The sequence below is a fragment of the Python bivittatus genome, unplaced genomic scaffold (assembly GCF_059951505.1).
Source record: "Python bivittatus isolate LINGU-HERP-01145 unplaced genomic scaffold, Pbiv_v1 ctg000650_np1212, whole genome shotgun sequence".
Classification (NCBI taxonomy): Eukaryota; Metazoa; Chordata; class Lepidosauria; order Squamata; family Pythonidae; genus Python; species Python bivittatus.
This window is the reverse complement of record NW_028277093.1, coordinates 1,212,102-1,274,398: the sequence shown is the minus strand read 5'-3', so window position 1 is coordinate 1,274,398 and position 62,297 is coordinate 1,212,102. Positions and strand designations below refer to the sequence as shown.

Here is a 62,297-nt window from a genome sequence, read left to right as displayed (position 1 = left end):
AATCTCTCACGGTCCTTTAGCCTCTTCATAATGAAAGTCCCTGCAATGCTGGCACAGATCATGCAAACTGGTGGTTTCTTCATCAGTGTTCTTCTGCCCAGCTGCTTCTCCTCCAATCTCAGGCTGGGTAGCATAAGGAGCTTCTCCTCTTTCCTCGGCTGCATATTTTAGATCCATTTTTTCTATGTTTTCTAGTGCAATTAATACATGAAGAAGACCAGTCTTAGTGATCTTTAGACAGAGGATCTTGTGTGCAGAGCAAAACTCACATGCAGAACAACAGGCTTTCAGTTTCAGATCTCAGAGGGGAAAGCAAACAAACTGCTGGAACTGCTGAGAAGTTGCGGGGATGTTCTCATTGACAGTGGCCATTTTTATTCTTTAAGAAGAATCCCTTCTTAGAGCCACATCTTCCCACCCAAAACCAAAGCACGTTAACGCTGTTTGCTGGAAGAGGCATGGAGACTGCCTCCATTGTGGGCAGAAGGACCTCCTCTTTTATCCAGACAAAGTTCTTCCCACCAGGGACTCTCACCCCTAACAGGCAGAACATTGAGATTTTTCCATTCATCTCTATGGAATATCTTAGAAATGGAGCCTGGGGAAGAGGGACCCTACCAAGATTACAAAATGGGGGCCACAGACGAAATCCTCCCAGTCTGGTTGTGCATCTGGAGAGAAACCTCAGCTCTGCTTTCTCAATGTCAAGGGCCTTCTCCTGAAGGTGACAGGAGCCAACTGGCCCTTGCTTGTAAGGTGCTGAGCCCCAACCTAAATTTGGCTAGGCTATGCCTCCCCCACCTCCACTTGCACCCCTTTCTCTTCTCCACCTTCCATCAGCTGACTCTTCTTCCCATATTTGCCTTTTTCCTACCCATTTAAGATGACCACTGAGGAAGGGAAGGGAAGGGGACGGGACGGGACAGGAGGAAGCCATCAAGTGCATGTTCAGTTCTTTTCTTGAAGCCGGAGGCTGCCAGGAGGGCACGTTCTGCTGCAGATGCCCCCTGCTAGATTTTGCCTGCATAGAATCATAGGGTTGGAAGTGACTTCAGAGGTCATTAAGGCCAACCCTCCGCACACTGCAGGATTCACCACACTATCCCTGGTAGATGACCATCCAGCCTCTGTTTTGAAACCTCCAGGAAAGGGGAAGAAACCCCTCCACGCAGCAACCTATTCCACTGATTGAGAGCTCTTACTGTCAAGATCTTCTTAATGTCCAGTCTGTGTCTACATCCTTGAAGTTGCATCCCATTAATTCTAGTCTGAGACTCTGGAGCAACCAAGAATAAGTCCAAACCCTCTACAATGTGACAGCCCTTCAGATATTTGTAGACAGCTATCATGTCCTTCTCTTCTGCAAGCTAAACATACCTAGGTCTTTGAACTTTTGCTCACAAGACTTAGTTTCCAGTCCTTCCATCATCTTGGTAGACCTTCTCTGGAGTTGCCCCAGGTTATGTCTTTTTTAACATGGGGTGTTCAAAACTGAACGGAATACTCCAAGTGAGGCCTGGCCATGGCAGACTAGAGTAGGATCATTACTTCCTGTGATCTGGACTCTGTGCTCCTCTTCACGCTCAAGATGCCATTGGCCTTCTTTGCAGCTGCATTACACTGTTGAGACATGTTGAGTTTGTAACCCACTAGTATGAGAGTCTTTGTCAAAAGCCTTGCTAAAGTTCAGATATACTACAGTATATACATGGCATTTCCTCAGTCAACCAGTCTAGTAACTCTAACAGGAGATCAAGTTATTCTGGCAAGACTTGTTTGACATAATCCATGTTGGCACCTATTAATTTATTATGTGCTATTTATGTGCTCAGACATGCTGCTTGATCACCTGCTCAAGGACTTGCTCAGCATCGTCAAGCTCATAGGCCTGTAGTCTCCCGTCCTGTTCCTTCCTCCTTTTTGAAAATTGGAACAACATGAGGTCTCCAGGACTTCTTAAAGCTTACAGGGGACCTTGCAAAGGATAGGGAAAGTGTGGCATTTTTACAGGTGGCCAAGGTGATGGGAGTGGGAGAAACAAGTCTCTTCTTGGAAGGGATGTCCAAGGCAGGAACTGACAGGAATTGAGGGCAAGGGGCAACTGCAGATCCCTCTGGGCCACTGGGAGACTTTCTGGCCCCTTGAAGCCTCATTTCCCAGGACTTCCATGCAAGGCGGCCCAGGAGCCAGCATTTCAGGACATCGCTTCCACTTCTGGATGACTTCTTACCTCCTAATAAACACTGGTGTCTGTTACCAGTCCTACCATGTGTTTGTGTCTGTGTGTGTGAGAGAGAGCCCTTCAGGGTAGAGCAGACTGGGAAACCAAAGGCATGCGTGCTAATACAATTAATTAATTAAACATATTTCTACACCGCCACAATCAAAATGACCTTCCACAGCTGACATTAAAAAAAATCATACAAGATAAAACATATCCAGTACAAAAATAAAAACACAACAGCCACAGAAAAAAGATGGCAACATCAAGTCAAATCAATCTCTGTGGGAAGTCGTCCTGGAAGGAGACTGTGCCTCGAGAACTGGAAAACCCAAGGTGGCGGTAGGGCACGTGATTTGCCTCTGCTCACTGACAGGCAATAGGGAAGTCACAAGTAGCTGGAAATACGAAGTGTCTGTAAAAAGGGACAAGTAACTGATCCTTAGGATCACAGCTCAGGAGGATGAAATTTGCCCTGATCAGAGAAAGTTTCCTAGCTGCCAATGATGGACACACATTTTCACCAATCCTGAGCATGGAAAGATGACCGTGGGGAAAAGGAGGCAAAAAAGCCAGGCAGTCAATCAGAGAAGCCGAAAAACTGGGACTGCGCATAGGAGGATAAAGGGAACAGCCTTTGGGGCAAGGGTCCAGAGAAGGCACCCATCACTGCTGCACTCCAGATGTGGTGTCCTCCTCTCGTTGTCTCCCTCTGCCACCTACAGCTCATCTTGAGAGGATTCCATTTCGGTTTGGGCCCTACTTGGACACTGCACTGCGGTCATCGGCTTGAACTCTTGATGATGAAATTCTTTCTCTGTAGAAATCTATCATCTATTCTTCGATAGCCAACTTAGTTTATTTTGTCAACTTAGTTTTATCTCACGTTTGCACGCTGTCGAGTAAAAATAGATTGCATTTCTTTTTGTTTCTTACCTCTGGTTATCACTCTGCCATGAAAAATATGGTTAAGACATGTTTTAAACATCAATGGTTCGCTTTTCAACTGGGGGAATGGGTGCATCTGAGAGTCCCCTAGCCAAACATAAGGATAAGAGATCAGGAGTCTTTTATTATTATTTTACTATTTCTTTCTTTCTTTCAAAATATCTATAGCCAGCCCAATTGACAAGGATGCTGAGCAAGTCAAAGAAAGTCGTATAAACACACACGCAAAGCACACGTTTAACAATATACGTTGTTAGAAATCCCAATTTTTTAAAAAACCACATAGGCAACCAGTGAATAAAAGAATCCATAGGGCCCAGCAGCACTGCACTGCTAGTTTACAAAATGCCAATCTGATAGGGATCCAGGTGCCCCCGAGGGGAAGTGCTCAAAAGACAGAGCTGAAAGTTGAGTGTGTCAACACTGAAAGTCCACCTGTAGCCTTAACAATATGAGGGAAGGGGAAGACGTTACTGCACAGGGGAGAGAAAGATGCATACTTTAGACGATCAGCAGAGCAGCAGGAATAAGGCATCAAAGACATTTGTGTGATTCCACCCAAGCTGATCATTTTATGGAAAGTAAGGCAATTGATCATACCAACGCTCCTTTCAAACTCCATGCGTTTATACGGTTTCTCCCCCATGGATGCTCTTATGGGAACTAAGGTGACCGCTGTGAGTAAACCTCTTTCCACACTCCATGCATTGATAGGGCTTCTCCCCTGTGTGGATCCTTTCGTGGTCAGTAAGCGAACTGCCCCTTCTAAAGCTCTTTCCACACACCATGCATTTATATGGTTTCTCCCCAGTATGGATTCTTTCATGCCTGGTAAGCGAATGGGAGTCGCAGAAGTCTTTTCCACACTCCTTACATTTATATGGTTTCTCCCCAGTGTGGATCCTTTTATGGGAAGTGAGGTGACAGCTCTGGAGGAAACTCTTCCCACATTCCAGGCATTTATAGGGTTTCTCCCCTGTGTGGATCCTTTCGTGGTAAGTGAGGGAGCTGCTCATGATGAAGCTTTTCCCACATATCTTGCACTGATAGGGTTTTTCCCCTGTGTGGGTCATTTTGTGGTAAGTGAGGTAAGTGCTTTGACTGAAACTCTTCCCACACTCCGTGCATTTAAAGGGTTTCTCCCCTGAGTGGATCTTTTCGTGCCTGGTAAGCGAATGGGAGTCGCAGAAGTGTTTTCCACACTCCTTGCATTTATACGGCTTCACCCCTGTGTGATTCCTTTCATGGTAAGTGAGGGAAGTGCTCCTTCTGAAGCACTTTCCACACTGCGTGCACGTGAAAGGTTTTTCCCCGTGTGGATCCTCTTATGGGAAATAAGGTTACTGCTTTGACTGAAGCTCTGGCCACACTCTGTGCACTTATACGGTTTCTCCCCGGTGTGGATCCTTTCGTGTCTCATAAGAGAATGAGAGTCGCAAAAGTGTTTCCCACACTCTTTGCATACATATTGTTTCTTTTCTGTAGCTACACCTTGATATAACCTAACAGAGACTTCAGAACTCATTTGGCGCTGTCTGTATTCACAGAGTTGCCTTTCCATGTGGATTCTGTAACGATTGCTTAAATCAGGTTCATCTTTGAATATTTCGCCACGCATGAGGAAATCGTTCGTTTCGTTCTCTTTCCAATGTTCTTGGGTCAGGAAGTCATGACTTCCTGCACTTTGAGAAGAAGGCTTCTCTGTATCACTGAACTGGTGGCTCTCAGGTCTTTTTAGTCCCCACGGATATTGAAATATCTCTTCTTGAACTTCTTGCTTGATGGTTTGCAATGACAACATCCTTGTCTCCTCATCATTTTTATCCTCCTGCCCATCAGCTCCTTGGGGAAATAATGAAACGTAACAGATGAAAATATTACTAGGATAAGGCAGAAACTCAGCATGCATAAGTTGCATCTCTTCTTTCAGCATCTCTAATCTTTCCTCTTTCCATACTTGGCGACCAATGTTATGTAGATGAGAGTGATGAGCGAAAGATGAGAAAAATAATCTTAGAAGCTGAAGTGTTAATTTCTTAGCTGTGAGATTAAACAGAAACTGCTAAGGTTGCTAAAGAAAATCTTTAAATTCCAGATGAGAAATGGTCAATGCATCCTAAATTGAAGGAGGTCCCTTCAACCTCTTGTTTTCCTCAGCACCCCAGGCAGATCGGTCTCTGTCCTATGGCTAGAAGACAACCTCATGTTTGGCATCATCTTGAGAGAAACAGAGCGACAAGAAATTCTGACAAGAAAATAGATTCTCTGACTATTTTCATAAGAGCAAAGAGGGGCCCTTACCCAGAGAAGCCATGTTCCTTGAGTTCTCCAGCATGACCTCCCCGTGCAAGGCTCTCTGTTCAGAACCCATCAGTGCCCATTCCTCTTCAGTGAAATACACAGCCACCTCCTCGAAGGATACAGGACACTGAAAGAGGAAGAAAACATTCCTTATGTAACTTCAGGCATTAAAGCAGATTGTGGAAGAGCACCGTATCTGCAGTCTTCAAACTATGCAAAAGAAGATGGATCGATCTCCCAGCCCCTCACTCTGAGCCCCAGGATTACAGATTACACTTATCAAAACATTAACAAAATAACTAATACATAATGTCTGTGTGTCTTAATCCATTACACCAATAACAAGACAATACCCCTTTTCGTGATATAATTTTAGATCGTGAGAGTCACTGAAGTTAAACATTTCTGGAGTCTTGAGGCCATCCTTCATTGCCTACCCACATAACTGAAAATGAAAAGCTAAATTTTAGTTGTATAAAATATAGTTGCAATTTTTTTTCCGTCTGAGTTCTTGGAGTGCTCCTGAAATCCATCGATGGATCCCCAAGGGTTTGTGGACCCCAGGTTAAGAATCCCTGCTGCAATTTTGCTGGATAAAAGTTGTAATAATATTGAAATTGAATTAAATTCAACTAACCCCTCCCAACATTTTTGCCTGGGAAACACTTAACTTACAGTACATCATTTTTTAAATCTCATGAGCTTTCCTTTCTTTGAATTGGTATTAAATTATTCTTTTGTTATTGTAATTAGATGATTATTTAACTGGCTCTGAATAGTCATCTACCAGGCAAATACTGTACTTTAGCACTTGTCTATAACTGTTAATTTTTGTTTGCTAATTTTAAACCTGTATCTTGGAGGGTTTTTTTTTTTTTTTCCAAATTAGTTATTGAAGACCACAAGGCACAATGAATACAAACCCTATTCCTAAGAAATACGGTGTGCGTAGACTCCTGTTAAAAAAGAGAGATCTCCAAATGTTTCCCTGCATATTTTTCTGCTGTTCCTCCACTTACCAGAGCTGGAATCACAGGTGTGGTTTCTCTTCGACAGTCATGAGGAGCCAATTCTACAAATACTAACGATGTCCTGCTCCCTGTGTGGGAAACAAAATTGGTAGTCTGAAAGCATCCTTCGTGAAATCTGGAGAAACACTAGACACATGAGGAAAGAGAGAAAGAGAGATGACTTTCTTGTGGAAGAATTTCACAATTACCTGATAAGGTGTTTTGACTTGGATCTTCTGGGGAAATCTCCCTCAAGAGTTGCTCCTGAGAGAAATGTCCTGTTGCCTTGGGGCATTCAGCAACCATCTCCACCAAGGGACCCTGGCTCTGAGGCCGAATCCAAGAACAAAGAAGAAGTGGAGTTAAGGAAATGGGAAGAAGTGGATTCTTGCTCTCTCAAGTCCAAAATTTTCAGCAGTGGAGAAAGAAGGTAGCATTGAAGAACTTGCGTCAAATATGTTGTCTGGACGTGACCAAGGGAAAAATCTGCCTAAGGAGTTAGTTAAATATTGTCATCATGTTATGAGATCACATATATTCCTATCACGCTGTTAATCATACAGGAAGCAAGGCAACACAAAGCCAATGAAGAGAGAAGGAACAGGAACTCAGGATAATTTAAATGTAGATGGCAACACCACCATCACTCACTCTAACTCTGCTTTCTGATCTTGCAAGCCATCCTTGCTTCCACCGTATGTAGACAAGGTACTCAAAATCACCTACTGTTATGTAGACTGCTACACCTCCGAGTGGGTAAGACGAGGGCAGCAGTAGGCGGGTTCACAAGGTGGACTCTGTGTTTGAGATCCTACATTGTATACAAGCGCAGGCATGTGCTTGAGGTACATCTGGGATTTGGTCATGCTTGAGGCAAACTGGCCAACATGTGCCAGAATTCAGCAATCTTCTCCTCACTGTTGGCAGGAAATACTGCATGTGGCATGGGGGAAGCTGAGGCTGGTAACTTAGTCTAGACTTCCTCCACCTCACTAGACAGCAAGAGACGTGGTATCTGGAAACAACCAGTAGAACCATTTGCCTAACGATTTACTTTAATATTGCCCACAGAAGACTCTTGATAGCAAGGTATGTAAACATTCAAGAACACTGTTATACTTATGTTCCCACAAATTTAAAGATACTAGGAGGAAATACTCTCACCTGCATCTCTTCCTGCTTCTTTTCTTCTTCTTGGCCAAGGAGGAAGCCCTCTGCCAGGGCCACCGCCTGGGAGGAGGTCTCTGCTCCACACTCCCGGACCCAGCTCTCCATCTCCGGGGGCAGGACAGTCAGGAACTGCTCCAGGAGCACCAGGTCCAGCATCTCAGCTTTCGTTCTCCTTTTTGGCTTCAGCCACTGACTGCAAAGATAGTGGAGTTGGCTGCAAACCACCCGTGGTCCCTTGGCCTCTTCATAATGAAAGTCCCTGAAACGCTGGCACCGATGGTGCAAGCTAATGATTTCGTCAACAGCATTCTTCTGCCCAGCTCCTTTTCCTCTGATCTCAGGCTGGGTGCCATGAAGAACGTGTAATGTTCCTTCTCCTGGGGGGTCCATACACTCCATGTTCCCAAATCCAATTCAAAACTGGAGTACAGTTTCTCCTGGATCTCTGAAATCACTCCCCTTGGGAGGAGCATGAAGCTGTTAGTCTTCTTTCGTAGCAGTGGTTTTCATCTGCAAAAAGAAACCCATGAAAAGAACAAGATAACTTCCGCTTTTAGTTCAGGTAGAAAAGAAACAGCTGGAATGAGTGAGAAAGGTAGACCAGAAGCTGGTCCAGATGTTCTCACTGAGAACTCAACCCCTTTGGTTCTTTAAGCAGAATCCTTATAGAGTGTGGAGGCATAAGAGCCAATTCTCTCCCCCAAAATAATCTCAAAGAAGCATCTTTTGCTGCCCCGGGGATAGAGGCAGGCAGGCAGGCAGGCAGGCAGGCAGGCAGGCAGGCAGGCAGGCAGGCAGGCAGGCAGGCAGGCAGGCGTCACTGCAGGGAGAGTCCTCATACTTATCCCTGACCTCTCCCTCCAGACAGGACTTAGAAGGACCTTCTTTCTCACGGCTTCAAGGGCTACTGTATCTAACGCGAAAACAAGTGAGCCAGCCTGGATCCTCCCTGCAAAAGGCCAGGCCAACTGACTCCCACCCCCACTCCTGGGATTGCCCCCCGTTTTCTGCTTGCAGCCGCTTCTCCCCCGGTCCCTCCTCCCCCATCAGCAGATTCATCTCCCCAGAAGCAAACTGAGATCCCTGGGGGGGGGGGATTGATCCTGTTTTGCAGGAGCGCTCTCTCTCGCCCAGAAGATGCCTGAAAAGCGGCTGCGGGGGCTGCACGCGGCGGGGAGGCTCGCAAGCCGGGACCTCCAGCCTCTTCCCGGAGACAGGGCTTGCCGTCCCCAGCAATGCCTCCTCACCCCGAGCAGCGGGCATTTCTGCCCGGGGTCCCCTCGCTCAGCCTCTCCGCTCCCGCAGGATCCTCCTGCAGCCCCTTCCCTCTTGGCAGGCTCAGGGTTCAGAGGGAGGGAGACGGGGACTCAGGGAGGGAAGCGTCTGACGCGCTCCTTTCCGCCCTCGGGAAAACTCTCGCCCGGCTTTCTCCAGAGAGACGGCAGACTGCGGGGAAGTCACCCGGCGCGTGCTCCGTCGCTTTCCCGGGGCCGGAGCCCGCCAGGAGCCCGCCATCTGACCGCAGCAGCGCCCCCTGGCGGCGTTGGCGTGTCACAGGCGAGATTGGGACCGCCGACCGGTGTCCTTTGCGGTCTTGGACGGGCAGCCCTTTCTCTTGCATTCACGGTTGCCCGAGAACCGAGGGGTGGCGCCGAAGCAGGAGTCGCGCCCGGCTAGATCAGTGGGTCGGTTTCACGTAGCCGACACGGAATCAGTCAATATGCCAGAGTTTCTCAGCTGGCTTTACGGATCTGAGAACACCATCCGAGGACCATTTCCGGCTCTTAAGGCCTCGTGAACGTCCAGCCCGGAGCGGCCCAAGCAGGGGCGCTAGTCCGCATGACCAGAGCGGCTCCAGAACGCCCCTCTGAAAGGGGCGGGGCTCGCGTGGCGAAGGCGGGGTATTCCTTGGTCCCGTGACCTCCCCGCGGCGCCCTCTGAGCCAGGCTCTTGGCGCCGTCTCTCGGCCCCACCGGCAGCCCCGGCAGGTCGACCAGGCCAAGAATCAGCTCCGCGGGAAGGCCGAGCCTCCTCCTGCTGTGGCTGACTCTCGTGACGGAGCACTGCCAGGCCGGCCATGGCGTCCCTCCCTCTCCCTCCTCTAAGCCAGTGGATTCGGGAGGCCTCCGTCTGAGTCGCGTCCCAACAGTACCTCATTGCTCTGGACGTCAACGGGGGCTCAGCCCCGCTTCCCTCGGCAACGGTTCCTCCGTATTCCCATCAAGGGGGCCTCCCTTGCTCTCTGCCCCAGACTACCTCGCGAGGCGGCGGCTGTGGGGAAAGTGGTCCTGTTCTGTGCTCGGATCTAGTTTTGGAGGGATTCTGTGCCAACTCTGAGCGACCACATGGGTTGAAAATTAAGGTCCTGAATAAAGAGAAATAGAAGTGATTTTAAAAAATGTCCCCCAGCAGAAAAACTGCAGAAAGAAACAAAATTGCAAAAAAATTTACCTCAGAAATTGAAAGGTGGTGAAAAAATTAAGGTGGGAATGTGCTCGTCTCAATGAGTGAAAATTGGAATAGAAAAGACAAAAGAAAACGGAGAAATGGCAGCCAATATTGGAACATTAACAAACCTTATTTAATAAAGAAATGTGAGAGATACCCTACGAATAAACTAATTTAATAAAGGAACATGAGGAGAAATGTCCCTTCAAATGACAGATGAAATGAAGAGCTCCTCAGAAAATAGGAATGGCTGAAAAGGTGTTTTTTTTTTAAAAAAATGCTGAGTATTTAAAGTGGCCTAGAATATCTTGAGATCATGAAAGAACAAAGGGAGCTCAGAAAAATAAGGTACAAATTCTGTTTTAAATTTTTTTTAAAAAAGAAAGAAAAGAACTGTTGTAAAAGATCAATCAGTAAAGAGCAATTTCAAAAGTATTTATTCCTTTTGCAGCTTAAGTGGGGAATTTACGAGGAGAGTCTTAAGAACATGTCTTTTTCCTATGGACTTTCCAGAAAACCCTTAAAATGTGGTTTTGTCAGCAGGCGTGGGAATCACATGGCAATAGGGAGCCCGCAAAATGGCCTTATTGCATGTAAGATCTTGAAGGCACTCTCCCATGGCATTGTTTATATTTATTTTTAATGGTTTTTTAAGACTCCGTTTTTAATAGTTTTTGTTTCAAGTGTACGTCGCCCAGAGTCATATCCGTGAGATGGGCGGCTATGTAAATCCGATCAATCGATAAATAAACTTCATTCCTCATTTGATGATAGGAGTGTTGGCTGCTATGCATAGTTTCCTTATAACTTAAGTTATTGAGTTTGTATGCCAAGTCCAACCAGACTCCCAGTAGACTCAATTGACAAATATCAAGACAGTACTGCAATGTATCTTGATGTTAAAAAGAGGTTATTTGAGGAGTTAGACCAAGTCTAGATTATTTGAGGAAGAAAGTCAGATCGTTCTGGATCCACACAAATCTTCCTTTGCCCTCTTCTTCTCCGTAATCACAGGTTTTATGTTTGGCATATTCATTATGTTCTTGGAAACTCCCTTAGTCAAAGCCAACAACCGGGACCTCTCCTGTATCCTTCTAGTCTCCCTCCTGTTTGCTTTCTGTCCTCCTTCCTCTTCATTGGCCAGTCAAGCAAAGCTACTTGCCTTTTCCAACAATCTTCAGCATTGTTTTCTTTATTGCAGTCTCTTCTGTCTTGGCCAAGACAATTATGGTGGTGTTAGCCTTCTTGGCCACAAAACCAGGGAATACTCTCAGGAAATGGCTGGGAAAAGGTCTGTCCAACTCCATTGTCTTTTCTTGTTCTGTGATTCAAGTTCTTATCTGCTCCATTTGCCTGGGAGTTTCTGCTCCATTCCCTGAGTCTGACATGCACTCCCTGCCTGGAGAGATCATCTTGCAATGCAATGAAGGATCTTCTGCCATGTTTTATGGCACCCTTGGCTACATGGGATTCCTGGTTGCCATCTGCTTCACAGTGGCTGTCCTGGCCAGGAACCTCCCTGGGGCCTTCAACGAAGCCAAGCTGATCACTTTCAGCATGCTGATCTTCTGCAGTGTTTGAATCTCCTTTGTCCCCACCTAGGGCACCAAGGACAAGTACGTAGTGGCTATGCAGATCTTCTCCAATAGAGGCGAATATGTGTAGCTCAGGGCTGAACTATTTGTAAACCTTTGGACAGGGTCAATGCAAGAGACAAATCACATTGAAAATACTGGCTTGGAATGACTCATAAAACTGCCAAGGAAAGTAAAAAATATTTGCACCTGAAATCATTTTTAATCTTTCTAAAACCCATACTCATAATAAGGCTGTTTTATATGATTGGTCTTCTAATGTGGGTGTTTACTTTTCATTTACTTTTCTTTTAGAACAATTTTCCCCCTTTTGGAGCAAAACAGGATAATTTATTGGGAAAGTATTATGAAGTCAATAGGCTTTCTTCAGAGTAAAACTGCAATGGAAGAATCTGGTTTAAGAAAAACTCCAGTAAAGAGCAAACCTCTTGCTATTTCATTTCAATTTTTAATATTGGATTGCACTTTCAGAACATGTCATTTCTCAGTAAATGATTACTTAAAATCAACATAACTCTCTAACCAGATTTGTTAAAAATAACAGAAACATAATAGATTACATTTGAGTAAAATATTATTAATGCTAATGTGAAAGTATGTATTACACTACCCTTTCTCTGCGATCATATCCCTGGTGCATTCCTATGTATAAGCATTTTACTTATGGATGCTCATGAAAACCTTTAAGAGTTAAAAATTCCTTCCTTCCGTCTGTCCTTCCTTCCATCCTTCCTTCTGTCCTTTTGGCTCAAGGCTGGACTGTTGGAGAATGACAAATCATTGGCTCCTACCACACTCCATCCAAATTTCCTTGCCAAGTTTGAAGTTGCCCCCTGACCCCTGTCTCTACAAAAGAAGTTGAATCTTGGATGCTGGCCTTCCCTTCAGGGGATCCAGAATATTAAATTATTATTACTATTGGTTACACAGTCAGCCAGATGTTTAGACTGGGTCTGGCATTTCAATCCACCTATCGAGTCCTTCCCAAGGACCTGAGATAGGCAGTTGTTGTTATTTCATGGTGTTAAAGGTGTCGTCGCAGGATGGAAGCTGCTCCAAGTAAAGATGCCTTTTGCAATTTACTGATGATTTGGTGATTTTATCAATGCCAATAGTCTTCTAGTGGTGCTCCAGATGCTCTCATCATGTTCCAATGACCCATAGTCTCACTTCTCTGTAGCTCGCAGTGAGCTCTTCACATTCCCAGAATGCTCCAGTAGGCAGTTTTACTCAGACTTATCACCTTACTTCCCATGAAAGGATCCACACGGGGAAAACCATATAAATTCTTGCAGCATGAAAAGATTTTGTCACTGCCATCACCTTAGTTCCCATGAAAGCATTCACATGGGAGAAACTATAAAAATGCAAAAGAGGTTGGCAGGACCATCACTATGTTCAATCCCCTTTTCATCAAAAAGGTCCACTAAGGCTGAAATCATAAATCTCTGAGCTTAGTTAGAGCTTTAGGGATTTATGATAAAATATCAAAGGATACATAATGTTAGTCCAAATCTAATAGTATCCATGTTGGAGCAGAAACTAAATTTTCTCATTCACGACAAAACAAAGGGATAACTAGTGAAATTGCTCATTCTATTGGATGAAGGGACTGGGGAAGATAATGCTCCTATGAACAGAAGAAAACTAGGTGTTCTACTATTTCCATTCCAAACAGATATAAAAATTGCAAAAATTGCCAGAAGTGGAACAATTAAAAACTGCTGATCATTTTCAACATTGTTTTCTGCTTACTGCAATAAGAAGAGCGATGGTAAGGGAGATGGCATAATTCTATCCCCTTTGCTATTTACTTTCTCCACTTATACTATATTCTCTATCTCTCCTATACCAACGTTCACTGTCCTGAGGACAGTCTCCATAACACAGGAGGGCAACAAGATGCCTTTGTCGTAGCCGCATTAGGACACAGATCCTCACGGTTTGCTTCAGGAAGTCCATGTGTGCACACGCAGGGCCAGTGGGCTTAACAAAACATGCAGAGGCTCATTATTAATAATAAGCCAATGATCATTACTAATATCCCTAACGGCTAAGAAGGAAACAAAGGTAGCTTGTGCTGGAACTGAGACGTGCATTAAAAGGGCCATTCTCTTGGAACTTGGACCAATCAACCTATGCAACTGTTGCTGAAATGCATTCTGCGGATACCTTCTGTGGTGGTTGTGCCTCTTGGGGACAAAGATCCTAGACTGGCTTAAACCTCAAAAGCCCAGAAGGGTCTCCCCAACAGTTCCATGTAGATCCTAAAACGTTGGTAAGTGGAGAAATCCCATGAACGTGCATATAATAGATTTCTCTGGACAGATCTCTCTTCCACCATCACTACCTCAGCAAGGAGAACCATTGCAAAACAATGCATTCCCATAGAGATGTAACAGAAGAAGGCCGTGGTCAGTAGTGCTGAAAGCCACTGGGAATTCAAGGAGGGCTGCACACCCCCACTCCTGCTCTCTCCATAAGTTATCCATAAGTGCAACCAATGCCATTGCCATGCTGTATCTGAGCCAGAAACTGATTGCCAAAGAGCCAAATCATCTCCTTCCTCTAAGGCTCTCTGCAGTTGCAGAGCTTCAGCCCTCTCAGGCAAGCCAGGTCAGGAATTGGACACCACAAAGCCCATTGGAGCTCTACAATATTGTGGGGTATAAAGAACAGAATCTTAAAAGCCTGTCAGAGTTTCCTGCTGACCTCTTTTATGGGGTGCAGAATCAAGGCAGGATTATTTTCAGTCTCTTAAGTAAAAAGAATGCTGAATTCTATTTCCTGTCTATTCCTTTGCTGCTCCTGCTCCCTCTACACAGGGACACAACTTTCTCCAGAACCATTGATAAAAATGGAAGGTTGGAGACATTCTAAAGTTGTAGAAAGCAGCTGGATTGAGAAGACTTCCTGATCGGGGAACACAACAGCCTCCTTTCTCCTGGAAAATGCACTCTTTCTCCCTTCTTTCCATGAGCACCTGCATTGCACACAGAATCCACCAGGGGCTCCCTCCCCAAAGAGAAGGGAACTCCATGCACCTCAGCATTGGGCCACTGGAGGGCGACCTCCCACAGGTGGCTTTCCCGAGGAGGGTGGGAAGGGAGTGACATCACTGACTCTTGCTTTTCTAGGATGCTGCACTCTCTCTCTTTAACCCTTTGAGCTGCACAGGAGGCAAAAAGGCTGCAGGAAACCCTTGCAGGGAAGACATCCAGACCTGGCCCTCGGGGAGTGGGGGGCCTCTTCCCGTGCAAAGCGAGGCAGACGGTTCTAGTGCTGGAAAAGGAAGTGCCAAGTCCTCATCCGGGTTCAATCTTCTGAGTCCTGTGAGTGGGAGGGCCCAGATCCCATGTCCCCCTGCTACCCCTTTCCATGCACGTAACAGGCAGGGGGGGAAGCAGAGCTCCAGACCAAGCGTGTTGCCCCCAGGAACAAATCCAGGATCCCCGGGAAGGAAGAGGGGATCTGGGGGACCCCTTCACACCCCATTTCCTGGGGAAAGCCCCTGAGTGGGGGGAGAGGGAGAGTTTGCCTTGCAAATCTCAAGCAGGAAAGAAGAAAAGCTTTGCAAGGAAGGAGGTGCCAAAGATTGTGCCTGCATTCTCACTATGTGCTGATGAGGCTAAAATAGGGTTGGATCCTCTGCAGTTCAACATGTCTTAGGCGGGAGAGGGAACCAGGACATCATCTTAAGCTGTGTTTTATGTGAACGTGGCCCCAGTGGTTCGTTGACCTGTTTGGGCTTAGGGCATATTATATGAACCTGCCTGCGTGTCATAGTGTGACTTGAATCTTGAAAAGCAAACCCTGAAAAAAGGGAAATGAAATATCCAAGCCAGGGTCATTTCATTGGCATTTCATTTTATGTGAACTGAACTTTCATGGTTTCTTAACCTCTTTGGGGTTTGGCATGTGGTGTGAACCCTCCTTGTAGGTGAATGTAGAACTAGGTTTTCAAAAGGCAAGGCCTTCCTTGTGAGAAAAAAGAAATAGAAAATGCTCCAAAGTGCATCTATTCAGTGCTCCAAGTCCTCGGTGGAAGTTAATCCCATATTTTGCAGCACGCACACAGACAAACACACAGAGGATCTATCTGCTCAGTGCCACTGCAATTCTCTACCAGCTCAGAAAAATACTTCCTTCCATGGGGATGAGTGTTGTGCAATGGTTAAATCCACCACTTTCTAATTCTTGGAATTTATTTTCTTTTCTATCTCAGATACACAAACTGGAACCCATTTCTAAGACCTCGCATACAGACAAAATTATCTCTTGGGCAAAGAAGGCTGGATGGCCTGCTGTGGTTATTCCTACAGCTACAGGCCTATAAATGAAAAGGCATTTGGAGATCCACAAGATTCCTTGGATCCATTTGGAGTTGCTTTGCAGGACAGAGAAAGAATGGAGACACAAACTTTAGCAAGTGTGAGAACTGGAGAAGGCCCTTCTGCTGGTCAGCCTGGGAGCTGTAGGGAGATCTGTGCAAGAACTGGGCAGAAGATCTTGGAGGGGGAACCCATCGATTCAGAAAGTCAGCCCTGGAACTTCAGGAGCATCCAATACCAGGAGGCTAAGGATCCCCGAGGACTTTGCAGCCGACTCCACTACTTTTATAGTCGATGGTTCAGACCAGAAAAGCACACGAAAGCACAGATGCTGGACCTGGTTATTCTAGAGCAGTTCCTGGCCATTCTGCCCCTAAAGATGAAGAGCTGGGTGCGGGAGTGTGGAGCAGAGACCAGCTCACAGGCGGTGGCCCTGGTGGAAGGTTTCCTCCTGAGCCAGGCGGAGGAGCAGAAGGAGCAGGTTGAGTTGCAGGTGAGAGAACTTCATCTTGGAAGCCCAGAAGGGGTTTGAATGGAATAAACAATGTGTTTGAATTCTTAACCCCTCCCTATCAGAGTTTCCTGGCATTCATAATATGTGGAGATGTTTCACTAATTCTTCTGGATGTTGTTCCGTTATCCATTCTAGAAGATAGATTTGGGATAGCCATTCATTTCTGACTTTCCAGCCTCACTGATGGACACTGGGGGCTTTGAAGTTGTGTTCAGAGAACAAGAATCCACTCCATGTAGTGTGATGTCTGTTAACTCTTCCTCTTTTCTCTTGCCTACTATTTCAAGTCCTTTGCTGCCGAGGTCAGAGATTCTGAGGGAAGGAGGAATCGCTCAAATCCCCCTCAGGAGCAGTTCTTCAGGAGGATCTCTCAGGAAGATCTGAGTCAGGACACCTCAGGAGGTAATCGAAGGTCCTCCCTTTCCCCAGAGAGATTCCAGCTGTCTCATCTTCTCGATGTCTTTTCTTCTGTAGAATACCTCCTCTTATTTTATTAATTAAGCAGTTTAAAATTCTGTCTCCCTCACAGGGAAGAATAAAACGAAATTGTCTCCTTCTTATGGTGGAGCTGAAACAGTGGTTGAACCTCCAACTCAGGTAAGGGTTTTATTCATTAGATTTGTATTCTCTCTTTCCTTCAGGAAGTCAAGCTGGTGTACATAGCACTCTCTCCTTCCATTTTTCCCTCTAGTTTGATAAAGTTATCACAGTGGTAACAACTGTTAAATACAGAGCCATTCTTTTTGTAATTCTTTGACTTGGAATTGGGCAAGGCTGCTCAAAAATAACTAAATACATTGGCACATTACCATTTTTAAATAGCCTTATTTACAACCAGTGATAAGAACAATAAGCCTATCAGATTAAAATATAAGGCAGACTATTAAAATCTAATGAAGGTGGTCATATAGAAAAGTAAGTAAAACTTTGTTCTGAAAGGAACGTTTCTAATCCTCTGATTTGTGCCTGGATTTGGAAGCCAAACAATCCAGCTTTGCAAAGGCTAAGAAATGTCCTTCCCAGGAAATTTTCTCTGCTTTCTTATCTCCCGTTCAGCCAGTGCCTCGGACTACTAGCAGCCTCCTTGCAATCTGAGGAGGAACCGTACCTGGGTTGCGTGTCTCTGGATATTGATGGCCCCCCACCCAATCCCTGGCTATGCTCTCCCAGCACTTTCATGAAGGTGTTGAGCATGGACAGGATTGGTTCTTCTGGGGACACCATAAGCCATTTGCTGAAATGCTAGAAAGGATCCCCTCCTCCAAATTTCCTTCTGCAAACACAGGAAAGATTGGAGTCACTGATAGGCGGGGTTTCCAAGGCCCATCTCCCTGTTGATTCTTTTCTGATGCTGAGAGTCTTTTGATGATGGATGGATGGATGGATGGATGATGATAGATAGATAGAGATAGACGGACGGATGGTGATGGATGGATGGATGGATGGATGGATAGATAGATAGATAGATAGATAGATAGATAGATAGATAGATAGATAGATAGATAGATAGATAGATAGATGGATGGATGGATGGATGGATGGATGGATGGATAGATGGATGGATGGATGGATGATACATAGATGATACACAGATGATACAGATAGATCCAGAAGGAAAATGGGTTCATTCAATCTTCCATCATTTGGTGGAAAAGATGGTGATCAGAAAAGGATTACATTCTAAAAAACAAAACAAAAAAACTATAACTGATATACAGTAACAAAGGAATGATGTTTTCAAGCTGTTCGTGTTCACAGTGAGAACATGTAAATAAAAAACAAAAATGTATGGCAGCAACTGCATTACATGGGTAGTGATTGTCCACAACACATAGCCTTCAAATACATCCTATTTCTTCGATAATTATGTCTCCTACTAAACACAGTAGCTATTACTGTGCTATTTGTCATTTGCCTTATAAACAGATACCGTGTTTTAGAAAACGACTGTCACTGCTAACCCTAACCAAAGGAAGGGACCTACAGTGTTAGTTCACCCATTGCTACAGAAAATGCACCCTGACTGAAATATGGATAGAAACTGAAATCAACCAAGTTGATCAAACCTGCCTGAAATATTTGTTTCAGTCAAAGGCTTTTGGTTCAGTCCATTTTCTCACCTAAACCTTGGAATTTTACCACGCAGAGCCATTTAACTTAGTTCATATCTTTGCTTTGGGAATTTGTAAACAATAGGACAGATCTTGCAACCCTCCTGGGCTTCTTCTGTTCTTTTTTCCTTGTCCAGGAGGGTCTTGTCTCCTTCGAGGACGTGGCTGTGTATTTCTCCAAGGAGGAGTGGTCTCAGCTGGAGCCTCACCAGAAAGCACTGCATTGGGAAGTCATGCTGGAAAATTATAGGACCGTGGCCTTTCTGGGTAAGGGTTTGCTACTCCCCAATCAGAGAGTCCAGGAAGACATTTTGTAGTCAGATGCCATCAGCTATTTCTTTTTTTATTATTATTATTGTTATTTTATTAAATAAATTTTATCAGAGTGAAAACAATACAAGTTTTGAAGAGGAAACAGAGAAGATAGGGTAAAGTAAGCGAATAAGAAAAAGTAAATAAGTAAATAAAGAAAGAACTAAAGAGAAAAGGAAGAAGGAAAAGAAAAAGTAATAAAGAAGTGGTTTCTGAGTTATAAATGGAATTATATTTTAGCCTCTCTGTCTGTTACATCATGGTTTCCTTCTTTCCATAATTTATCCTTTCTAATCTTCAAACTCATAGATCACAAGCAATCCAACATTTTGCAGCTTTTTTAGAAGTCTACAAGCATGATAAAAAGTTTCTTCATGTTATCCACATTTCCAACGTAAATTTGAAGTGTCTTTATACATTTTTGATCATTTTTTTGCTGTCATATATAGCAAAAGTACATCATTTTATAAAAGTTATCTTTTAGATTATAACAATGTAATTTTCAGTCGTTTCAACCACATATTGTCCCATGGTTCCATCTGTTTATTATGCCCAAAGTCCTTGGCCCCTTTTATCATATTTTCCTTAACCTGTTTATATATTTTAGCAATTATCATTTTCATTTCTCTTTTCCTTTGAAGGTAATGATGGGCAGGAGAATAAAGATTCCAGGGAACTACTCCAAATGATCAGGCATGGAGACAAAATGGAGAAGCCTGCAATTCAAACAGAAGTACAAAGGCATGAGAGAAACCAGTCAAATAAGTGGAAGAAGGAAAGCTCATCTTCCATTGATGCTCAGATGCAAGACTTTGTTGCCCCAAAAGGAAAAATAAAGAAAAAATACACTGGGAAAACTGTAAACCTGTTCAAAGATAAAATAGATGTAAATGAACACTATCCAACCCAAAGCAAAGGAGAAGATTTTATATGCAGAAACAATAGAAAAAGTTACAATTGGACTTTCAGTCTTTCTCATGAAAATGGGTCCCTTACATCTCATAAAAGGATCCACACAGGTGAGAAGCCATATAAATGTTTGGAATGTGGAAAGAGCTTCAGAACAGGCAGTCAAGTTACTTCCCATAACTGGATCCACACAGGGGAGAAACCATATAAATGTATGGAGTGCGGGAAAAGGTTCACTGAAGGCCGTTCCCTTACATCTCATAAAAGGATCCACACAGGAGAAAAGCCATATATGTGTTTGGAATGTGGAAAGAGCTTCAGAACGAGCAGTCAAGTTACTTCCCATAAAAGGATCCATACAGGAGAGAAACCATATAAATGCAGAGAATGTGGAAAGACCTTTACTCATAGCAGTCAACTTACTTCCCATAAAAGGATTCACACAGGAGAGAAGCCATATAAATGTTTGGAATGTGGAAAGAGCTTCAGAACGAGCAGTCAAGTTACTTCCCATAAAAGGATCCACACAGGGGAGAAGCCATATAAATGCAGAGAGTGTGGAAAGGTCTTCAGTCGAAGGAGTTCCTTTACTTCCCATAAATGGATCCACGGAGGGGAGAAGCCATATAAATGCATGGAGTGTGGAAAGGGCTTCTGTAAAAATGCATCCCTTATGAGACATAAAAAAATCCACACAGGGGAGGCACCATATAAATGTATGGAGTGTGGAAAGGGCTTCAGTCAAAGGAGCTGCTTTACTTCCCATAAAAGGATCCACACAGGGGAGGCACCATATAAATGTACGGACTGTGGAAAGGGCTTCAGTCGAAGGAGTTCATTTATTTTCCATAAAAGGATCCACACAGGAGAGAAGCCACATAAATGTGTAGAATGTGGGAAGTGCTTTAGCATGATTAGCTCTCTTACGTGCCATAAAAGGATCCACACAGGAGAGAAACCATATAAATGCATGGAGTGTGGAAAGAGCTTCCGTGAAAATGGCTTCCTTCTGAGACATAAAAGGATCCATGCAGGGGAGAAGCCATATAAATGCAGAGAATGTGGAAAGAGCTTCAGTCGAAGGAGTTCCTTTACTTTCCATAAAAGGATCCACACAGGGGAAAAGCCATATAAATGTATGGAATGTGGAAAGAGCTTTAGTCAAAGGAGTTCCTTTACTTTCCATAACAGAATCCACACAGGAGAGAAGCCATATAAATGTGTAGAATGTGGAAAGTGCTTTACCATGATTAGCTCTCTTACCTGCCATAAAAGGATCCACACAGGAGAGAAACCATATAAATGCATGGAATGTGGAAAGGACTTCTCTGAAAATGGGTCCCTTATGAGACATAAAAGGATCCACACCGGGGAGAAACCATATAAATGTGGAGAGTGTGGAAAGGGCTTTACTAATAGCAGTAATCTTACATCACATAAAAGGATCCACACAGGGGAGAAGCCATATAAATGTGTGGAGTGTGGAAAGAGCTTCAGTCATAGTGGTTCCCTTACTTCCCATAACTGGATCCACACAGGGGAGAAGCCATATAAATGCATGGAGTGTGGAAAGAGTTTCAGCCAACACAGTAAACTTACTTCCCATAAAAGAGTCCACACAGGGGAGAAACCATATAAATGCATGGAGTGTGGAAAGAGCTTCCGTGAAAATGGGTCCCTTGTGAGACATAAAAGGATCCATGCAGGGGAGAAGCCATATAAATGTGCAGAGTGTGCAAAGAGCTTCAGTCGAAGGAGTTCCTTTACTTCCCATAAAAAGATCCATACAGGGGAGAAGCCATATAAATCTGTGCAGTGTGGAAAGAACTTCAGAAGGAGCAATGACGTAACTTCCCATACAGAGATCCATTTGGGTGAGAATCCATGTAAATTCTGGATTTAGTTGGTTAAATTTATGCATTTCCTATTAATGTATACTGAATTAGGAAGAAAAGTTTCCTTGAGTCTGACCCTCACAATTGGCAGCCCCAGATTGATGAATTTATCAATGAAGGAAAAAAACCCGATGGGCACATGCCGTTTTAAGTATGAACTCTAGATTTTTGAAGGTACTGTCAACTGAAGGTGCCCAACACTATTGCACATCAATAAGAGATTTTTTTCAGAAATTAAATTTATTCCAGTTTCCAGTTGGGGATCAAATCCAAGAAAATGTCATTTTAGGCATCTCAGATTCTGGGCTATGCAATTTTATGAAGATGTTGTCTTTATTGTGTTTGCACAAGTGAGCTTCCTATTCCCCAATTGTTTGTTCTTCCCACTTGATCATGGTTCTGGGAGACATGTGAATTAACAGGCAGACATTTAACAGGTGCTGCTTCCCCAGGCAGTAGAACGAACTGAACCTCCCTGGTGCATCTCTTCAAGACAGAGCTTTATTATATAAAACTGATAGAAATTCAACTGATCCACAATCACTTCCTATAGTATAGCTTTCCTACTTTTGCCTAGTCTTATTACAGTTGTTTTCCCCTCCCTTTCTCGTTCCTTAATACACTCACAGTTTATCAGAGGACCCTCCGCTTCTCTGTCCTCCCAAAAAGTTGGAAATGGTGCAGCAGAGAGATTCTGGGGTCTGAAGCACTATTATAATCCAAAGGGAATTCAAGTTCCCTCAAAGTATACAGAGAGAGATGGAGTGTGATATAGAATTGTCCCATTTAATAATTGTGATATTGAATTAGAAGTGAGAATTAAGAGGATTTTTGCTTTGAATTTCTCATGACTTTCTTTTCTTCTTTCTTTCTGTCTGTCTGTCCGTCCGTCCGTCCCTCCCAAGTTAGGGATACTCAGGAGAATGAGAATGAAAGAGACTGCATTATGCTGACATCGCAAATGATCAAGCAAGAAGGGAGACCTTTGGAAATCAGTGGGGACCAAAATAAAATAATATGAAATTAAGAAGAACTACTTCAGAAAACTACTTCAGTTCTTCCTGGCCAAACACAGAGAAATGAAAACGGGAACTGCCTCTGGGATGTCAAAATACCAAAAAATAATCAGACTGGCATCCATGCTGTAGAACTGAGACCCAAGTCAACCATATCAATGTAGAGTGTGTGGAAAGAGCTTCCGGATGAAGAATTCCTCTCTCACAAAAGGAGCCAGAATGACAAGAAGCCCCTGAAATGCATGTGCAAAAGACTTTTCAAGCATTAGGGCCACATTTGCCTTTCTGTGGTGTGAGGAGGGCTAAGAAAAAGTCTAAATTTGATTGAAATAAAATTAATTAAATATCAATGGTGCGCTTACTTTCCAGGCATGTATTAAATTCTCTTTCTATTTACTAATTTACTTTTCTATTTAAAAATTAGTAACATGAAAAATGTTGGAAGGATTCAGGTGGGGGGCACCCTTCAGGGTTTCAGAGGCTGATGCTGGTTTGAAGGTGTTTATTCAAATACTGCCCACTGAGGGTTCTGGGTCACGCTGGAGAATAAAGAAATGGGCTGAAAAGAACAGAGACGTGAACTCCATTCTTTTAAAATTGCTTTTTAAACACTATTTTCCCTCCATTTAAATTCTTTGTTTGGTTCACTGTAGCTAAATCTCTTTTTTTCTTGCATTGTCAGCTCCAAAAGCAGAGGAATCTCTTCACACCAGTGGAGTCTTCAGCTCTTTTGGCTACAGCAAAATCCGTACTTCCCTTTTCTCTGTTTATTCATGATCTAAAGATATTCCCGTGGCCTTAAATTCTCCAAAGGCCTTAAGCTTCCTTCTCATATTTCCTATAGGAGAAGGAAATGAAACTCTTCCCCTGCATGCAGGAAATCAAACCTTCCCACTTGTCTCACCCTGCCATTCAATCTTTCCACATCAAGGTAAGAGGTGAAAATTTCAGTTAGAATAGGCTCACCCAAAAGATTAAAACGTGGCAGGAAGAGTAAAAAATTCCTTGAACCTAGCTGAAAAGTTCTCCTTAATCAAGTAGCAGTAGATCCGGCAGGAAGAGCTAAGATTCCTTGAACTTAGCCAAAACCTTCATCAAATAACGAAAGACTTCAATCCAGCAGCGCTGAGGCGAATACCTTAGTTCCACACCGATCAGGCAGTGTCAGACAGGCCAAGACAGGACGCCTGATTGGAGGAAACCAGCTCAGCGGTGCCGGATCTCAAAGCGCCCCCTCTTGGAACTCCGGCTAATTACACTTTCTAAGAGTTCTAGGGGGCCGGCCTCTTTTCCTGCCTTTTAAGGAACGACAGCACCATCTTCTCCATAGAAAGCGCTCTTTGGGAATTCTTGTTCATGGCCACCTTTGAGACCTGATTCTGTGTTCTGTGCTCTCGGAAAGATCCTCATGTCTTTCCTTGGTTTGGTCCGAATCCTTAGGAGGGCTAATGGTAGGCACTTAGTCCATGGCAACTTAGTTTGTAACTTTTAGACAAAACCTGTTTAATTGTGGCATTGGCCCGTTCTACTTTTCCCACACTGGCTGGGTGCCAAGGGGCGTGGTAATCCCAATTAATTTCTAAGGCCTTCATTAGCCTTTGGACTATCTTAGCAGTGAAGTGGGTCCCGGAATCGCTATCTATGTTTTCCACAATTTCATACCTTGGAAGGATGTTTTCTAAAAGAATTTTACAAGTATGTGTTTGCATTTGCTTTAACACATGGGAAGGCTTCTACCCATCCTGTCAAATGATCTATAATTACTAACAAGTATTTTACTTTCCCCACTAGAGGGAGCTCAATGTAGTCCACTTGAATACTTTGAAACGGGCGGAGAGCTAATGGTCACCCCCCTTGTTCTCTTTTTCTTAACACTTGCTTATTAACTTTCTTGCAGATTAAGCACCTATCTCATACTTGCTTGGCTATGGTATACAATCCTATACATCCATACTGGTTCAAGAATCCATCAGCCAGGGCTTGAGTTCCCCAATGGCTACCTTGGTATAAGATGTTCAGTACTGGTTAGGGCTGAATTTAGCATTTGTCTTCCATCTGGCAAGATCCACTTGCCATTAACTTCAACTGCTCCCAGCTTTGGCAAATCAGCCTTTTCTTTTTCAGTGAAAACTGGATTCAGTTCCTTCTCTAGAGTGGATACCAATAATCTAACTACCTCAGCGTGTTCTCCTTCAGCTGCCCCTTTTGCTTCCTCATCAGCCAAAGCATTCCCTCTGGCTTCCTTACTGTTATTCCTCTGGTGGTCTCCTACGTGTAAAATGGCCAGCTCACGAGGCAACTGGGCACCCTCCAGAGCTTCCTTAACTAATTCTTCATGCATCAGTTTCTTTCCCTTGCTATTTATCAACCCTCTTTCAAACCAGATCTTCCCAAATGTGTGTAAAATCCCATACGCGTACTTTGAATTGGTGTGGATATTTCCAGACCTATTTTGTAACAGTCTCAAGGTTTGTCTTAGAGCATACAGTTTGCACGTCTGGGCAGACCAGTCTAAAGGCAACCTCCCTGCCTCCAGCAGCACATTCGTGTCTCCATCTATTACAGCATCCCAGTTCAACCTTTTTCCTTCCACCTCTCTAGAAGACCCATCTATGAAAATATTCTTTGCTTTATCCATGGGTGTATCCTTTAAATCAGGTCAGATTTTGATTTGGAGATCTATTAATTCCAGGCAGTTGTGCTCAGGTGGTTCAGCCCCATCCCAGCCACGACTCAGAAATTCAGCTGGGTTTATGTTGTGATCTATGGTTAATACTAAATCAGGCTATTCTATTAAGACAGCTTCATATTTCAAAATGTGGGAATCGGTGAGCCATCTGCCTGCCCTTTGATTTAAAATCGTTCTTACTTGATGAGGGGTGCTTACTACCAAGGCCCCCCCAAAGGTTAACTTTTTACTTTCCTGGACCAGCAGAGCAGTGGCAGCCACAGCTTGAACACATACTGGCCAGCCCCTGGTCACAGGGTCCATAATTTTAGACAAAAATGCCACAGGTTTCTTTCTCCCTGCCCAGTTTTGAGCCAATACCCACTGTGCTGCACCATCCTCCACGTTGACAAGTAGATGGAAGGGTCGTTCTAAATCTGGCAGGCTCAAAACAGGGGCAGTAGACAAAGCCTTTTTAAGTTCCTCAAAGTTCCTGGGTCAGTCTCTTCCTCAGGACTCCAGTGAGGAGTCAGCAGATGAGCTGTCCCTGTTGGACCCTCAGGAGGCTGAGGAAGAAGTGGCAACAGAAGCACTTCAGCCTCGCAGCCTATCCCCAGCTTTCAGCCAGCATCCAGCTGAATCTACTCAAACCCTCAGGTCTCCAGAATCACCTGTGCGAAGATGCAGGCATCGGCTGAGGGCTGACTTACAGGAAAGGCAACGTACTGCTAGACTTTCTAATAACTTTAGACAATCTAAAGTTGTAGATCATTGACTATGCAAAAGCCTTTGATTGTGTGGATCACAACAAACTGTGGCAAATTCTTAAAGAGATGGGAGTACCAGACCACCTTACCTGTCTCCTGAGAAATCTGTATGCAGGCCAAGAAGCAACAGTCAGAACCGGTCATGGAACAACCGATTGGTTCAAAATAGGGAAAGGTGTACGACAAGGCTGTATACTGTCACCCTGCTTATTTAACCTATATGCAGAGTACATCATGAGAAATGCCAGGCTGGAAGAATCACAAGCCGGAATTAAGATTGCAGGGAGAATCATCAACAACCTCAGATATGCGGACGATACCACCCTAATGGCAGAAAGTGAAGAAGAACTAAAGAGCCTCTTGATGAGGGTGAAAGAGGAGAGTGCAAAAGCTGGCTTGAAACTCAACATTAAAAAAACTAAGATCATGGCATCTGGACCCATCAATTCCTGGCAAATAGAAGGGGTAGAAATAGAAGCAGTAACAGACTTCATTTATTTGGGCTCCAAGGTCACCGCAGACGGAGACTGCAGCCATGAAATTAAAAGACGCTTGCTCCTTGGGAGGAAAGCTATGGCAAGCCTAGATAGCATATTAAAAAGCAGAGACGTCACCTTGCCAACAAAGATCCGCATAGTCAAAGCTATGGTTTTTCCAGTAGTAATGTATGGCTGTGAGAGCTGGACCATAAAGAAGGCCGAGCGCCGAAGAATTGATGCCTTTGAACTGTGGTGCTGGAGAAGACTCTTGAGAGTCCCCTGGACTGCTAGGAGGTCAAACCAGTCAATCTTAAAGGAAATCAACCCTGATTGCTCATTGGAAGGATCGATAATGAAGCTCAAGCTCAGATACTTTGGTCACCTAATGCGAAGAGAGATCTCTTTGGAGAAGACACTGATGCTGGGAAAGATTGAAGGCAAAAGGAGAAGAGGACGGCAGAGGATGAGATGGTTAGATAGCATCACTAAAGCAATGAGCATGAAACTGAGCAAACTCAGGGAGGCAGTGAAGGACAGGAAGGCCTGGCGCAATATGGTTCATGGGGTCACGAAGAGTCGGACACGACTTAACGACTAAACAACAAAAGTTGTAGAAAGCAGCTGGATTGAGAAGACTTCCTGATGGGGGAACGCAACAGCCTCCTTTCTCCTGGAAAATGCACTCTTTCTCCCCTCTTTGCATGAGAGCCTGCATTGCACACAGAATCCACCAGGGGCTCCCTCCCCAAAGAGAAGGGAACATCATGCGCTTCAGCATTGGGCCACCGGAGGGCGACTCCCACAGGTGGCTTTCCAGAGGAGGCTGGGAAGGTAGTGACATCACTGACTCTTGCTTCTCTAGGATGCTGCACTCTCTCTCTTTAACCCTTTGAGCTGCACAGGAGGCAAAAAGGCTGCAGGAAACCCTTGCAGGGAAGACATCCAGACCTGGCCCTCGGGGAGTGGGGGGCCTCTTCCCGTGCAAAGCGAGGCAGACGGTTCTAGTGCTGGAGAAGGAAGTGCCAAGTCCTCATCCGGGTTCAATCTTCTGAGTCCTGTGAGTGGGAGGGCCCAGATCCCATGTTCCCCTGCTGCCCATTTCCATGCAGGTAACAGACAAGGGGAAAAGCAGAGCTCCAGACCAACCGTGTTGCCCCCAGGAACAAATCCAGGATCCCCGGGAAGGAAGAGGGGATCTGGGGGACCCCTTCACACCCCATTTCCTGGGGAAAGCCCCTGAGTGGGGGGAGAGGGAGAGTTTGCCTTGCAAATCTCAAGCAGGAAAGAAGAAAAGCTTTGCAAGGAAGGAGGTGCCAAAGATTGTGCCTGCATTCTCACTATGTGCTGATGAGGCTAAAATAGGGTTGGATCCTCTGCAGTTCAACATGTCTTAGGCGGGAGAGGGAACCAGGACATCATCTTAAGCTGTGTTTTATGTGAATGTGGCCCCAGTGGTTCATTGACCTGTTTGGGCTTAGGGCATATTGCATGACCCTGCCTGCGTGTCATAGTGTGACTTGGCTCTTAAAAAGCAAACCCTGCACGAAGGGAAGTGGAACATCCTAAGCCAGGGTCATTTCATTGGCATTTCATTTTATGTGAACTGAACTTTCATGGTTTGTTAACCTGTTTGGGTTTGGCATGTTATGTGAACCCTGCTTGTAGGTGAATGTAGATCTAGGTTTTTAAAAAGCAAACCATTCCTTGTGAGAAAAAAGAAATAGAAAATGCTCCAAAGTGCATCTATTCAGTGCTCCAAGTCCTCGGTGGAAGTCAATCCCATATTTTGCACCACACATACACACACACACACACACACACACACACACACAGAGGATCTATCTGTTCAATCCTACTGTAATTCTCTATGAGCTCAGAAAAATACTTCCTTCCATGGGGATGAGTGTTGTGCAATGGTTAAATCCAGCACTTTCTAATTCTTGGAATTTATTTTCTTTTCCATCTCAGATACACAAACTGGAAGCTATTTGTATGTCTCATGTACAGACAAAATTATCTTTTGGGCAAAGAGGGCTGAATGCCCTGCTGTGCTCATTCCTGTGGCTACAGGAACAGTCCTATGAATGAAAAGGTGTTTGGAGCTCCACAAGATTCCTTGGATCCATTTGGAATTGCATTACAAGACAGAGAAAGAATGGAGACACAACCTTTAGCAAGTGAGGGAACTGGAGAAGGCCCTTCTGCTGTTCAGCCTGGGAGCTGTAGGGAGATCTGCTCAACAACTGGGCAGAAGATCCTGGAGGAGGAAACCATTGATTCAGAAGGTCAGCCCTGGAACTTCAGGAGCATCCAATACCAGGAGGCTAAGGATCCCCGAGGACTTTGCAGCCGACTCCACTACTTTTGTAGTCGATGGTTCAGACCAGAAAAGCACACAAAGGCGCAGCTGCTGGACCTGGTTATTCTAGAGCAGTTCCTGGCCATTCTGCCCCTAAAGATGAAGAGCTGGGTGCGGGAGTGTGGAGCAGAGACCACCTCGCAGGCAGTGGCCCTGGTGGAAGGCTTCCTCCTGAGCCAGGCGGAGGAGCAGAAGGAACAGGTTGAGTTGCAGGTGAGAGACCTTCATCTTGGGAGCCCAGAAGGGGTTTGAATGGAATAAACAATGTGTTTGAATTCTTAACCCCTCCCTATCAGAGTTTCCTGGCATTCATAATATATGGAGATGTTTCACTAATTCTTGTAGGATGTTGTTCCGTTATCCATTCTAGAAGATAGATTTGGGATAGCCATTCATTTCTGACTTTCCAGCCTCACTGATGGACACTGGGGGCTTTGAAGTTGTGTTCAGAGAACAAGAATCCACTTCATGTAGTGTGATGTCCGTTAACTCTTCCTCTTTTCTCTTGCCTACTATTTCAAGTCCTTTGCTGCCGAGGTCAGAGATTCTGAGGGAAGGAGGAATCGCTCAAATCCCCCTCAGGAGCAGTTCTTCAGGAGGATCTCTCAGGAAGATCTGAGTCAGGACACCTCAGGAGGTAATCGAAGGTCCTCCCTTTCCCCAGAGAGATTCCAGCTGTCTCATCTTCTCGATGTCTTTTCTTCTGTAGAATACCTCCTCTTATTTTATTAATTAAGCAGTTTAAAATTCTGTCTCCCTCACAGGGAAGAATAAAACGAAATTGTCTCCTTCTTATGGGGGAGCTGAAACAGTGGTTGAACCTCCAACTCAGGTAAGAGTTTTATTTATTAGATTTGTATTTATTGATTAAATACAAATGAATAAATACAATGAATGAAATTAAATATAACTTTCATTCATGAAATTTATTCATTAGATTTGTATTCTCTCTTTCCTTCAGGAAGTCAAGTTGGTGTACATAGCACTCTCTCCTTCCATTTTTCCCTCTTGTTTGATAAAGTTATCACAGTGGTCTCAACTGTTAAATATAGAGCCATTCTTTTTGTAATTCTTTGACTTGGAATTGGGCAAGCCTGCTCAGAAATAACTAAATGCTCACACTGGCACATTACCATTTCTAAATAGACTTATTTACAACCAGTGATAAGAACAATAAGCCTATCAGATTAAAATATAAGGCAGACTATTAAAATCTAACGAAGGTGCTCATATAGAAAAGTCTCTAAGTAAAACATTGTTCTGAAAGGAACGTTTCTAATCCTCTGATTTGCGCCTGGATTTGGAAGCCAAACAATCCAGCTTTGCAAAGGCTAAGAAATGTCCTTCCCAGGAAATTTTCTCTGCTTTCTTATCCCCCGTTCAGCCAGTGCCTCAGACTACTAGCAGCCTCCTTGCAATCTGAGGAGGAACCATACCTGGGTTGCGTGTCTCTGGATATTGATGGCCCCCCACCCAATCCCTGGCTGTGCTCTCCCAGCACTTTCATGAAGGTGTTGGGCAGGATTGGTTCTTCTGGGGACACCATAAGCCATTTGCTGAAATGCTAGAAAGGATCCCCTCCTCCAAATTTCCTTCTGCAAACACAGGAAAGATTGGAGTCACTGATGGGTGGGGTTTCCAAGGCCCATCTCCCTGTTGATTCTTTTCTGATGCTGAGAGTCTTTTGATGATGGATGGATGGATGGATGGATGGATGGATGGATGGATGGATGATAGATAGATAGATAGATAGATAGATAGATAGATAGATAGATAGATAGATATAGACGGACGGACGGACGGACGGATGGTGATGGATGGATGGATGGATGGATGGATGGATGGATAGATAGATAGATAGATAGATAGATAGATAGATAGATGGATGGATGGATAGATAGATAGATAGATAGATAGATAGATAGATAGATGGATGGATGGATGGATGGATGGATGGATGGATGGATGGATGGATAGATGGATGGATGGATGGATGATACATAGATGATACACAGATGATACAGATAGATCCAGAAGGAAAATGGGTTCATTCAATCTTCCATCATTTGGTGGAAAAGATGGTGATCAGAAAAGGATTACATTCTAAAAAACAAAACAAAAAAACTATAACTGATATACAGTAACAAAGGAATGATGTTTTCAAGCTGTTCGTGTTCACAGTGAGAACATGTAAATAAAAAACAAAAATGTATGGCAGCAACTGCATTACATGGGTAGTGATTGTCCACAACACATAGCCTTCAAATACATCCTATTTCTTCGATAATTATGTCTCCTACTAAACACAGTAGCTATTACTGTGCTATTTGTCATTTGCCTTATAAACAGATACCGTGTTTTAGAAAACGACTGTCACTGCTAACCCTAACCAAAGGAAGGGACCTACAGTGTTAGTTCACCCATTGCTACAGAAAATGCACCCTGACTGAAATATGGATAGAAACTGAAATCAACCAAGTTGATCAAACCTGCCTGAAATATTTGTTTCAGTCAAAGGCTTTTGGTTCAGTCCATTTTCTCACCTAAACCTTGGAATTTTACCACGCAGAGCCATTTAACTTAGTTCATATCTTTGCTTTGGGAATTTGTAAACAATAGGACAGATCTTGCAACCCTCCTGGGCTTCTTCTGTTCTTTTTTTCCTTGTCCAGGAGGGTCTTGTCTCCTTCGAGGACGTGGCTGTGTATTTCTCCAAGGAGGAGTGGTCTCAGCTGGAGCCTCACCAGAAAGCACTGCATTGGGAAGTCATGCTGGAAAATTATAGGACCGTGGCCTTTCTGGGTAAGGGTTTGCTACTCCCCAATCAGAGAGTCCAGGAAGACATTTTGTAGTCAGATGCCATCAGCTATTTCTTTTTTTATTATTATTATTGTTATTTTATTAAATAAATTTTATCAGAGTGAAAACAATACAAGTTTTGAAGAGGAAACAGAGAAGATAGGGTAAAGTAAGCGAATAAGAAAAAAGTAAATAAGTAAATAAAGAAAGAACTAAAGAGAAAAGGAAGAAGGAAAAGAAAAAGTAATAAAGAAGTGGTTTCTGAGTTATAAATGGAATTATATTTTAGCCTCTCTGTCTGTTACATCATGGTTTCCTTCTTTCCATAATTTATCCTTTCTAATCTTCAAACTCATAGATCACAAGCAATCCAACATTTTGCAGCTTTTTTAGAAGTCTACAAGCATGATAAAAAGTTTCTTCATGTTATCCACATTTCCAACGTAAATTTGAAGTGTCTTTATACATTTTTGATCATTTTTTTGCTGTCATATATAGCAAAAGTACATCATTTTATAAAAGTTATCTTTTAGATTATAACAATGTAATTTTCAGTCGTTTCAACCACATATTGTCCCATGGTTCCATCTGTTTATTATGCCCAAAGTCCTTGGCCCCTTTTATCATATTTTCCTTAACCTGTTTATATATTTTAGCAATTATCATTTTCATTTCTCTTTTCCTTTGAAGGTAATGATGGGCAGGAGAATAAAGATTCCAGGGAACTACTCCAAATGATCAGGCATGGAGACAAAATGGAGAAGCCTGCAATTCAAACAGAAGTACAAAGGCATGAGAGAAACCAGTCAAATAAGTGGAAGAAGGAAAGCTCATCTTCCATTGATGCTCAGATGCAAGACTTTGTTGCCCCAAAAGGAAAAATAAAGAAAAAATACACTGGGAAAACTGTAAACCTGTTCAAAGATAAAATAGATGTAAATGAACACTATCCAACCCAAAGCAAAGGAGAAGATTTTATATGCAGAAACAATAGAAAAAGTTACAATTGGACTTTCAGTCTTTCTCATGAAAATGGGTCCCTTACATCTCATAAAAGGATCCACACAGGTGAGAAGCCATATAAATGTTTGGAATGTGGAAAGAGCTTCAGAACGAGCAGTCACGTTACTTCCCATAAAAGGATTCACACAGGGGAGAAGCCATATAAATGTTTGGAATGTGGAAAGAGCTTCAGAACGAGCAGTCACGTTACCTCCCATAAAAGGATCCACACAGGAGAGAAACCGTATAAATGCAGAGAATGTGGAAAGACCTTTACTCATAGCAGTCAACTTACTTCCCATAAAAGGATCCACACAGGGGAGAAGCCATATAAATGTTTGGAATGTGGAAAGAGCTTCAGAACGAGCAGTCATGTTACTTCCCATAAAAGGATCCACACAGGGGAGAAGCCACATAAATGCAGAGAGTGTGGAAAGGTCTTCAGTCGAAGAAGTTCCTTTACTTCCCATAAATGGATCCACAGAGAGGAGAAGCCATATAAATGCATGGAGTGTGGAAAGGGCTTCTGTAAAAATGCATCCCTTATGAGACATAAAAAAATCCACACAGGGGAGGCACCATATAAATGTATGGAGTGTGGAAAGGGCTTCAGTCGATGGAGTTCATTTACTTTCCATAAAAGGACCCATACAGGAGAGAAACCATATAAATGCATGGAGTGTGGAAAGACCTTCAGTGAAAATAGGTTCCTTCTGAGACATAAAAGGATCCATGCAGAGGAGAAGCCATATAAATGCAGAGAATGTGGAAAGAGCTTCAGTCAAAGGAGTTCCTTTACTTTCCATAAAAGGATCCACACAGGGGAAAAGCCATATAAATGTTTGGAATGTGGAAAGAGCTTCAGAACAAGCAGTCAAGTTACTTCCCATAACTGGATCCACACAGGGGAGAAGCCATATAAATGTATGGAGTGTGGGAAAAGGTTCACTGAAAGCCATTCCCTTACATCTCATAAAAGGATCCACACAGGAGAAAAGCCATATAAGTGTTTGGAATGTGGAAAGAGCTTCAGAACAAGCAGTCATGTTACTTCCCATAAAAGGATCCACACAGGAGAGAAACCATATAAATGCAGAGAATGTGGAAAGACCTTTACTCATAACAATCAACTTACTTCCCATAACTGGATCCACACAGGGGAGAAGCCATATCAATGTATGGAATGTGGGAAAAGGTTCACTGAAAGCTGTTCCCTTACATCTCATAAAAGGATCCACACAAAAGAAAAGCCATATAAGTGTTTGGAATGTGGAAAGAGCTTCAGAACAAGCAGTCATGTTACTTCCCATAAAAGGATCCACACAGGAGAGAAACCATATAAATGCATGGAATGTGGAAAGGACTTCTCTGAAAATGGGTCCCTTATGAGACATAAAAGGATCCACACCAGGGAGAAGCCATATAAATGTGGAGAGTGTGGAAAGGGCTTTAGTAATAGCAGTAATCTTACATCTCATAAACGGATCCACACAGGGGAGAAGCCATATAAATGCATGGAGTGTGGAAAGAGCTTCAGTCATAGTGTTTCCCTTACTTCCCATAACTGGATACACACAGGGGAGAAGCCATATAAATGCATGGAGTGTGGAAAGAGTTTCAGCCAACACAGTAAACTTACTTCCCATAAAAGAGTCCACACAGGGGAGAAACCATATAAATGCGTGGAGTGTGGAAAGAGCTTCTGTGAAAATGGGTCCCTTGTGAGACATAAAAGGATCCATACAGGAGAGAAGCCATATAAATCTGTGCAGTGTGGAAAGAACTTCAGAAGGAGCAATGACGTAACTTCCCATACAGAGATCCATTTGGGTGAGAATCCATGTAAATTCTGGATTTAGTTGGTTAAATTTATGCATTTCCTATTAATGTATACTGAATTAGGAAGAAAAGTTTCCTTGAGTCTGACCCTCACAATTGGCAGCCCCAGATTGATGAATTTATCAATGAAGGAAAAAAACCCGATGGGCACATGCCGTTTTAAGTATGAACTCTAGATTTTTGAAGGTACTGTCAACTGAAGGTGCCCAACACTATTGCACATCAATAAGAGATTTTTTTTTCAGAAATTAAATTTATTCCAGTTTCCAGTTGGGGATCAAATCCAAGAAAATGTCATTTTAGGCATCTCAGATTCTGGGCTATGCAATTTTATGAAGATGTTGTCTTTATTGTGTTTGCACAAGTGAGCTTCCTATTCCCCAATTGTTTGTTCTTCCCACTTGATCATGGTTCTGGGAGACATGTGAATTAACAGGCAGACATTTAACAGGTGCTGCTTCCCCAGGCAGTAGAACGAACTGAACCTCCCTGGTGCATCTCTTCAAGACAGAGCTTTATTATATAAAACTGATAGAAATTCAACTGATCCACAATCACTTCCTATAGTATAGCTTTCCTACTTTTGCCTAGTCTTATTACAGTTGTTTTCCCCTCCCTTTCTCGTTCCTTAATACACTCACAGTTTATCAGAGGACCCTCCGCTTCTCTGTCCTCCCAAAAAGTTGGAAATGGTGCAGCAGAGAGATTCTGGGGTCTGAAGCACTATTATAATCCAAAGGGAATTCAAGTTCCCTCAAAGTATACAGAGAGAGATGGAGTGTGATATAGAATTGTCCCATTTAATAATTGTGATATTGAATTAGAAGTGAGAATTAAGAGGATTTTTGCTTTGAATTTCTCATGACTTTCTTTTCTTCTTTCTTTCTGTCTGTCTGTCCGTCCGTCCCTCCCAAGTTAGGGATACTCAGGAGAATGAGAATGAAAGAGACTGCATTATGCTGACATCGCAAATGATCAAGCAAGAAGGGAGACCTTTGGAAATCAGTGGGGACCAAAATAAAATAATATGAAATTAAGAAGAACTACTTCAGAAAACTACTTCAGTTCTTCCTGGCCAAACACAGAGAAATGAAAACGGGAACTGCCTCTGGGATGTCAAAATACCAAAAAATAATCAGACTGGCATCCATGCTGTAGAACTGAGACCCAAGTCAACCATATCAATGTAGAGTGTGTGGAAAGAGCTTCCGGATGAAGAATTCCTCTCTCACAAAAGGAGCCAGAATGACAAGAAGCCCCTGAAATGCATGTGCAAAAGACTTTTCAAGCATTAGGGCCACATTTGCCTTTCTGTGGTGTGAGGAGGGCTAAGAAAAAGTCTAAATTTGATTGAAATAAAATTAATTAAATATCAATGGTGCGCTTACTTTCCAGGCATGTATTAAATTCTCTTTCTATTTACTAATTTACTTTTCTATTTAAAAATTAGTAACATGAAAAATGTTGGAAGGATTCAGGTGGGGGGCACCCTTCAGGGTTTCAGAGGCTGATGCTGGTTTGAAGGTGTTTATTCAAATACTGCCCACTGAGGGTTCTGGGTCACGCTGGAGAATAAAGAAATGGGCTGAAAAGAACAGAGACGTGAACTCCATTCTTTTAAAATTGCTTTTTAAACACTATTTTCCCTCCATTTAAATTCTTTGTTTGGTTCACTGTAGCTAAATCTCTTTTTTTCTTGCATTGTCAGCTCCAAAAGCAGAGGAATCTCTTCACACCAGTGGAGTCTTCAGCTCTTTTGGCTACAGCAAAATCCGTACTTCCCTTTTCTCTGTTTATTCATGATCTAAAGATATTCCCGTGGCCTTAAATTCTCCAAAGGCCTTAAGCTTCCTTCTCATATTTCCTATAGGAGAAGGAAATGAAACTCTTCCCCTGCATGCAGGAAATCAAACCTTCCCACTTGTCTCACCCTGCCATTCAATCTTTCCACATCAAGGTAAGAGGTGAAAATTTCAGTTAGAATAGGCTCACCCAAAAGATTAAAACGTGGCAGGAAGAGTAAAAAATTCCTTGAACCTAGCTGAAAAGTTCTCCTTAATCAAGTAGCAGTAGATCCGGCAGGAAGAGCTAAGATTCCTTGAACTTAGCCAAAACCTTCATCAAATAACGAAAGACTTCAATCCAGCAGCGCTGAGGCGAATACCTTAGTTCCACACCGATCAGGCAGTGTCAGACAGGCCAAGACAGGACGCCTGATTGGAGGAAACCAGCTCAGCGGTGCCGGATCTCAAAGCGCCCCCTCTTGGAACTCCGGCTAATTACACTTTCTAAGAGTTCTAGGGGGCCGGCCTCTTTTCCTGCCTTTTAAGGAACAAGGGTCAGAAGAAGGGGGTTAATCTCCCTCCCCCTGGTTCCTATGTGGAGCTAAGGCCATACCAACACCAGTTTGAAGAGGAATGAGCCCGACCACCCACTGTTGGGGCAGCTGATAAGGAAAACGGGGGCGGGGGATAACATGCTGGAACACCTGCAAGAGGGCCCACGACCTGGAAAACAGGATGTGTGAAATTTAGATATAGGCTTAAAGCAGCTTGCGCCATAGGGAAAGGAGAAGAATGTAGATAGTTACGACAGGGTGATGTCCGTTTAACCGTTTAACCGCAGCCTGCAGGGACATAATAGCCTTTAAAGTGACACGTAGACAGGAGCCCCAAATATGGATAACTAAATAAGGGCACCCCTTCATGGATCACTGCCTTGTCGTGGCGAAGGGGCTTGCGTAACTCAGTGAAGCCATGAGCTATACCGTGCAGGGCCACCCAAGACGGACAGGTCATGACAGAGAGTTCTGACAAAATGTGGTCCACTGGAGAAGGAAATGGCAACCCACTCCAGGATCCTTGCCAAGAAAACCCCATGGACAATGTCAAAAGGCTAAAAGATATGACGCCGGAAGATGAGCCCCTCAGGTCGGAAGGTGTCCAATATGCTACTGGGGAAGAGCGGAGGGCAATTCCAAGTAGCTCCAGAAAGAGTGAAGCGGCTGGGCCAAAGCCGAAAGGACGTTCAGCTGTGGATGTATCTGGAAGCGAAAAGAAGGTCCGATGCTGTAAAGAACAATATTGTATAGGTACCTGGAATGTAAGATCTATGAACCAAGGCAAGCTGGATGTGGTCAGACATGAGATGACAAGACTGAACATCGACATCTTGGGAATCAGCGAACTGAAATGGACGGGAATGGGTGAATTTAATTCGGGTGACCATTATATCTACTACTGTGGGCAAGAAACTCTTAGAAGAAATGGAGTTGCACTCATAGTCAATAAGAGAGTGGGAAAGGCAGTAATGGGGTACAACCTCAAAAACGACAGAATGATCTCAGTGCGTATCCAAGGCAAACCATTCAACATCACAGTCATCCAAGTCTATGCCCCAACCACTGATGCTGAAGAAGCTGAAGTTGACCGCTTCTGTGAAGACCTACAACACCTTCTAGAACTAGCACCAAAAAAAGATGTCCTTTTCATCATAGGGGATTGGAATGCTAAAGTAGGAAGTCAAGGAGTAATCGGAATAACAGGCATGTTTGGCCTTGGAGTACAAAATGAAGCAGGGCAAAGGCTAATAGAGTTCTGTCAAGAGAACAAGCTAGTCATAGCAAACACTCTTTTCCAACAACACAAGAGACGACTCTACACATGGACATCACCAGATGGTCAATACCGAAACCAGATTGATTATATACTTTGCAGCCAAAGATGGAGAAGCTCTATACAGACAGCAAAAACAAGACCAGGAGCTGACTGTGGCTCAGATCATGAGCTTCTTACTGCAAAATTTAGGCTTAAATTGAAGAATGTAGGGAAAACCACTAGACCACTCAGGCATGACTTAGATCATGTTCCTTATGAGTACACAGTGAAGGTGATGAATAGATTTAGAGGATTAGATGTGGTAGACAGAGTGCCTGAAGAGCTATGGACGGAGGTCTGTAACATTGTACAGGAGGCAGCAACTAAAACCATCCCAAAGAAAAAGAAATGCAAGAAAGCAAAATGGCTGTCTGATGAGGCTTTACAAATAGCTGTGGAAAGAAGGAATGCGAAAAGCAAGGGTGAAAGGGAAAGATATAAGCAACTGAATGCAGATTTCCAGAGAATAGCAAGGAGAGATAAGAAGGCCTTCTTAAATGAACAATGCAAAGAAATCGAGGAAAACAATAGAATGGGGAAGACTAGAGATCTCTACAAGAAAATTGGAGATATGAAAGGAACGTTTAGTGCAAAGATGGGCATGATAAAGGACAAAAAAGGCAGGGACCTAACAGAAGCAGAAGAGATTAAGAAGAGGTGGCAAGAATACACAGAAGAACTATACAAGAAAGATCTTAATGTCCACGCTGGTGTGATCACTGACCTTGAGCCAGACATCCTAGAGAGTGAAGTCAAGTGGGCCTTAGGAAGCATTGCTAACAACAAAGCTAGTGGAAATGACAGTATTCCAGCTGAGTTATTTAAAATACTAAAAGATGATGGTGTTAAAGTGCTGCACTCAATATGCCAGCAAGTTTGGAAAACGCAACAGTGGCCACGGGATTGGAAAAGGTCAGTTTATGTTCCAATTCCAAAGAAGGGCAATGCCAAAGAATGCTCAAACTATCGCACAATTGCACTCATTTCACATGCTAGCAAGGTTATGCTCAAAATCCTACAAGCTAGGCTTCAGCAATACATGAACCGAGAACTACCGGATGTACAAGCTGGGTTTCGAAGAGGCAGAGGAACTAGAGATCAAATCACCAACATTCGCTGGATCATGGAGAAAGCACGAGAGTTCCAGAAAAATATCTACTTCTGCTTCATTGACTATGCAAAAGCCTTTGATTGTGTGGATCACAACAAACTGTGGCAAGTTCTTAAAGAGATGGGAGTACCAGACCACCTTACCTGTCTCCTGAGAAATCTGTATGCAGGCCAAGAAGCAACAGTCAGAACCGGTCATGGAACAACCGATTGGTTCAAAATAGGGAAAGGTGTACGACAAGGCTGTATACTGTCACCCTGCTTATTTAACCTATATGCAGAGTACATCATGAGAAATGCCAGGCTGGAAGAATCACAAGCCGGAATTAAGATTGCAGGGAGAATCATCAACAACCTCAGATATGCGGATGATACCACCCTAATGGCAGAAAGTGAAGAAGAACTAAAGAGCCTCTTGATGAGGGTGAAAGAGGAGAGTGCAAAAGCTGGCTTGAAACTCAACATTAAAAAAACTAAGATCATGGCATCTGGACCCATCAATTCCTGGCAAATAGAAGGGGTAGAAATGGAAGCAGTAACAGACTTCATTTATTTGGGTTCCAAGATCACCGCAGATGGAGACTGCAGCCATGAAATTAAAAGACGCTTGCTCCTTGGGAGGAAAGCTATGGCAAGCCTAGATAGCATATTAAAAAGCAGAGACGTCACCTTGCCGACAAAGATCCGCATACTGGTTTTTCCAGTAGTAATGTATGGCTGTGAGAGCTGGACCATAAAGAAGGCCGAGCGCCGAAGAATTGATGCCTTTGAACTGTGGTGCTGGAGAAAACTCTTGAGAGTCCCCTGGACTGCTAGGAGGTCAAACCAGTCAATCTTAAAGGAAATCAACCCTGATTGCTCATTGGAAGGATCGATAATGAAGCTTAAGCTCAGATACTTTGGTCACCTAATGCGAAGAGAGATCTCTTTGGAGAAGACCCTGATGCTGGGAAAGATTGAAGGCAAAAGGAGAAGAGGACGGCAGAGGATGAGATGGTTAGATAGCATCACTGAAGCAATGAGCATGAAACTGAGCAAACTCAGGGAGGCAGTGAAGGACAGGAAGGCCTGGCGCAATATGGTTGATGGGGTCACGAAGAGTCGGACACGACCTAACGACTAAACAACAACAACAAATAAGGGCAAGGGTCTTTAGAGGAGAGTAGCGGGAGATGTAAACTAAGGCGGGACAAATGGAAGTTGTATTTGGCGTACCTGACAGGTTGTGAACCCCATAGTACCTGACCAATGAAGAGCTGGGGAGGGGATTTGAGAAGTGTAAAGATTGTGACCAAATTGTATTCGGGACTCTTGCCGCCTTACAGGCTGGAGTCCTTTTGTTCTGGGACCTTAATAAAAGCAACCCTTTATTCTGCACCTCGTGTTTGGATGTCTTTTGGCTTCGGCACCAAGCTCAGACCCATTTTGTGGCGAAACAGAACAACAGTGCCATCTTCTCCATAGAAAGTGCTCTTTGGGAATTCTTGCTGATGGCCACCCCTGAGACCCGATTCTGTGTGCTGTGCTCTCGGAAATAAACTTTTACCTGTGTTTCAAGAAACTTCCCAAAGAGAAATTGACAAACAAAACAACACCGTTTTGTAAAAATTGGGAATGTCCTCAAGACAGCAGTTTGTGGAACAGCAAACCTCCTCAGGATGACTATTTAGGATCACTCTCCTAAAGGAGATGTTGGCGATCGGCTCCCACTTCACAATATCCAGGTGTGCTGACAGGTCTCCCTTCTCATCCAAATACATTCCATTTATGGAATTATTGTAATACTGAGAGTTTTGAAGAAAGGAATGAAGCTGGAATGGAAGAAGAACTGGGTGTGTTTAGACAGGACATTCCAAATTGAATAGCTAACCCTGACCCTAACCTACTAACTTACTCTTCAAATTCATATGATCTGGACAAGCACTCTGAGCTATGACAGAGAGAAAATCAGATAGGCTTCAAGATTGTGTTACCAAATCTACGACAATAGGGTAGCATTTCTAGACTCCCTGCGGTATCTGTTTCTTGATCTGCCTACCTGAAAGCACTGAGATCATCCTTTAAACCCTGTCCATGTTTTTCCCATGCTTTACACTAGACAGGATCAAGGCAGGGTTCTTGTGAGTTTCTTTCTCACCTCTTCTTCTATCGCTGGACTATGTCATCTCTTCTCCATGTCTCCTGCCCCCCCTCCCTCGAACGATCCCTTAAACGGCCAGCGTCGGCTGGTGGGAGGCACAGGGAGGGAGGGAGGGGCCGTTGAGACCAGGAATCCAGGGTCAATAAGGAAAAGGTACCACAAGGAAAGGTTTAAGGAAAAGATACCACAAGGAAAGGTATAAAAAGGAAAAAAGGGGGGGGAACCGAAAAAGTAGTTTGCCCCTGGCAAATGAAAAACCAGATGGGAAGGCAGCTGATCTAAAAGAAAAAAAAAAAGGGAAAAAGAAAAAGAAAAAAAACAGCTATACCAGAAAAGCTACCAAGAATTGGCCCACCAAGAAATGAAGGAGTGCATGTTCTTCTGCTTTCTTTTTTTTTTCCTGGTGCAGGAAAAACATTTGGCCAGAAGTGAAGGTAGGAGTAAAAGTCTGAAGGGTTAAATGCTACTGTAATGGCTAACATCTTTGCAACATGCTCCAGTATTTTGTAGTCAGAGAAGGGGGAGGGAGGTACATTTTTTTTTTTTTGCCCTATTGCTTAATTGGTGTGCTGCACCTGAGAGTGCTCTGCATTTCAACTTTTATCAGCAATCTCATTTTCTGCTTTGCAACAAGAATCCAGCATTGGCCCTAAAGGGGGTCTTCCTGTGTTTTACTTTTAAACGAAATGGGTTATGAGGAGAGGTTTACTAGGTTTCATCTTTGTCCCTCAATATGGATATTATGAACAAAAGGGAAACAATGTTTAGGACAATATTTGGTAGAGCTTCCACGAACTGGTGTGGTCTATCTGGGAAAAAAAATTTTTTTTAACAACTTTTGGCTCTGGAAGCAATCAAGGCACTCTATAAATTCCTGTGTCAATGTAGATTCCTTCTTTCCAGCTTTCCAAGTTCTAATTCTAGGAAATTGTTGAGAATGAAGAGGTGTTACAGTCCTTAGCAGTTGAAGTATATAATGATGTCTTCATTTAAGTAGAAATGTGATAAACAGTCCAAGTTTTGTCTCAGGGTTGCTTGCATTCACCCATACCCTTTCACAGTATGAAGGCCTGCTATCTAGGTATGCATTTCTACAATTATGCTAACCTCTCATGATTTGTCTTCCCTGTGGTAGTAAGAATCAGCCTAGCAGCTTCATCCTACACTGCATGATCAGGTAGTTAATCCTAACAAGGCTCAAGGATCCCTATGGAGATGATCAACTGGATCTGGAACTCAGCCACTCTCTGCACTGTGAGGCAAAGCCAGTCTTTTGGAGATCTCTTGGGATATTGGCACTGGGTTTTCACAGGTAAGGCCTCCCAAAGCAGCAATTCCACATCCTGTCTGGCCACAAATCATTGAAGGGATAGAGACCACTATTGGATAAAGCCATCCTGAAGCTCGATCAATGATTTGTTGACCTCCACCTAGTCTATGCCCAATATCAAAACCTCCCCCATGAGAGAAGGTTTCCACGCTCCATGTGTGGAAGTTAGAATCTGATGCTTTCCTGCTGGTGGCTGCAACTGAGGAAGCTGCAGGAGCAGACTCGAGAGTGCCCAGTGACATCAATGTAAATAAAAAAATAACTGACTTGGCACTACTGGGCATAGATGCACGGGGGAGGATGTAATAGACCCTGGCTACCAAGGAATGCTTCTCCACCTAGACCCAGAGAGACCTGAAAGGAGCCTCACAGCAGGAGAGAGAGTGGTGCAACTGATCCTGCACAAAATCACCTTCCCTCTGTGACAAAAGGGAAACCCCTGAAGGGCATTATTTTAGTACACAATTTTATGTTCTATATATATTTTATAGAGATATAGATATGTTTCACATAATGTATAACTATACCTGTAAGAGTGCACTCTATTCTAAAGGGTTAACTTACTTTATAAAGAGCACACCATTCTCCTACCCCATCTCCTTTAAAAGCAATTAACCAGAGGCCTGTAGCCATAAATTAATTCCGTACCAGGCTGGTGTTAGGCCGATGTCCGGAGAGAAAGGTTTGGGATTCCAAAGGATAGATAAGAAGGAAAAAAAGTTAAACTTAGATTCAACTTTCAGGGACCACCTCAACCCCTCCTTAGACCATCCCCAAAACCCCATGTATGGATATAGGGGAATGTATCACCTGCATACATTAATGGATGTCTATAAAACTCTGATGTTTGCTTTGTGAGGTGTGATTCCTTCAACATTCCTTTCTAATGGGTGTTGATTGGAGTCACCCAGCTGTGTCTTGATCAATATACATCTGTTATCTTAAAGAAGCCTCGTCTCAAGTCTCTTTATTTGGCTTTATTGGAACTTGGGAAATAAAAGGTGCCATACATTTTTGGCGAGCCAGCCAGGAGTCCCGAAGGCAGGGATTCCTTGGGGAGGCTGCTTTTAGCCCCTCTCTAAATTGCCTTCACTACAGCGGACGGAGGAAATCGACGGGGACCTTTAACAACGTCAAGCGCGCGCCTGGAAAGTTTTCCAGTGACCTTGTGCTGGGCACCGTCGACAGACTCCGCTCCAGCTGAACCTGAACGCTCAAAATTGAGGCTTTTTCTTTTATATTTGTTGTATAAAGTGGATTTGGGGAAACTGGAAAAGGGTGAGTATGTTTTTATTAGGTGGGGAGAGCTGCCTTGAGAGTGCGTGAGTGAGACATGGGAAATTCCACTAGGGGCTTGCCTACGAAGTGAGTGCAGTATGTGTGCTTGTTGGAATATATTGTCCTAGAGGAGGATTTTAGGTTAGGAGGACTCACCGTTACATGGAGAAGGATTTCACATTAGGGAGGGTACACTGGCCAGACCCCGAGCTGATGAAAGGAAAAATCGGCCCGAGAAATCCCTAGAAATTCTGAGCTGAACCCTGCGTCAAAGGAAAGACGGACAGGGAGGGAAAATAATAATAATAATAAAATAAAAAGCCCGAGAAATTCTCCTGGTGAAGTTCACAGAAATCCCGAGTCGAAGGAAAGACCCGAGAAATCCTCTAGTTAACAGAAAAGAAAACAAAAAACAAAAAAACAGCCATCTGAGTGAAACAGCAACGAAGGAATCCATAGCAAAAAAGAGTTTTACCCCATTGCAATGCGTTATCAGGCACTGGGAAATTTTAAAACCCAGAGTAGCAATGGAGAGGAATTTTAAAAAGAATAAACTAAAAACTCTCTGTGAATTCGCTTGGCCACATTATCATATTGGTCCAAATGTATGATCTTGGCTACCAGAGGGTACTGTTGATGGAGAGTTTATAAATATCTTTGCCAGTTTTTTGGCTTCAAGCAGTAGGCTTGAGGAAGAGGTTTATGCCAAATTTTTCTTTAACCTCTATTTTCGCCCAGACATTCAAGATCTATGTGGGCTGAAAACCAATCCTGCAAAAAATTTTTCCCTGCGGCCAAGAGCTGAGCAGGACACAGAAACAAAGCTAAAGCATAAAACAGAAGAGGAGGAGGAATCCCCCCCCCTTATTGTACTCTAAGGGCTCCTCCTCCGCCCCCTGCATCAGCTCCTCAGGCAACTCCATCGCTAGCCCCCACGGGCTCTGCTGTTCCAGCAACCCCCGCAGCTGGGACTGCCCCCCCACTGCCTTTAACCTCTGCAGCTGCTTTTCAGCCAGCTTCTCAAGAATCTTTAGTGGCAGCTTCACAATTGCCAGCGGCTGTGAGTAGCCCTTCACATACCAGGACAGGACTTGTTTACAACACTGACTGTCCTGATATTTTTGTTGCTTTACTACGGGGGCAGGACCCTAATCTCCTTGCCCCTCTTAGACAAGTACCAATGGGCAACCAATTGGCTTTTATTCACACTCCTTTCACCGCTAGTGATTTATTTAACTGGAGAGAAGGACTGCCTCCTTATCGTGAGTCTCCCCAGCAATATGTGGATCTTGTTCAACGCATCGTTTTTACTCACAAGCCTTCTATCCCAGATCTTTTTACTCTGATGTCAGCTTTCTTATCATCAGAAGAAAAATGCCAAGTGCTTAAAGCAGCTACTGAGGCATACACAGCTGCAAGAAACTTGGATGCACAGACTGGCCACCCACTGGGTTCCTGACTAGCCGCCCAGTTATGAGGCTAACCCCAACACCCCAGATAGAGCACTAGTTTTGGAAAGGGTTAGAACTGCTTTCCTTCAGGGACTGCGATTGGGTGTGCTAAAGACAGTGAATTTTCATTGTGTCCATCAAATTGTTCAGGAATCTAAAGAATCCCGTATGGAATTCCTGACATGCCTTAAAGATGGCCACCACCGCTTCACTGATCTTGGCCCAGAGGCCCCTGCCAATGAAGTTATGATCAAAGCTGCTTTTGTTGGCCAAAGTGGAGATATTAGGAAAAAGCTCCAGAAGTTACCTGCCCCATCAACCCAAAATTTTGAAACTCCTATCTAGATGGCTTTCACTGTTTATTCTCAGAGAGAGCTCGAAGAAAAAGAAAAAAGATGAAAAGAAAGAAGATAAGAGAATGCATAAACAAGCATCTCTTCTTGCACTGGCCATTTGCCCACAAAGCAAAGGGAGGCAGGAATCCTCCCCCTCAGAGACTCATATAGAAAGATCAATGTGTGCAAAATGTGGACAAATTGACCACTGGAAAAATGAATGTTTGTGGAATGCCAAGCCTGATGCCCAACTTTTAAGGGCCAATAGAGGGCGAAGAGGACCAACACTGCAAGGCCAAGAGCCACAAAGAGGCCGACCTCAAAACTCCCAGCAGAGGTCTGGACCCCTCTTGCCTCTTTTAAGTGCTCAAGCCTCTGAATTTTACCCTGAGGACAATTCATATTGAAGGGGCTCCAGAGGACTTTTGTTTCCCCCCCCCCGATCCTCTGGCTGAGTTAAATGCCAACCCTGTCATTTTCTCATTGATATGGGTGCAACTTATAGTGTTTTAAATGACAAAAATATTCCTTGCCTGACCATTTCCTCTGCTCCTGTAATTGGTGCAACAGGAGTTATGGAAATGGCACCAATCAGCTAACTTTTTTCAGTTGTTGCTTCTAGGGACCTCAACTGGATCATTCTTTTTTGTTTATGCCACATTGTCCCATCAATCTTCTTGGTTGGGACCTTTTAGGAAAATTAAGAGCTACCATTTAATTTAATGATCAAGGCTTGAGTCTTCACATTCCCCCAGAACAGGCTTATCTTTGTTTTTATCCAAGCCAACTGAAGCCAGCCCACTTGATAACACCCAGATTGACCCACGGGTGTGGTATCAAGGGAAACTAGGGCTTGCTCGGTTTGTCAAGCCCCACATGGCTCAGTTGTTCCCTGAGGCACAACCCATCTCAATCAAGCAATGTCCTATCGGATGGGAAGCATGCCTGGGAATTAAAATATTAATTGATCACCTTGTCTAGTGACTAAGTATGGTATACAGTTATTGAAAAACAAGGATGCATATTAGGAGTCCTTACCCAGAAATTAAGACCTGAAAAGGATTCCTATTGCTTACCTATCCAAAGTCATGGATGCTGTGGTAAAAGGCTGCCTTCGTTCAATTGCAGCTACCGCTCTTTTAATTCAAAAGATGTCTGCACCCCCTACTCGGTTCAAACATTGCTGGAACAAAAACTTCTCGCATGGGCTACTTCAGCCCGATTGACTAAATATGCCAGTTTAATTTTGGAAAATGATTCAGTTAAACTGTTTTGCTGTGAACAGCTCAACCCAGCCACCCTCCTGCTTCGACCATCAGAGGAGGCTAGCTCATCAGAAGGCCCCCATGACTGCCATCAGGTTTTAGAGACTATTGTTGGAATTCGCCCTGACCTCCAAGTTGAACCTTTTAACTTGGCAGAATGTCAGTTTTGGACTGATGGTGGTTCTTTTGTTGAAAATGGGGTCCGCCAGACATGTTTGGCTGCAGTCACCACTGATAGTCCTATTTTATTATGTAAGCTACTGTCAGAAAACGACAGACACGGGTTCGGTTGTCCAGTAGACAGAAGTTTTTATTGGGCACGTTTGCAAAGGTGGGTCCCTCCCGCAGCAATGGAGGAACCCCGAAGCAAGGTCTGACAGGTTTTTTTATACCCCCTATCTGTCCTCCCCCTCCTACGAGGGCTTGGCTCACAATCTCACCTTTTTTACTGCCCCGGAGCGCCGCTAATTAACCGCAAAACCGCAGACATTCCACTTTCCGACTCCAATCAGCGCAATACACATTCCAATACCCACTTGACCCGACAGCCGCCCCCTGCCGTTTCTCTTCACTCTGGTGTGAACGTGCCTTTTGCCTGCAGTCTTTCCTCCCTCCTGCCGTCCCTCTCCACTCTGGTGCGAGTGTGCCTTCTGCCCATCCTCCCTCCTGCCGCCCCCCCCAAGGCTGCCCCATGGTGCACAGCGCTCTCCCCTAGCAAACATGGTTCGTTTGAGGCCCTCACTTCTCCCTGCCTTCTCACAATCCCCCCTTTTTCTTTTCACGCCTCTGTTGGGCCTCAAACCTGGTTAACAGGATTGCTCCCTTGTCCCGGACCCGGGGCTTCACACACTGGGACAGGTAATTCCCACAAGCAGGGAGGCATTGCATTAGGCAACATACTAGGACCAGTAAGGCAATGAAGCCAATAGCTAGCACAGAAAGTTGTTTTAACCAAGCAAAGTTAGGTAACCAACTAGTGAGCCACGACCAATTCCATCCCTCTGGATCCTCGGATATGCGAGAGGCTAAGGTCTTCAACTTGGCTAGTTTTGCTTCAGTATAATTCTCATTGTTGGTTAGGTTAAAGCAACAAAGACCTTGAAAAGATTCACAGCCTTGTCCTGCTCTTAATAGGAGATAGTCTATAGCTATCCGATTTTGAATGACCGCCCTCCTGATCTCAGTGACTTCTTCAGTGAGGGCTGCAATGAGAGAGGATGTAAGGTTGACACTTTTAGCCAGGAGGCAGGCCACCTTCCTTAGGTCCAGGTAAGCTCTTCTGCTTAGTGCAGGAACCCCTACTAAGGAGAGGGCCAGAGCCATGGCTTCTGTTTCGGACAAGAGTGTCACATCACTCTCACAAGCAGATGGCAGCTCCCTTTTTCTTTTTTCTTTTGATGGGTGCGCTTGAATTGGAGGCAGGGCATATAGAGAGGTCAGGCGCCCTATGGCACAAGGGCCCCCTGAACTATAGGCTGGAACATACGTGTAAGCTTCATGTCCACATAACAAAAAGAAACCTTTAGGTAGGTATAGAGGGGTTGAGGCGTAAGGGATATTATAGACCCCTCCACAAGTGAAAGCAGGACCTTTTGAGGGCAATGGGGGGTCCGGTTCTGGGTATTGTTGAAATATACACATTGAGTTGCATTGGTTATCCCCAAGAGATTTAGAGCCATTTGCCTTTGATTAGTCCAGGGTCTTGGTATGGGAGAAGACCCAAAATGATAGAACATCCCCCCACGGGGATCATCCCCAGTGATCAAAGCTGTCTGTGCCAATTCTACGCCTTTATGTTGGTCATCTCCTCCCCTGCCTTAGTTCAGTTCCTTTTAAGTTTTACTTTGAGTCCGTCTCCCGGTTGGGCAGTCCACGGTCGGGGGTCGGGAGCTCGCTTAACCCGATGGTAGTGGGTCCAACCCCCCTGTTGGGTCCGAACCGCTGATTCAGTTGTCAGGAGAACTTGGTAGGGTCCCTCCCAAGATGGTTTCAGCTTCTCATCCTTCCACGTCTTTATCAGGACCCAATCCTCTGGCTTGTGGGGGTGTTGGTCTTTCAGCAAGGGGGCCATTGAGCGAGGAGTCCCTGTTTTCTTAGAGACAAGAGAGATTGTGACAGTACCAAGAGATACTTTCTTAGGAAGGCATCCTTTAGCTCGGGGATAGGCTCTCCCATTGGAGCCAGGAAAGGTCTTCCCATCATCAACTCGAACAGGGAGACCCCCACATCCTTGCGAGGGGCTGTCCGCATTCGAAGCAGGGCAACCGGAAGTGTCTTTGTCCAAGATAGCCCTGTTTCCAATCCCAGTTTGGTGAGATGTTGCTTCAACACCCCGTTGGCCCTTTCCACTTTCCCACTGGAGTCAGGATGCCAAGGGGTGTGGAGTTCCCATCGAACCCCCAGGCTCCAGTACCACGGCTTTACAGTGTCTACCAAAGCCTGCACCCCCCAGTGAGACCCTTCGTGCAGTTTCTCCACCATCCCCCTCATGTCAGCACGGCTCACTACTGGGGTCCCCTCAATTGTAACCCAACGACCTGCTTCCTCCCTGTAACCTTCCCTTTCCAGCAGCTGTGAGTAAACCCCGTTCCAGCCAAATTTTCCCGAAAGTGTGCACTACTCCCCAGGCGTATCGCGAGTCTGTGTAGACGGTGAGGGACACTCCCTTTCCCAACTCTAGTGCCCGTTTCAAAGCGTGCACTTCACACAGCTGAGCCGACCAGTCCGCTGGTAGTGCCCCCTTCTCTATTGTCTCTCCCTCCGCCGCCACTATCGCATATCCTGACTTCCTTTGTCCCTGCTCTACTCGGCTAGACCCATCCACAAACCAGACCTCACCCTCCTCCAGCGGGACCTCCTGCAGGTCCTCCCGGGTCTTTGTTTGCAGCTGCAACAGGGTGGAACACTCGTGCTCCGCCGGCTCCCATTCTTTCCGCTCCCCCGCAAGAAACTCCGCTGGGTTCAAATTCCTGTCTGTTCCTACCACCACATCAGGACTTATCCGGAGAACTGTCTCATATTTCAACATCCTCCCTTCTGTCATCCAAGCAGCCGCCTGCTGACTAAGCACACTTAAGATCTGATGGGGTGAATGGACAATCACGGGGCTCCCAAAAGTGAGTTTTTTCCCTTCTGTCACTAGCACAGCAGCGGCAGCCACTGCCTGCACACAAGTCGGCCATCCCCTCACCACCGGTTCTAGGGCTTTGCTCAGGAAGGCCACTGGTTGATATTTCCCAGCCCGTCTCTGAGTCAGCACTCCAATGGCGGTTCCCCCATGGGCTGTAACGTACAGGTGAAAGGGGAGGGCCAGGTTCGGTAGAGCCAGAGCCGGGGCCGTCACCAGGCTCCTTCGTAATTCTCCCCACTTCTCTGTGTCCCCGTCTGTCCATTCTACCCTGTCAGATGATCCTTTCAACTTCTCATACAGAAACTGAGCCTTGCTCATGTACTCATCTATCCATAGCCGGCAATATCCTACTAGACCCAGAAACCGCCGCACCTCCGTTTTAGTATGAGGGGGCTTCAACTGCATTATCCCCTGTATCCGAGAAGGATCAATCAACTTCTCGCCCTTCCGGGGTACATGTCCTAAATACTTGACCTCCCTTTCCACAAATTGGACCTTCCCTTTTGACACCTTCAATCCTTCCTCAGCCAACCAGTTCAATAAAGCCACTGAGTCTTCTCTCACCTTTACTTCCTTCTCTCCAGACACCAACAAATCATCCACATACTGCAGCACCCGAGAACCCCAAGGGGCCCGGAACCCCTGGAGTTTCTCTTCCAATGCCTGTCCAAACAAGAGGGGGCTCTTGGTGTACCCCTGGGGCAGCACCGTCCATCTCAGTTGTTGCTTCCTCCCAGTCTCCGGATCTTCCCACTCAAAAGCGAACAGATCCCTACTTTTCTCTGCCAGAGGGCATGACCAAAAAGCATCCTTCAAGTCTATCACCGTGAACCACCGATCCCCGGGAGGGATCTTCCCCATCAAAGTGTAGGGGTCAGGCACTACCGGGGTCCGGGCCAAGACCAAATCGTTGACCCTCCTCAGATCCTGCACCAGCCTGTAACTATTGTCCTTCTTCTTCACAGCTAAGATAGGGGAGTTGAAGGGGGACATAGCCGGTTCCAACAGCCCTTGCCGCCTCAGCCCATCTATGATGGGCTTCAGCCCACGCCTCCCATCCCGGGACAGCGGGTATTGGGCTTGCCGCAAACCCGTCACCCCCGGTTTCAAGGGGATGCTAATTGGGGTGATGTGAAACCGACCCGCCCCCCCTTCTCCTGCCTATACCTCAGGGTTCACAACCTCCACGTCCGTCTCCCGCAACAAACACATCCTTTCTGCCTGTTCCACATTCCACAACTCCACTCCTAGACTACCCATTAGATCCCTTCCCAGCAGGTTCACTCCTGCCTGTGGGATCAGTAACACATCTGCAGTTACCTCCTTCCCATTCCACTCCAGTCTCACTCCCTCCAGTACGTCTACCTTGACCGGAGAGCCTCCCACCCCCATCACCAATACCGACGCGCCCTGGGATTCCGCAATCCCTGGGATCAGTTGGCACAGCGATGTTCAAGAGGCTCCGGTGTCCACGAGGAACTGCCGTTCTTCGCCGGTGGGACCCACCGTGATGTTTACCAAGGGTTCCCCGTGGGTCCCGGTTGGGGAACCATGACCCCCCTAGTCGTACAGGGGGAAACTCCTCTCATGTTCTCCCGATGTTCAGCATTATTGGGATCCCAATTTGGGTCTGCCAGAGGGAATTTAGTATTCGCGGCCGGGGCATTTGGGACATTTGCATTCCTTCGCTCCCAAGCCCCGAGCGCAGCTCGCCGAATCTGGCCCCTCTCTTCTGGCGTATAGAGGTGGGCTAAAATGTAATTCAGTTCCCCCAGGAGTATTCCACCGGGCCGAGAAAAAGTTCCAATTGTTCGGCGGCGGTATGGGCGTTCTCTTGCATACGAGGGAGGGTCTTTTTTAATTCCCTCAACTCACTGGGTTTGATGAGAACCGTTACGTAACTGGTGACGGCCACCCCCTGTGCGTTCGTTCCGTTCGGGACCTCCAGGACGGGGAAGGCACTGGCCGACCTTAGAATAAAGGGCAAGTTCTGGATGTCTTGGTTCAGCTGGTCCAGCTCTTTCCGCAGCCCGGGATAGGGTGGGGGCGCCGGAGGGGGAGCGGTAGGAAGAGGAGGAGGAGGAGGAGGTGGCGGCCCCCATTGAGGTCCAGTCAGCCAGAGGTCCTCCTCATCCTCCTGTTCTTTTTGGACAAAAATTTTGGCTAACTTGGGTCGAGGCCCCTCCCAATGAACATGGAACCAGACTTCCACATAGGGTTCCTGTGTTAACATTTTATGTTCCACAATGTAGTTTTTTAGTTGGGTCACCCAGTAATTACTGGGGATTTCAAGAGTATCCCAATGGTAGGGGAATTCGGGGTCCACTAGTGGATATTTTGGCCATTCTTTAGTGCACAAAGTTATCATGGTCGGTTTTTCCAGACCCCTGGTGAATGGACACAACCAGGGTGTCTCCCACTGTTGCAACAATTGTCCTAATGGAGAATCCGTGGGGATTCCCCCTACTGCGTTTTTCCCATTGGCCCCTGGCCTTACACTCTTACTCTGCGCCTTACCCATCCTTCCTGACTACGTTTCCCACCTTACAGAAGGTCCCGGACTCTTCTGTCCCCTTGCGGCGTCCAACGCCTCGTAACCACGCTAATCTCCCCGAGATTATGGGTAGGTTGTACTCACCAGATGTCCCAGAGGTCCCCTCGTCGGCCGACTTCCTCTTTACTTCTGTCTGACTGGCGATTGGAGTCCCGTCCCGGACCCGACTTCGGGGAAAACGGGAGACACCTCAATGGGGTGTTACAGCCGATTACTCACCGGTTCCCCACAGTCCGGTCCACGTCGAGGACTCCTGCCTGGCTCGCCAATTTTGTCAGAAAACGACAGACACGGGTTTGGTTGTCCAGTAGACAGAAGTTTTTATTGGGCACGTTTGCAAAGGTGGGTCCCTCCCGCAGCAATGGAGGAACCCCGAAACAAGGTCTGACAGGTTTTTTTATACCCCCTATCTGTCCTCCCCCTCCTACGAGGGATTGGCTCACAACCTCACCTTTTTTTACTGCCCCGGAGCGCCGCTAATTAACCGCAAAACCGCAGACATTCCACTTTCCGAATCCAATCAGCGCCATACACATTCCAATACCCACTTGACCCAACAGCCGCCCCCTGCCATTTCTCTTCACTCTGGTGCGAACGTGCCTTTTGCCTACAGTATTTCCTCCCTCCTGCCGTCCCTCTTCACTCTGGTGCGAGTGTGCCTTCTGCCCATCCTCCCTCCTGCCGCCCCCCCCAAGGCTGCCCCATGGTGCACAGCGCTCTCCCCTAGCAAACATGGTTCGTTTGAGGCCCTCACTTCTCCCTGCCTTCTCACACTACCCTCTCACTGGTCAGCCCAAGCAGCTGGACTGTTAGCCCTCATAGAAGCCTGTCATCTTGCCAAAGGGCAGACAGCCAACATTTTTACTGACAGCCGCTCACACACGTGCTGCTTTTTGGAAGGCCTGAGGATATGTGGAATGGAAAAGCCCTGAAAATGAAATCTCTTTTTGAATCCAAAGAGTGATAAATCTACCCCTCCAGGCCACCTCCGTACTGCTCAATACCCAGGAGAAGCCTGGCAAGTGGACTTTACTGAACTTCCCAAAAAGGGACCCAAAAATCATCTTTTAATCTTTGTCCCAGATTTGTTCTCCGGATGGCCTGAAGCCTTCCCTGCTTCATTTCAGCTTGCGGGGAAAAATGGTTAGGGCCTAGTGGAGCACATCATTCCAAGATTTTCGGTCCCTAAAAGGTTAAATCAGATAACAGCCGGCACTTCACCTTTGAAGTCATTCAGCAAGTCAGTAAATTCCTGGACATTCCTTGGTATTCACATTCTAATTACAAGCCTCAGGTTTCAGCCAGGGCTGAAGACAGGAAAGAGGGCTGAAGATCGGACTTTAAAAGCTCAGCTTGCAAAGCGACTCAGTTGCCGTGGCCCAAAAATACTGCCCCTTGCTTTAACACGTATCAGGGCTATGCCCAGAGGGCCACTATTGCTGTCCCCCTTCGAAATGCTTTAGGGGAGACCAGTTGTATCTCATGAAGTGCAAACTGTATGGACAGGAAGTTGGCGCACGTTCCATATTTCCCCGCAGGTCCGAGATGCCTTGCCAGTCGCTCCTGATGTACCACCCATCGCCCAGCCAGGCTAGTGGGTCAGAGTGAAGGAGCTGTTCCCATCCTGCCCTGATCTGAAGTGGTCCGAGCTGAAGCAAGAAAATCGAGGGCATCAAAGCTTGGGTGCATGGATCCAGGATCGAGCAGGTGAAGGAACCCCCAGACATTTGGCAAGTTTCCTCCGTCGATAGACTCAAATTAAAATTGCAGCGCTCTCTAGCTTCTCTAACAGATCTTTTCAAAGACTGATTAGGTCCACCAGTAGCGACCTAATTCAAGAACAACCAGAAGATTTGGCATCATAGATTTTACCAGCCACACGACCCCTAGACGTGCTGGCTTTGTTACAAACTAAGTTGTGAAACTGATATTGTTTTTATTGTGTTGTTTGTTCTGAAATACTTTCCCTTGTTGTTGGTTTCCCTATGCCTTTTGGGGAAAAGAATTACTATTTATTGGAGGGAAGATGTCTTAATGCCCTGGATGCCCACCCAGGGACAGATCAAAAAGTGTGTGTCTGAAAATTTGATCATAAGCCTATTGATAATTGAAGTGTTCCTTTTGGTTGACAATACTGATGCTTATATCCAAAGGTATGGAGTTTGGAAATCACCCCGCCTGCACTGACTTATAAGGTAATACGTAGAAAAGATAAAGAGGAGTTTGTGTCCCGTTTATGGCTTAATAAGACATATAATGCATACTGTGATTTTGTCCCAAACTCTGCTGCAGGAATACCACCCCAAAATAGTAAAGGATTGTTGGATATGTTTACCTATAGCCCCAGGGGTTCACTAAGCCCTTCCTGTCCCAGCAGAATGATGGTACAAAATCAGGACTAAGTTGGTTTTCACTGGGAAAAAGATCCCAGAGTGGAATTGCTCAAGCTTATTTTGATACACTTAAGAGGATGATATTGGGAATGGGACTGAAACAGGGCCCCCCCGTAGATGGGCCTGTTGTTCTTGGAGTAGAAATGTTGGATAAAACCACCAATATGTGTTCAGCAACATGATCCTCATGAACTCAAGAAAGGAGTAGAAGTGGGAAGAATTGATGTGAATGCTTGTTCTATGGTGATTTCAATGGTTTGTAATCACACCCTCACGATGATGAAAGCTATGTAGGCACCTACAAAACAGATCAAAAATGTGTATTTAACCAAAGGATCCAGAATAACTCTTCTGCAAGGAAAAGTGAGAGAGAACTGGTGCCTGGATAAACCTCCCTGCGCCCAGTTCAATCTCCCCCCTTGGCTCTTAAAGAGCAAGAAGGGACAAAATTGTTTTCCCTATTCCCCAAAGGTCCCAAGAGGGACAATGGGAAGACTCCTCATATTTTGTGGACCCTTCCCTGCCAGGAGTGGTAGTAAACAAATCAATGGAAGCCCCTGTAAAACCATAAGAAGGGGTGCAACCATTGGTTGGAATGTATGTGACTGAGACTTTCACTGTGAAGCTCGGTGACAGTTCACAGGAAAAAGATTTTGAATTCACTTTGAGACCATGCCTGGAAGAGGGAGGAGTTTTCTTTCTCTGTGGAGACAAGATATTCCGATGCCTGTCCCTTGACTGGGAAGGAATATGTACTTTAGCCTTCCTGTCTCCTGATATTGGGGTTATTGTAAATAAGCAAGATCCGCCAATCCCTTTGATAGGACGTATTCGGAGGAAGAGAGTCCCACTTCTTCTTCCCTTGTTAATAGCCACAGGAACTGGGATTGCCTGAATAACACACTCTGCTATTACATTTCAACAACTGTCAAAAGATTTCCAAAGTAGCCTGAATCAAATTGCGCAAGGAGTACTTGAACTCCAGAACCAACTGGATTCATTAGCAGCAGTGGTTCTCCAAAACAGACAAGGTCTAGATCTTCTCACAGCTGAGAAAGGAGGCCTCTGTCTCTTTTTGGAAGAAGAGTGCTGTTTTTACACCAACAAATCAGGAGTAGTTCGACAGGTTGTTAAAGACCTGCAAGAAAAAGCTTCTGAAATAAGACAAAGACTTACAAATGCAGATCAATAGTTATCCTGGCTACCTGGAAGCGCCTGGATAAGACAAGTATTATTCTTGCTCTTATGTTCATTTGCTGGATTAATATTCATTCCATGTATAGTTCCTTTAGTAAGAAAATTAGTGACGTCTGCAGTAGCTGACATGGCTGTGGTGGCCTCCCCCACAACACAGTTTTCAGCTAACAGACCAGCAGCAATATTGTTCCTTAAACCGATTCCCAAGGACTGTGTTCCATTGATGAAGAACTCATAAACATTAACTGCTTGTTTGCCTTTGTTTCTGTAAGCTTTTGCTGACATACTAACTGATGAAATTGTTAATGATGTATCTTGTCTAATTAACTGACTACATAAGAAGCATCTTATGTTCAAAAGCAAAGGGAAGAAATGAAGGGCATTATTTTAGTACACAATTTTATATTCTATATATATTTTATAGAGATATAGATATGTTTCACATAATGTATAACTATACCTGTAAGAGTGCACTCTATTCTAAAGGGTTAACTTACTTTATAAAGAGCACACCATTCTCCTACCCCATCTCCTTTAAAAGCAATTAACCAGAGGCCTGTAGCCATAAATTAATTCCGTACCAGGCTGGTGTTAGGCCGATGTCCGGAGAGAAAGGTTTGGGATTCCAAAGGATAGATAAGAAGGAAAAAAAGTTAAACTTAGATTCAACTTTCAGGGACCACCTCAACCCCTCCTTAGACCATCCCCAAAACCCCATGTATGGATATAGGGGAATGTATCACCTGCATACATTAATGGATGTCTATAAAACTCTGATGTTTGCTTTGTGAGGTGCGATTCCTTCAACATTCCTTTCTAATGGGTATTGATTGGAGTCACCCAGCTGTGTCTTGATCAATATACATCTGTTATCTTAAAGAAGCCTCGTCTCAAGTCTCTTTATTTGGCTTTATTGGAACTTGGGAAATAAAAGGTGCCATACACCCCCGTACAGAGTATATCGCCAGAGACAGGCTGGTAGTCAGTGTCCACGGGCTGCTCCGACTCTAAGCTCCTACTAGTGTTGGTCACACGCAATGATGGATGATCAACAGCAAGTGGGATGTCTTCTTGCTGGATAAAGTCAATATTAGAGTCCATATTATGGTGCACTTGCAGGAGTGTTTCTAGAGCTTGCCTAGGGTGCCTCTCGGGCAGCAACAGTTTTAAATCACCCCCTAAGGGTCAGTTCCCAGAATAGTTATTTAGGTGTTGTATTACATTGACCAGTTGGTTAGCCTTTTCTGTTTTACAACCCTGCCCCGAGCTGTTACGACTTCTTTTGGTTTTTTTGTTGTTGGAAATTTTATACTTTCGGGGCTAGGCCTTAACAGCTTTTCTACAGAGGTGCAAGTAGTGGGGAATAAGGAGCCTCGGGTCTCCGCTGTCTCCGTGGCCAATGGGAGCATTGCTTTAACTATTTCCAGTTTCTTCAAAATCAATTGCTGTTCCTCAGAGGTGAGGGTGGCAAACAATTGGATCATCTCTTCCTCATCTTTCATTAAATTATCCAGCACCTGAAGTTTTGAGGTTGATTCTTCCCTTTGGGTGTCATGTTCTGGCCTTGGTGGAGGAGGAGTTTTTTTTCTCTCTCTGCAGATAAGGGCTCGCTATCATTAGTGACTCCAAGGCTTCTGCTTGCCTCCCTCTCATACCTGGTTCTCCTCCTGGTGTTTAACAGAGGCTGAATACAGTTATTATGGAACACGCGTACCGGGAAGATATGATATTGCCATGGCTGCTGCTTGAGCTTCAAGAGCATTGCTGGTCAAGTGGGTTGCACAAAGGTTAGAAGTATTCTTTTTACTCTATATCTACTAGGCAGCCAAGAAATTTCCGTAAGCTCATTTGAATATACCCTGCAATGGATTAATTGAGCAAGTGACTTTAATATTGCTCCTCTGTTGTGCCACCTATCTCTGTTCAGAGGCGTGTCAGTAATCTGCAGCAAAATTTTACACCTCTGCAGAACCAACCTGTTCTTTGCCTCATCTTCACCAGAGTTTCTCTGCTCCATCTGCAGCTGCCTAGACTGCATGTCAGGGATAATCTTTAAGGTATTCATGTTGTTATCCAATTCCTTAACCGGTTTGGAGATAAGATTTTCCAGTAAACTTTTTAGTTCGTCTATTTTTTGTTAGCATCTCGGAGGTGGTCAAATATTGCGATTACTGTTTGTGCTGTTAGGAGGCAGTTCTTAGCAGCCAAATCAAAATCATCTTTAAAGTTTGCTCTAGTATGGACAATATCCTCCCCTCTGTCACTTTTGACTGCCTCGTTTTCGGAATTAGAGCACTCTTCCACATCCCGATCTAATGAAGAGTAGAGGTTGTTATCAGGGGATATAGGAGTCAAAGGTGAAGGAAAATAGGACTTAGGTTTAGCATCCTTAGGCTGTAATAAATCACTTATCTTTAGCTGTCTGTGTCAGGTTCGGTCAGCACAGGGCTTCGGGGAAGCTCGCAGCCAGACCACGCGAACTCCACCGGCGGCAGCTAGCGAGGGAAAGAGGAACTGAAAGCGCCGCTAATTAATGGGCCACCTGCGCCCAGCCAAACAGGAAAACCGCAGCGGAAGTTTTAACTCCACACTGATAACGGCGCGAGCCAATAATGAACGGGGCCGCAGGCAGCGAAACAAGATTGCCGCGCAACGCAGAACCCTCGGGCTTGCACGTAACGGGGGGGGGACCAACCCAAGCCGGAGGGGGACTGGCAATCAAGGACAATGGACCCTGACCGAACCTGCCATCATGGACAATTAAGAGGGATTATTGGGGGGCCGATAATCCGCAACGGTAACGCGATCGCGGGGCGGAAAAAGCGCGGGAAGGGGGGAATATAACGAGTGATGCAATTGTACCAAGCCAGTCCTGGCTTTGCTTGTGACTGCTACGTTACGCATGAGTAAACCTCTTTTGTGAACCACACGTGTCATGGGAGTTTCTCTGTCGAACGGGGCAAACCTTACAGTCTGGTGGTCATCTCTGCTTTGCCTTGCTTGTGATGTTTTCTGAGTGTCTTGTGAGTACCATGTTTTGATTTGGTCCTCTTCATTTCTAATTTATGTTTCCGCATCCTTGTTTATCATTAAAATTATGCTGATACCCCCGAGAAGTAGAATAAATGGTGAGAGAGCTGTTCACAGCAGCTGCTACTCTAACGCCATCTTGGACCACCCTCTCGCCTGTACAGAGTAAGAAAAGGGGGAAAGAATTTGGGGCCACAAGAGCAAGTGTGGGCGAAGGGGGGCACTGAGTAATTGAAAGCAGGCAAAGTATTCTGTCCTGGGGGGGGGAACATGCTTCAATCTCCAAATAGAAGAAGACTACCCTGTAAGAGTGGTTTATGTCTTTTTGTTCAGTAGACTTCAGTAGGAACTCACGAGTATGGCAGTCACCTCAGGAGGAGTTTTCCAAGCTCTTGAGTTGGGGCGTGAATCTGTTTAAATCATGGATGCCTGCACTTACTGAAAATGCTTGCCTCTTCCTCTCGCTGACCACTGCATATGCTGACATTTCAACTACCAGATTGACATCGCTGAACAGCAGTATAACCATTGGGTCTACACATCTATGCCGCACCACTGGCAAGGAAGATTCCCTGTCTACACAAAGCCACTGGATGACTCTTGTGACTCTTGTGACTATTTTGACTTTGTGAGAGAGTGGGCATACAATCAGCACTCTCTAATTCTCATCTAAAACTCTAAATGTACTTTTTATTGTTGATATACCACGTGTCTACAGTACGTACAATGGGCAAGCAAAACCCCTCAAGTGAAACTCAGGGCATCCTGTGGAAGACTGGGCGTGCAGATTGTAAGAGAGAGCTTGCAGGGGTGGATTGCCCTGTATTCAACCGCCTAAGCCATTTTCTTTCTCCATCCTGAATGCATGGGATCTTTTTAATACCTTCCTTGAGCTGAACTGTGCAAAGTAAGGACCAATTCTAAGCCTCTCCCGAATTGAATTGAATTGAATTGCTTGTCAGAACTATGTCAAATATTTCTCATATGCGACTGGGGGGGGGGGTTGGGGATTGGATTTCAGCACAAGGAACTGTTCATGCTCTCCTGTCTACATTTTGGGCTCTCTTGCATTCACAGATATTGGGGCAATATCTGACCCATGCAACCCCAACTTCACATACCCCCTTACTTTTTCTCTTCTTCCCTGTCCTCAGCACACTTAATCAGAATGGTTTGCACAATATTTCAGTTCCTACAACAACTGGATCTAGAGGGTGAGGGTATATTTACAGCAGCTGGAAAGTAATTTTTCTAGGTAACAGAAAGCATTCTGTTACAAAACTAAAGGGAGGAATGAAGTGGGGGGGTTGTCTTTGCAGCCTCGCTAGAAAGACACCATTAGTAGAAAGACACCATTAGCTCAAAGCGGGAGGGACACGTACACAGGATACCTTGAGGGTATTCAGGGAAGGGTCTACAGTTAAACTGGTTCAACCTGCCTTGTGTACCTTGAGGGTCTCCAGGAAAAGGCCTACAGCTAAACCGGTTCAAACTGCTATTCAAACTGCTCTTCAAACTGCTTTGTCCCTGTAAACTATAAAAACTCAGCTTGCATTTCCAGTGGTGTGGAAAAACCCTGGCATAGTTGCTGCCTATGCGTCGGGCTATTGACCACCCAGCTTCCTTTACTCGGCTGAATAAAAAGCTGTTTCTTTTTCAGAGTCTCCTCCTGAATTCTTGGCATTGGATTTCTCTGGGATTCAGGGTTGCAGACCTTACAATTATTTCTTTTATACAATGATTCCCAACCCCCCTTTTTCTTGTTCACAGTTTATAGTTTTCTTGAGATAAGTGTCAAGGCCCAGGACCATCCTGTCTTCACTAAATAACTGCCCTTTGTGAGAAGGCAGGGAGAAGTGAGGGCCTCAAACGAACCATGTTTGCTAGGGGAGAGCGCTGTGCACCATGGGGCAGCCTTGGGGGGGGCGGCAGGAGGGAGGATGGGCAGAAGGCACACTCGCACCAGAGTGAAGAGGGATGGCAGGAGGGAGGAAATACTGTAGGCAAAAGGCACGTTCGCACCAGAGTGAAGAGAAATGGCAGGGGGCGGCTGTTGGGTCAAGTGGGTATTGGAATGTGTATGGCGCTGATTGGATTAGGAAAGTGGAATGTCTGCGGTTTTGCGGTTAATTAGCGGCGCTCCGGGGCAGTAAAAAAAGGTGAGGTTGTGAGCCAATCCCTCGTAGGAGGGGGAGGACAGATAGGGGGTATAAAAAAACCTGTCAGACCTTGCTTCGGGGTTCCTCCATTGCTGCGGGAGGGACCCACCTTTGCAAACGTGCCCAATAAAAACTTCTGTCTACTGGACAACCAAACCCGTGTCTGTCGTTTTCTGACAAAATTGGCGAGCCAGGCAGGAGTCCTCGACGTGGACCGGACTGTGGGGAACCGGTGAGTAATCGGCCGTAACACCCCGTTGAGGTGTCTCCCGTTTTCCCCGAAGTCGGGTCCGGGACGGGACTCCAATCGCCAGTCAGACAGAAGTAAAGAGGAAGTCGGCCGACGAGGGGACCTCTGGGAGGTCTGGTGAGTACAACCTACCCATAATCTCGGGGAGATTAGCGTGGTTACGAGGCGTTGGACGCCGCAAGGGGACAGAAGAGTCCGGGACCTTCTGTAAGGTGGGAAACGTAGTCAGGAAGGATGGGTAAGGCGCAGAGTAAGAGTGTAAGGCCAGGGGCCAATGGGAAAAACGCAGTAGGGGGAATCCCCACGGATTCTCCATTAGGACAAT

General features: G+C 45.0%; 2 protein-coding genes across 10 annotated transcripts; one reads left to right on the top strand and one right to left on the bottom strand.

The window, feature by feature from the left end:
* Positions 1-3,273: 3,273 nt before the first annotated feature.
* On the bottom strand, positions 3,274-9,492 carry LOC148214466 (uncharacterized). The gene is given in 7 exon segments (XM_088151391.1): positions 3,274-4,484; positions 4,487-5,011; positions 5,471-5,597; positions 6,490-6,569; positions 6,690-6,807; positions 7,645-8,160; positions 8,898-9,492. Coding segments are annotated over 6 exon segments (1,944 nt in total). The 5' UTR covers positions 8,050-8,160; positions 8,898-9,492; the 3' UTR covers positions 3,274-3,795.
* A 189-nt stretch (positions 9,493-9,681) lies between these two features.
* LOC103059796 (uncharacterized) lies at positions 9,682-36,070 on the top strand. Of its 9 annotated transcripts, XM_088151250.1 has the most exons (8): positions 27,589-27,804; positions 28,664-29,267; positions 29,577-29,691; positions 29,819-29,886; positions 31,727-31,856; positions 32,544-32,921; positions 33,006-34,685; positions 35,610-36,070. In XM_088151250.1, exons 2-8 carry the CDS (start codon positions 28,734-28,736, stop codon positions 35,723-35,725), a joined length of 3,021 nt encoding a protein of 1,006 aa, XP_088007376.1. In that variant the 5' UTR covers positions 27,589-27,804; positions 28,664-28,733; the 3' UTR covers positions 35,726-36,070. The 9 variants fall into 9 exon arrangements, with proteins under 9 accessions (XP_088007373.1, XP_088007375.1, XP_088007371.1 ...); XM_088151247.1 differs by lacking the exons at positions 27,589-27,804; positions 28,664-29,267; positions 29,577-29,691; ... (3 more) ...; positions 33,006-34,685; positions 35,610-36,070 and adding exons at positions 9,682-10,446; positions 15,919-16,517; positions 16,826-16,940; ... (2 more) ...; positions 19,603-21,744; positions 22,671-23,131; XM_088151249.1 differs by lacking the exons at positions 27,589-27,804; positions 28,664-29,267; positions 29,577-29,691; ... (3 more) ...; positions 33,006-34,685; positions 35,610-36,070 and adding exons at positions 14,868-15,025; positions 15,919-16,517; positions 16,826-16,940; ... (2 more) ...; positions 19,603-21,744; positions 22,675-23,131.
* Positions 36,071-62,297: the final 26,227 nt, after the last annotated feature.

Coding starts and splice junctions, on each gene's coding strand:
- LOC103059796 (XM_088151244.1), top strand. CDS start 28,734: ATGCCCTGCTGTGCTCATTCCTGTGGCTACAGGAACAGTCCTATGAAT. Junction 29,692..29,818: donor GAGTCAGGACACCTCAGGAG/GTAATCGAAGGT, acceptor TCTCCCTCACAG/GGAAGAATAAAACGAAATTG. Junction 31,857..32,543: donor TAGGACCGTGGCCTTTCTGG/GTAAGGGTTTGC, acceptor TTTCCTTTGAAG/GTAATGATGGGCAGGAGAAT.